The 72089-nt window shown below is 28.8% G+C and overlaps 2 non-coding genes across 2 annotated transcripts; both read right to left on the bottom strand.

The window, feature by feature from the left end:
* Positions 1-33084: 33084 nt before the first annotated feature.
* Positions 33085-33157, bottom strand: Trnar-ccu (transfer RNA arginine (anticodon CCU)). Its single transcript has one exon. It is a non-coding gene; the product is annotated as a tRNA-Arg (tRNA).
* A 5146-nt stretch (positions 33158-38303) lies between these two features.
* Trnar-ccu (transfer RNA arginine (anticodon CCU)) lies at positions 38304-38376 on the bottom strand. Its single transcript has one exon. It is a non-coding gene; the product is annotated as a tRNA-Arg (tRNA).
* Positions 38377-72089: the final 33713 nt, after the last annotated feature.

Raw genomic sequence — 72089 nt, 5'->3', positions numbered from 1 at the left:
TATTTTCTACTGCCGCCTGGTGATTGAGCGTTCTTCACACCATATAACTTCCACTATCCAAACGAACCCCGGAAATTTCGTAATAATAATTTAAAAATAAACATAAATTACCGACAAGAATGGCTTTTGGTAGATAATTTCTAGGCCTATGGGCAGGAAAATCACGCCTTATCTTTTAAAACTTGGAAAACAGGAAAATGATGAATACCCTTGCAGGATTTGTAGATGAATACCCCTTATGAACATCTGTCTAAAAAAGTACTTTATTTTCTAAAATTTATAAAATGTCAAAAGGTTTTCGATTTTTTTTCAAACAAATTAATTGTCAGAAACCATTGCGAAATCAGCAAACGCTATTAGTAAATAAATAATTTGTTAATATCTTGAAGTTTCAAAGAAAATTAAGAAGTTCTTTAACTATTTATCATCAGAAACTTTGTTGATTTTATTAAAATACATTATCCTTATTTCTTTATGAATTAATGTGTGCGCATTAACTCTAAGCCATATGCTCTTTATTCGGAAATAAATTTCAAAATTCTACTTCAAATTTTGATATCGTCTTTGTTTTCAACCTTCTTTGATAAACAAGCGATCGAAGTTAGTATATTAAAAGAAGCAACACGTGCAAATATTGACTATTCAAGATCAGACATGGAGCATTAAGTGCCTAATACCAACATAATAGGCTCTTAAGTGCCATCCCAGTCAACCCATGGCGCACTATTCTTTAATTTTGACCTTTTTGCCGATATATTGGCAATATGTCAAGCTGCAGGTATGTCAGTTGGCTTTTGTTGTTGGCCATTTTATTATTCCAAAGTTTTGACACTCTAGATTGCTTCACGAGGATCAATAGATTTGAAGATTTGTATATGCAAGGACATTTTTGAAAGAATATTAACTGCGATTTTTTGATGAAGTGAAAGAGATTCATTACTAAGAAGATATTATTTTCGAGATATTTACCAAAAAATAATAAGTTTCGGATATGTTATTTTGTTGATCATAAAGTTGTTGAATAAACTCCTATCGTAAACCAATTTTTATGGATATACTATGCCCTAAGAATAAATCATATAAAATTTTTTGACATTTAATCTCATTTTTCCTCATTTATTACAGACTTCCACATTTTCATATATTTATTAAACATTATTATCAGATTCATTAATTGCCAATTAATTTCTTAATGACTTAAAACTTCTACAGAAGAAATAAATATGTCTTTGAGTGCTGAATTTAGTCTTTAATTATCTTCAAAAGAAGATAAACTACTGCTGAAATATTTTAAATGACATCAAAGAAATAGATAAAAGTTTCCAAGGCATTTTTACTAATTTCGTGGCCCTGAAAGATTAATTTATCTGTTGCTATGAAACACCTCTGGTAGAAGCTTTATAAGTAGTATAGCTGAACGATATTCCCATTTCCGCATTCTCTAAATTCGAATGCCAAAATTTTTGATTATTATTTATTTCATTGGATAATAATCCCTTTCATTGGATAATAATTCTTCCTAGAATTATATAGAATCAAATTATATATGACTCTAGAATTTTTGAATAAAGGATAAGTCAATTAAACAGAAATGAAGTCACTATCGGAATGATAATTATATCCAATTCAAAACTACTGTAGCTCCTTCAGTGGTATAGTATTCCAAATAGGGAGCTGCCTAGGATCATTGGCTGCATTTCATTAAAACGCAGATAAAGAGATTAAAAAAGGTTATAAGTTGTTAGTAAACATACTAATCAACTATTATTAAATATTGTTAATTGTAATGTTAACTATACCTAATAAATATCCGTCGCTCCTTCCGGAAGTTGGGGATATCTGACTATTTATTCAGCAAGGGCCTTTGAGCAGAGGAGACTAAAAGATATATTGGTTAAAAAATTTCTTTAATTTAATTTCTTCAAAAATTATAAATCTTTTATGATATTTGAATAATATTAACAGTTTGATAAGTATAATTTGTCATGTTATTGTCAATTTTATTACGATCACTTAAAAGTTATTGCAGAATTTAAAAGCAGTGCTGAAATATTATTGTGGCCAAACGTAGAAGACTTAGAACCATTTACAATTCCTGTATTAAATTGTTTATAAGTCAATGGAGCATAGATTCTGTTGTTTATTATCTTAATTGCCAAGTTTTTAGCACTGAATGAGGAACGTATTGAAAATAAATCTGAAATTTCGACTAATAATTTTTCTCTGAATTCTTAGGCAATGACGACATAATAGGGACGCATTAGAACCTTTATCTATTTATTTTTTACAAACAAATTTGTAAGAATGACATTTTATCTGATATTTATAGTTCTGATTTATTATCTATATATATAAACTATATAGATATTATTATCTATATATATAAACTACCAAAGAAAAATCACTTAATAAAACATCATCAAAATTTCTGAGAATTTCTATTACTTTGGCCGATTCTTTTCTGATGTCTCTGCCGTTTATTCTTGTGAAATAAGAGGAAGGAACGGCAGCAGGAACTTGATCTTTTTTATTCGTAAATTTTGAGGTGGGAAACTGTCTTACCATTAAACTTGTTCATATGACTTTGCTTTTTAAGACCAAACCAATTCCCATACTCTTTCCTAAACTGACTTATTTTTATGGCAGACTGAAATATCTTTGAAGATTGTCAGTCTAAGTATAGTAATGCCACCTGTTATCAATTCAAACATAAGGATTCACGAGCAAAGGACATTCTGAAGAGCATAAAGGACCATGTCTCATTTATGCCGAATCATATTAAGTGAAAGACTAATGAGTTGATATTTCGATTTCGCGTATTCGATTCGACACAGACCCACTTCGTATGGAAATACTGCCATCTGACTGAATTGTTTCAGATTTTGACTTCAAAATTCTTCGGTAACAATTTCATCACCTGTAATTTATTAGAATATTCATAACAATATAACAATGGTTATTGTTAATTATTGTTTTAACAATTTTTCGTAACAATATAACTTTTAACAATGTTTTGAGAACCGGGAAGAGAAGGAAATTCATTGTGTTTAAGTTTATACAGAATATCTCAAAAGCCAATTTACAACATTTACAGGCCAATATGGGATTGCAAGCAGGAAATGTGAACTACTAATATAACTCTTTACCAGTGAATTAAGGAATCATATTAACCTATCGATGACTGCACGCATGTTAAAAATAACTAGATATAGCTCTGTATCACATGTTATGTGGAAGCGTGGTTTTGACTATTTTTATTCTTGCAAACCATTTCGACAAATTTGGTAAATAGCGCTTGGAATTATAGGCTTTAATAAATGCAGCAAATTTGGTATTTGAATTTCTGAGATACACGCGATCATTGCAGTAAGTTTTTGCTAATTAGATTTAAATATGGATTTAAAATTAGATTTAAACGTGACGAAGTGATTAAAAATTTGATTCATTTCCGTCTTTCTTATAATACAGGGAGGTCTTACAAAATTTCCTTATTCAGCTCACGTCCCATCGTTCAATCAATCGAATAAAATTTCTCAATATTATGGACGCATAAGGTATATTTCTTCTTAAATACAAGCCTGAACTTCAAGAAATGCGTTCAATGCGCTGACGAAAACCTCTCGATGTAATACCATCACCTATAAAAGAAGATACAGTGATTTGAAGGACAATATCGCAAACACTTTCGTCTTTGTCCTTGCTTGTTTGAAAAGAATTTTTCATAAGCATGAAAACATGCTCTATCACAAGTGCTCGATATGTAACAATGGTGCTGATATTAAGTAATTCCAGAATTGCAGCACCGAAATAACATTCATGGCACTGCATGGATGCAAAATGGTGCTATTTTTCTTGTAACTGCATGAGTTTAACAAATCCTACCCCCCCCCCTTTAATACAGTCATCTTCTGTAACATTGCAGTTTCGTGACGACCGCTGTTCTGTTATCTTCACTCTGATGGATTTCTTGGTTCTGGATTATCAAAAAACTAAGGTTTACACATCAAATCTAGGAGATTTGTCTAAATATGTCATTAAATTTGAAATTACCCAAATTCTTGGGCTATCTTATATTTGTTATTGTTATCAACAATATAACGTAAACAATGCATTATAATCTTTCAATGATGGGTGCTTTGAAAATTTGTAATTACAATAAAAGATCTTTCTGTTCTCTTTTTTGTTTTGTTCTTAGTTCTTGAGAATTATCTTTTTTGGCCAATTTTTGCCATTCTTACTTCGTTCCAATACTATTTATGGCTTTTCAATAAATTGATAAATTACAGGGGGGAAAATGTGGGTGTTGCCATTTTAAAATATGGAAATTTTTTACTGTAACCATAAGCGAGAGAATTCTATTATTTTAAATCATCACATTCCTTCCGCGCGTACCTTCAAAAAAATAATTTCTCAAATTTTGTTTCGGTTGGTTAGATAGGCAGTTAAGAGCTAGAAAATTTGCTTTATGATCACCTATATTAAGAAGATCAATAAGACCAGTTCACAGAAAAGTCATGTTCTTTGAATGTAGGAATTTTTTATATTTTATATTTTATAAATAAATTCTACTTGGAATTTATTACCATATGGTCTTAATTACTGAGATAATTATAAAAATTTCATTATAATACCATAAGACAAAAATGGAAGCCAATATTTTTAAATATTTGTAAGAGCTTCGACTGATATTTTTCGTTAAAAGATTGAACAAATAGAACAAACATTTCAAATTGCATTAATATAGATAAGAAATAAAATTGTTCTACAACTCTGATTTAAAAAAAAATGTCAAAATATTTTATATAGAATTTAAAGATATAGCAATTTAAACTCCAGATGAACTTCTTGAAATAAAATATTTATTATTAAGATTTAGCCGTATTTAATTGTAAAGACAAAAAGATATAGAGAGAATTTAATACTCAAATTTAATTAAAAACAGTTTTTGAGAATTTAACAAATATAATTAAATTAAAATTATATTAAATTTAATTAAAAACATATAAAGAATTTAACAAAAACAAAACCCTTTTGTTAATCTACTAAACAGCAATTTTTTTTAATTAGTTATTTTCATCATTTTAGTTCAGAAATTTATTCTTTATAGAATTTATTACCAGGTACACCCAAAAATGAATAAATGAATTTCTATTTATTTTATATTAAGTGACAAGTAAGTTATGAAAACATAAAAATGATGTGTTATCACTGAGAATACGCAATTAAACAACATTTTAAACCTCCAGTCTTTTAGGAAATGGCAAAAAAAATTATTACAAATTTTCTTCATTACAAATATATGAAATGTAGCATTCAATAAGAGTGTTTAATCAATAAAAACGGAGACATTGTAATAGGAAAAGAAAACAAATTCGTATTCGAAAATTGTTTGCTTTCTACTTTCAAGAAAAAATCAGCTAAATATTTTGTACTCCCTCCTAATGTACTACTTTTAATATCAATATTTATTCTTTTAAAAGTTAGAAACATAAAATATTGTAGTAAAATATATGGCAACACTCTAGGCGATCTAATAAACACTATAGCCGTTACATCCCGAGAAATACCATTTACCATTATGGTTGATGAGACATGGCCAAACTTAGATAATTCGCCAAAAGTGCTGATCTCTCTATTTCGATGCAATGTTTCTGTAAAATAATAATTAAGTTTTTTAATACCTCAGGAATAATCAAAAAATGTCCATTCACTTGTTCCAAGCGAGAGTGGGAGAATGGAGAGGGAGAAAGGGAGGTTACAATAATGGTAGTGTTACCTACTTAACGAGCAATTGCCGACGACGGGAGATGATCGCATGTAATGATCGTAATTGAGCGTATTATGGTTAGGCCACAGAGCCGAATTTACAATTCGCTGTGGCGGAGTCATTTCGGCTTCCAGGATATTACGATAGGAAGGGACACTAGTTATTGCCCCTTCCTTAGGGCAATAGTTATTAAAATAGATGAGGTAATTTTTAATATTTTTTTTTATTCTAACACACATTTTACCTTTGTTTCTTTATTTAAGAATAATGTAAAATAAGACGAATCGCCAGAAGTATTTAAAATGAAAGCTTGAGTTCCTTTCTTAGATGATTTTGTTTGTTGGAGGATTCATAACGCAGATGGCTTGGAAATTTTCATGCGAAATAAAATATAAAAAATTAAAATGAAATCTACGATCGCAAATTTCAAGTTATCATGTGAGAACATTATTATTTTAAAGTCATTATTTGTCTTAATTAATTTAAGTCATTAGCAAGTTTAAACCGGTTTGAAACAATCACGAGACTTCTCTGTCGGTCTCTGCCCCCCTCTCCCTTTATCTCTCTCTCTATATATAAGGATAATGTTTTAAAAATTTCATTTTCAATTTTTCTAGCTGGAATTTGGGATCATATTCAATTTTTCTAGCTAGTTTTGAAGGAGCTCGACCGATTTTGAGATGAAATAACAGCTATGATGCCATAGTTCTACATCAACCTTTTAAAAATGCATCTGCTGTCAAAGAAGCATACGTAATAATAAAGCAATACTGGTAGAAGCAGGTCAACCTTTTAAAACGCATCTGCTTTCAAAGAAGCTTACATAACAACAATGCGATACTGGTAAAAGCACGTAAAAAATATATGCGATTAAAAGATAATGTGGAAAATTTTATGCTTTATCCATTGCCTACGCGATTTCGAGCTTCAATATTCATTCCCTACGCGATTTCCACCTTCAAAATTCATTGCCTACACGATTTCGAGCCTCAAAATTCCTTAACCAAAACAAAATCATGTTCTCACATGATAAAATTACTGTGTGTGTGTACTTTAAAAAAGACTAGAAAAAGAATGGAAAAGAATATACTGATAAGTAATTTTGTTTAAAGGAAAGATATTAAATAAAATTCTAAATTAAACTATTCTCTAGAGACTGAATTAAGAGGAATGAAAAATCTTCGTTTCATAAACCACCTGTTTGTTTATTTAAACTTATTTTAAAAGGTGATGGGCCGCGGGGGACTGGCGGCAAGGTCTCGGCTTCGGAACTAGAGGGCTTCAGGTTCGTGACCCGATTCCACCGAAGAACCATCGTGTAAGCGGGCCTAGTGCATGTTAATCCTGTTCGGGCCAAACTCTCTCTCACTCGTGTGGTATAACGTCGAAAGAGGGGTGCTAGCACAAGTGCCGTCCTTGTCCTCTGACAGCGGTTAAAAATTACGAGGTCCATTGCGAAGTAGCCCCAGTGTTGCTTTAAAATGGTACGTTAACATAACTAGGCTAAACTAAACTTTAAAAAGGTGATTTTCTAAGAACTGCAAAATGAATCTCTACTCAAGTGCATATTCGCTAGTAGTTACTTCTTTAGAGTCAAACCATTCAGTTTATAGAAAATGATCCATTTATCTCACCAGACACTTAATATCACGTCATTCACGTAAGAAATAATTTTATTTGTAGCTGTGGTAATTTGTCGTTCTCTCAAAATATAGACCGAAGTGAAATTACTCGAGTTATTTACCACCTATCTATCACATTTTTTTTTTTAATGTTAGCAATCATTTACCTTGTTTTAACCTCTCACTGCTGAACTAGTGACAAATTTGGCCATGTCTCGAACATTCAGGTAGAAAAAAAGAAATTTAGTGGGATTTGATAAGAGCAAAGTAACTTTACGAAAAGTCCGTGAATAACTTCTCCTTTCCGGTACCTAGTGAGCTCCGAAAAAAAATGTGATATCTAAACATGGAAATTCAAAACCTTTTTTGCAATAATTTTCTTTTTTGACTCTTCTGCTTCTCATTCGCGCAGAATACTGCACATTTTAGAGTTAAATTTGGAATGCGGTGAAAAGAATGGAATTCGGACATTTATTTGATAAGGGATAGGATTCAATATTTACAGATCTATAGTTTTTATTTTAGTTGTATTCATTACAAAATCAACATTATATTCGCTTTTACTTTCAAGGTAACATAGTAGCTCTTTGAAGGAGACCTCTCAAATTAGTATATCGGTTAGATGACGACAATTCAAGCAGCATTCCCTCCAAAATATGCATTATAATATTGGGTGTACCTCTGACACTCAAGTATGATTTAACGCTCACCAAGCTAAGGTGCGTCATTAAGCTTCAGTATATTTATTATTTAGTATAATGATTTATTTATATTACTGGGTATATTTAACTATTATATTCGCTGCATATATGATTAACACCACCTCATGCCTGTGTGACTATAATTTTTATGGATTTTTTTTTTTTTTTTTTTTTTTGAAACAGTGTCGTGGACATGAAGTGGAAGAAACACGGCTTTAGAAGAAATGCTAACGACAATGCGGAGAGACGCCGTGCAAGAAGTATCAATGATGACCAAACAAAAGTGATAACTACCACCCATTGGAGGTCATATGGAAAAATCTGAGTGGTCAGAATGCCGTGACAACATAATGAGAATCTTGGTTCCCATGATAGGATAGTCCTACGGGGCGTCACCAGCTGCGATATTACTGATTTTGTATGAGACACGTCCCGTCATCCGCAGGGGGGTTGCAAACCCCACACCATTTCTATACCCATCGGGATGTCGAGAATAAACCAAAACATCAAAAGTTTATCTTAGGCACCTCGTAAGGAAGATATTAAAGATAAGTATGATCTTATGTCAGAATACGCGTGTTTCTTCATAAAGGAGAGAGTGCAAGAAATGACATTTTTGGATCGAATTTTCAAACGCAGTATCAAACAATCAATACAATTTAAAAGGTAAATATAGTACCAATCTTAGATACTGTAATTAAATCGTACAAAAATTGTTCTGATGTAAAATGATACATAAAAAACTTATAAGAGTAAGCCATATCACAGACTCACCGACTCGCCCGAAGTCACAAGGATAAAAATACTGAATGACAGGACCTCCGCAATAGCAATATTGGCAATAGTGGTTGAGTCTTAAAGTGGTGGCTACGGTACAACCCTTCCCGAAGGAAGTACGTCCCGTCATCGATAGGAGGAGCCAGATTCCCCACCTATTTATGTATCCACCAGGGTGGCGAGATCCAAGCACCATACCCGAAGCATCTCATTCTCATTTCGAGGTGCCCCCCCAAGAGAGTTTAACCTATAAGAGTAAGCGATTTGAGAAATTATATGCAAAAATGCAACTATAAAATACAATAGAGCAATAAAAAAAAGAAGAAAAAAAAACAAATTTTAGGACAATCAAGATTTAATGCTTGTTCAGTATTTCTTATTTATATAATCTATAAGAGTATCTTAAATGATTAAGTGAATTGTTTACTGTGTGAATAAAACCATCCCATTAATGATTAAGACAAAAGAAAATTGCTAACTAAAGCCATTCTGTTTAAAACTGCTTTAGAAACTCTTATAAAATTCAATGTTACTTATTCAGTTTGATTTCGCAAATTATAATAAAGCACTTGAAATCGCAAAATGTTTCAATTAATTTTAAAATACCCTTTTATTAGCAAAGTATTTTAATCGGGGAACAAATAAAATTTATGAAGTAAAAGTATTCTATATGTCAAAAGGTAATTATTTAAATAAAATATTAAAATGCTTCGTTAAAATGCAATTAAGTATTCGGGATTCAGGAACTCTTATTCTATTCTATAGAAGCAGCAGTTAAACACAGTAATGAACCTTCGTAATTCGAAAATCGACTCTTCAATTACAGTTGCAGTTACCAATTTTATCGTCAGTGAAATTTAAATCATTCGGATAAAAACTATTATTTCAATTCCTCAGCAATAGGAAATGTTTAATATTTATTTTCTGATGAATTACTAGAAGCAACACAAAGATGTATAAATGGGAATTTCTAAAACTTCTGGGAATTTGAATCGCAATTATAAGCAAATGAAACCTTATATTCTTCCTTAATCCCTTTCGCAAAATATATTCTCAAATTCCAGGTGCTTTCAAAATTGAATAATTGCAACCCATTTTAAAGTATTTGCTCCTTTTTAATTTATTTGAAAATTTAGATATAGAAATTGGATAAGCACAGATTATTTTCCAGGGAAATTCTTCGAACTCTTTTCCCAAAAGAGTTTTATTATTTCATCAAACAGTTTCCATGAAATATCTAAAATTAGGAATTACAATCTGCGGAAAGAAATATATTATTTCAAAGTCGCAGCCTTCTGATGACGTCTTTGTAAAAGTTATTAGATATTTCTTGGTGGGAAATAGATTTAAATTGTAAACAATGCATGGTGCCTCATAAATGTATAACTGATTCTCATGCTTTATTTTCCTTTTGTTTGCTAGATGTGGCATTATCATTTGTTGATTGCGATCTCCTTAAAACGAAGATATGAAGATATATGTTTTTTTACGTATTTTTCTTCCCCTCGGAGTAAGGGATCTTACCATACTGCATTTATATTGTTTATGTAGGATACCCTGGTATGATGTTAAGAGATATGATTCTGAAATATTTGAAGACGTTGACATAGGAAAGCAGATAGGTATAAGCAAACATCTGAAAAAAAATCTTTTGAAAGAACATGGCGTTGCTTATTCTATAATAATTATAAAATCTCAAAAATGCAATAAAAACTTGATATGTCGAAAATTGAAATCTAGAAAAAAAAAGATTCAGAATTACTGTATGAATCATTAAGGTGTAATTTATAAAACTGGTTTGGCGCTTGTGTATTTTTCTAACACAAGCTATAGGACGCCAAACATATGAACTATATACGACCATCTTGTATGAGGAAACATGTATGAGGAAACTATGTATGAGGAAACATGGCAGTATTGGCATAATCAGAAAATCGTCAGATGAAACCGTGAATGGGATCAAGTACTCGAAATGTGTGCATGATGCATTCGGTGAAATCCTGGCACCTTATGCATAACGGAACTTGGAGATTTTGCATAAATCTAAGAATTATCAAGTGAACCCATTATCCTGGAAATCTTGGAATACTCCGAAAATCAACAAGTAAAGCTGTGGTGACATAAAATAAACCAGTGGAAGTTGTCTCGTCAAAACTTTATCACGTAGTCACAAATAAAGTCTTTTCCCATAGAATGTCTTGAATGGCATTGGAGTACGATAGTTACAAAATGCTAAGCTTAGACATTTATTTAGAATTTTTACAGAAACTATCGTAACATTCTTGGAGGGGTTTTTCTGGCAATGAATCCCTGGCATGCGGTTAATGGGGTTCAAAAATCGAATTTGTGTTTTAATCTTGTTTTTTAACAACCGATTGAAACAATTCCTGACATACGGTTAATGATATCTAAAAGTCGAATTTGTGCTTTGGTCTTGTTTTTTCTTCACAATCGATTGAAACAATTTGACACAAAATTACACATCTAATTACAAAATACCATACTATATTTTGCATTATTAAGTCATTTGGGTATATTGTATTATAAGGTCGTTTAGGTAATCGGTATTACAAGTTTCTGAAAGTGCAGACTTGTCGTATTTGACTCAAACTCAAGAGAGAGAATTAAATCTGTGTTGCGATTTTATCTATAACTCTTTTCGTTTTGTAATCATCGTGTTAAATTATATTCGAATAAGCTGAACAGGCAGAACTCCTCTGAACAGATTTAGTTCATAATTTGGCAGAAATCTACAAATTTGGCTTAAAAAACATATATCAAATATCATTTTTCTACTCCAAATCGTTTTGTGAGTTAGTTTTGTCGCCAACAGACATAATGAAAAGATGATTTTTTCGCACTCAGGAAAGTCTGAAATGTGGAGATTCGCCAAAATATCGAGTTCAAATTTCGCCAAAATATCGAGTTTCGCCAAAATTGGAGTTTTTTGAAGCTTACAATATTTTCTCTGTACTACGCATACGAGAAAGTAACAAGTATCAAAATTTCTATCGAAATTTATCAGAATAAGGGCATTTCGTTTCAGGAACTCATAAAAAATGTTTTTGAATAAATATAATTTTTATCCAAGACACAGTTTTTTTGTTTTATTTTAACAAATATTTCCTTATAAATAATTCTCTATTAAATTACTCCTTATTGGTATAAGAAATTATTAAAATTGTTTCTCTTGAATTTGAATCATTAGATTATACGTTTTGAGATAATTAGAGTTGAATCTTGACTTATGACATTATTCCATTCCAATGTTTCTTGAAGTTCAGGATTTTAAACATCCCTATAAATTAGCCGTCTGAAAATCATAACAACTTAAATAAATATTTTAAAACTTCATTAGAAATTAGTTGCCTAAAATAATTTTATAAAACAAACTTTCAAACCAAAAGTTCGATAAAAATATCTGATTTATTAAGGAGAATAACTTAATTAATTGCTCCGCCTCCTCTAGTTTTGATAATTCAAACTATCTGATTGAATTAATGGGATTTCATTAAAGCCTATAAAGGCTATAAAAATATTGATATAATATCCATATCGTGAGTAAGACAGATTTTCCCCTTAATTGTCATTTCACGAGGAGAAATTAAACACAATCTCGAAGTTATACTGAAATTGAATATCTAAGTTGTGACATATGCCCTCAAAGCTTGAAAATCTGATAAACTAGCGAAATTTATTATAGATTTTGGTTTCGACAAAGAGTTTTTAATAGTTTTTGAAAATCCTCATATATTTTTGAAGTATTAAAATAAATCATATCATTGTTAGTATTAAAATTAAAGAATTAAGTGCTAAATTTGGAAGCTTTTGATTTATTAATTGCGTGATAAAAAAAAAAAAAATGGAGGCATTGAAATTCTGTTTGTTGAAAAATTCAACATGATATTTTTCATGATTTTTACCTTCTTGTTGTTCGAAAGCTTTAGAGCATATCTACAACAACTGTTAATTCATGGATACATATATAAATTCATTGACATAGTAGCATTAAAAAAAATCCTAATCAAGCTTCAACCACAGGACCAATTTCATCAATTTTTATTTCATATGATATCTAAATACAGCTAATCCTGGCATTAACAAGCTTCATGCATAACGAGTAACTTTGAAAATGAAAAAAAAAAAGTGAAAAATTGGTTCACTTAACAAGTGGCGAAAAGACATCATGATGTCACATGCAGGTATTGAAGTATATCAATCTGTATTCAGGGCCTGTTTTAAAAACGCGGTTATGCCTACGTGAAAACCATTTTGGCCAGATAGCGTTGCCTAACGTGACTTTGAAGAGTTTGAGCCTTAATCTATGTGTCTATGATCAAGATTATATCAAAACAGGAGCATAGTTACAATTTTGATGAGCTGGTGGAAGAATATAGTCAGAACTACCAATGGAACAGCAAATTGATATAAAAACAGTGGATTAAAAATTCAAAAAAATTATGTTTCAGATTCAATCTAGCTTTTTCTAGGATTGCCACCTGAAAAATGTTGGCAACTAATCCACTTCTTCAAGATGGTCTTGCATGTATAGCAAAATATCTAGTGAAAAAATTTTTCCTGCTACTCTTTTCATACTGTAACACATACACAATTTCATACTGTAACACATACTGTACACAATTATTTTGTTTATATAAATACTTCGGAAACAAAATGAAATTTACCACTATATTTGTGACACTATAACACTACTTGTATCATTACCTTGTAATTCGAATCACAATATTTCCTGAAATCTATCAAACTGTTCCATTCCTCTAGCTTACCAACCTTTTCTGCCTATACATTCTATTATGAACGAAATCAAAATCTTTCCCTTCATTTGCCACTCTGTTTCATTCTTCTAGCATTCTGATAATTCAGCTTGTACATTGTGTTGTGAACAAAATCAAATTCTTCTCTTATATTTCTGCTACTTCATTCTTCTGCCGGCGCCCTTGCATAGGGGTAGAGCATCTTCCCCGTGATTTTTTGGCGTCCCGGGTTCGAATCCCGGTTCGGGCATGTTTGTTCTTCATCTGTGAGGTGTGAATGTCCCCCCCCCCCTGTGAAAAGGTGCTGTGCAAGCGAATGTGGGAGTTTCATCTTCATATGAGCTAGAAGTCAGACTTCTGCCCTCCGGAGCTGAGGGGTCTTTAACCTCAGAAGTTACTGCACTCCCTTTCCGTGGTAACGCGGACACGACATCATTACTCCATTCTTCTAGATTTTCAGTTATTCTTATTCAGAGTTTTTTTTTTTTTTTTTTTTTTTTTTTTTTTGAGTTGGTACGAATATGATATGACAAATACTTCTGCATAGTGCTAGGAACAGTTTCATTCACTGCTTCGTGAACACACTTTAAAATAGTTAATTTTATTGTTTTTATGAATTGTTATAGTTAAATTACACATATTTAAAGAATCTCAATTAATTTAAAAGTAAAGATTATTTCATTTTAAATAATTTGTATTTTAATTTTCCCCTTTAATTTTTAATTTAATTTTAATTTAATTTTTAATTTAGTTAAATGTTAGATTAATTTTTAAACCCAATTTTAATTTAATTTTTCATTGTCCAATTAATAGCCTGTAGAACTAGTTTCAGAGAAGTGAAGAGGAGCAATTAATTCGTTACATTATCACATTGAAAGTTACTTTTAATGATGAATTTAATTCACTGTTTGAGGTGAAATCAATTTACTGAAAGACGTGAAGGTGTATGACAGAACTTCATTTGTCAAATCCTTTGTGATTGGATAATTACAGATGATTCATTGATTCAAAAAATAATTATTTTGTCAATTCTATTTTCCAATCATTAACCTGTTGAATTAATTTCAGAGAAGTAAAAAGGAAAAAAACAATTCTTTACATTCAGATCACATTCAGAATTATTTTTAATGATGTATATAATTCACTGATTGAGGTAATAACAATTCACTGAAAGACGTGATGATATATAACTTTTTCTGGCAATTCAAATCCATTCGTCACCGGATAATTAGAGATGGCGAACTAGTTCAAAAAATAATTCGTTTGCCAATACCATTTTCGAACTAGTTTCAGAAAACAGAAGATAAACAAATAATTCTTTACTTCTTCCTGACAAGAGAGTTTCTTGACTGTAACAACTGTTCAATCACGTCCCCTTAACAGATTTACGATCGTCTTTTGGAGAACCCTTCCCATGCCCACCGCCAATCCTCATTTACTTCCCGCGTTCCGAGCCGACCCGATATTTATTAAGTAAAGTCTATTGGTTTTCCACATTGTTTGCGATAGTCCTAATCTCTTCCCTTACAGGATAAACTTGTAACGCAAGTTATTGGGGCGACGAAAATAAAGTCTTCAGCTGGTGGTGATAAAAATAGCTAAAGATAATTCCAAGTTCTGAGCATCTGAGATTAGAAGTTTCTACTTTCTATCTAAAAGAACATATTTTGCACAACATTGTATGATATTAAATAATATTCACTATATTGTATAGCATTTTTAAGCATTGAATAATATTAAAAAATGCTGCATAATATTGTACAATATTGTGCTGTCTGGTTCATATTTGATGGCAAATTATAGTACTTAAAAAGTTCGATTTCAAAACTTTGATTAGTATCCACATCTTAGACTTCTCGGAATCCGAGCTTCCTATTTTAAATCATACTTAAATGTGAAAAGAAAAAATCATTAATGGATGAGCTAGCCGGATGAAATTTCGTATTCAATATTTATTCATTCGGTGTAGATACCCAAATTTGGCAGGAATCCCATCCAAGGAAAGTCTATTTATGTATTCATGGGTTAGTGAATATGATAATTTAATTAGCTGAGAAGAAAGCTTTGTAGCATGCTCTTTAATAAAATCCCTCCCCTCCCCCCCAAAAAATTGTGGATCTTGGACAACCCTGTGAATATTTACACAGAATTATAAAATTTTATTTTCTGTACGCTACATGAGAAAGTATGTTTCATAGTTTGGTAAAGAAAACCGGTAATTATTAATTAATTGCATGGAATATGCGAACAATAGTTACAATATATTGTTACGAAATTTTAGGGTTCGTTTGGATAGTGGAAGTTATATGGTGTGGAGAACGCTCAATCAGCAGGCGGCAGTAGAAAATAAGACAACGACGTTTATTTATACGAAGACACACAGGACAGCACAAGGACGACAACTATATACAGCATAGAGAAGACAATTATCTTCAGCCGAGACGTGCACACAACAAGACTCTACTGCAGACAGTAGCGCACAGCTTAGTTCGGCACTAGCTTGACTCCGTCGCTGTTCTGCTAATCTCTGGAAGACTCGTTCTTCACCGTCGATTCCGACTACAACCACTCCGGCAGCTGCAGACTGCCTCCTTTTTTAGGTCTTAGGAGGCGGGGCTAGAAGCCTCTCAACCAATCAGGAACTTTCGAGGTGTATCTCGGTTCCCAATGGAGGGATCGGAAAAATTCTCGATGTTTCGGGTATAATCTATCTTGGCGCCAAAGTTGTCGCCAAGTCGCCAAATGATTGCCAAGTTTGTCACCAAGCTCTGGGACCTCCGACGCGACAACCGGACTCCGTCCAATACAGATGACTGTAAAGCAGTCTTTCTGGTGATGGAACCAACTATGTTGGGAAGCAGCATCACATATTCGTAACAATATGGATCTTTGGCTTGGATACAGAGTTTTAATTAAATATTATACATGATCTTCAGTATTTTTTGACGATTTCACCCTGTCATGCAATTTATACTCAAATCCCTGAGAACTGAATTTATATTCTGGAAGTCTGCTTAGAATTAATTGAAACGAAAAATTGGCACACAACCACAATTTTAATCACAAAATCACATATCAACTTTCATGTGTATTGCAATCCCTGCGTTTACGCACACATAAACGCACATCCCGAGTATCTAAATCGTTGGTATCTAATTCACCGAATTAGATATTAAATTTTGATATAGATCCTTTTTTTAGATGCGAAACCGGCGCACCAAATTTCATTTAGGTAGTTCTTTAAGTTTTGTTGTTGCCAGGTTCACTAGCCCTCGAACAGCCAAGCAGATGTATTTCCTTCGAGTAGAGTTCGTTCAAAATTTTACAAACAGTTATAAATTTGGTGTAAAACCATATACCAATTTTCTTCCGCCAAGACCAAAACTCCATCAGCCAACCGAACAAATAAAGTACCAAAGAAGTCAAAGCGTGGTTTAAAACGCGGAGATATCAAACGTCAAAATCTAAAGTTCAAGTGTTTTTAAGATTAACACACTCCCTCTTTTTATATATTTCGTGTACAAGAGCATAAAGATGGAAGAAATTAGATAGATTTTATTAACATATGATTCTAGTGTGAAAACTGTAGAATTTGAAAAGTCCAAATTTTTGACCAAATCCATCAACAGTTTGCTCTATATTACAAAACGGCTGGGATAAGGACATACGAAGAGAACACGATAAATAAAAAATGCAATGATTTAGACAAATAAAATGTATTATGTGACCATGGCATCAACAATTATATATAAAATTTAGGCTCCAGTCACATAAAAGAAGGGAAAAAAATGCCCATATGCAAACATACTGATTGGACCAATCCAATAAATATATTAGATTACTTTAAGTGTGGGAAAACAGAGCACAGTGGAAATACAAACAAAATCAGGGGCTGAAGAGGCTATAATTTTATTATATGTTTGCAAAAAAAGCAAAAATATGCAAAAGAGCATTAATTTCAATTAAAGGAAATTTATCTTGCGGTTGTATCTTCTATAGCTTATCGCTTAACATGTTTTATAAAATTGTTGATTTGTTATTTCGTTTGACGAGGGACCATCACATATGAAGAAGGAAAATAATCAATTTTGAAATAGCTCTAAAATAAAATTTATATTCAAATTTGAATCACGGAATTTAGAGAAAAAAAATAAGTCTTTTAAGAACGACGAAATTCAGAATTAACTTTGAATAATTTTATGAAAGGTCAAATACAATAAAAAAAATCAAATACTACAGACAATAATTTATTCAACAGCTGAAAGTACAGAACAGCTTCATAATCAAGAATACATATCCAAATAATGCCAAATAGTAAAATCAATATCTTTGAATATATTGTTATGGGTTCCTTATGAAATACAACTTTTTTATTAAAATAATCATATTTTTCTAAATTATTTTAATATGTAATTTAACAAATCTTATGGAATATTGAAACAATGCATTTTCAAATTCCCTACAGGTTGTTGCCAATCATGTGAAAATAAAATTTGATAAAATTTGTGGATAAACAATTAATTTAGTTTTAAAAGTATTGAAATAGTTTATTATCGTAAAGAGAAGAATATAGAAAAATACAATATTCTAGCACATCAAGAAATCGATTAAAATTGTTACTGCCAAATATTTTAAACCATGAAAAAATAAACAAAATTGTTTAATAAATCCTTCTTCTACTTGGACAGCTTGATAAATATGCCACAAGTTACATATTATATAAAAATGGATCTATTATTAGCGTAAGTATTTCAGAAAAGTAATATTTAAAAAAATTAAAACTATTGCAAATAATTAAATTCAATTCTATGTTTTTAATGAAATACATGAATTTACCATTAAATAAAGTCATATTATCATGAAAAAACCTTCTTTGAAAATTTAACCTTAGTTGCCCTTGTTATTTCAACATACTTCGAATACAAATAAATACCTTAAAACGAGAGTTTTAAAATAATTTTTCTAATGTCATAAAAAGAAAGATTTTAAAAATTTATTTCCTTTTTTTATTATTCATCTTTTATTTTTTAAATATAAATTATAAATATTGCAATATCCGGAAATCAATTAGTTTCTAAAATACTCAACCAGATGGCGTCGTCACCTGGATTGAAATTTAAATTTAAATTAATTAATTGATTGAGTGACAATTATGTTATGAAAATTTTAAAAAAGGTATTTTTACTGAAAACATTTAAACCTGAGGAAGTATGAAATTGTAGCACTTCGAGTAGTAAATGGAAAATTGATAAAAAAAAAAAATCATCTACAGAAATATGAAAAAGTCAGAGTAAAAATGTGTAAAAAATAATTTCAGTTTTGAAAGTAAATGAAACTTTATGTAAGAAATAGTTGAGTACAACGATCGTTTCGAAGAAGTTTGACGAAATTGCCCTGAAGATATGATATTGGAAATTGCTCTAAAAATATGATGTTGATTCTGATGTTGAAAAGTCATTCAATAAGAAACCCAATATCTGGGATGAATACAAAAATAATAAATAAAACAAAGGACAAGAAACTCGCTAAAAGTTATCTTTTAATCAAAACTGTTTTTAAAAAACCGGAAATAATTTTTAACCCAAAGGAAAATTCAAGTGTAGGCAATTGCCAACAGGATATTTTTTTTTATTGCTGTTTATTTTTAATCTTTAAAACAAAAACTAATTTACAAACAAAGATATTTTTTTTGAAAAAAATAATTAAATCTTTTTCAAGTCATTTTGTTTTCTTTCGTCAATTTGTGAAATAACCATCAACTGAAGAAAGAATAGGAAATAAGAGGGGTTTTTTTTAATCATTGGATAAAATTATTTATTTTCAACGCATGGTTGAATGTTAGTATTAAATGGTACTTCTTTTTGAATATATTGTATACACAACATATTTTTTAAAAGATAAATTTGAACTTCTACTCAAAAAAATTAAGACATCATAATGTTTAAGGCTACATTCGTTTCCTGAATTCTATTCTTTGCATACACCACGTTATTTACAAATAACAAAGTGTTAATAAAAGTTGAAATTTAAATTTGTTTTGATGCTAATGTAAAATCAATATTTCATATAGTCAAATGTGAAAATAAGAAAAGTATAGTAATATATCAATAAGTGGATAAAAGAATAATGTTGTTTTTTATTAGAATAAGTATCTACATTTCCTTTTTAATCTTACGAATAAATAAGTTAATCTGCAATTTTCCCGAAACACTCAGAGATAATTTTAACTGTAAAATATTTTTTTTTCAAATTATTTAAGAACTACATCTATACTCTTCAAAATGTCATACGGATTGTATACCGTGCGATACCCCGACCTAGCCAAAGGTCATGTGTGAAACTTGTAGGGGTCGCCAAAGAGCAATCCCAACGAAGTAAGAACAAACTACACTTCATGACCTTGGTCCTTTGCAAACAATAAACAACCCTCTAGAGAAAACACTTATTGGTACAGAAAAAGAATAGGAAAAAAAAAAACTCACATTTTACATTACATATTAAATTGTGAAACATTAAAAATGCATACAATACATTAAAGCGTTAACATTTTACATTAAGAGAGAGCTAAATACAAAATGTCCCTAACAGAATATTGATTGCATTAATTGTATTTGGTCAGAACACTTTCATCTCTACACGTTCTTATCTCTTCGTAATTTTTTGACCTTAAAATAATATGGTGAATATATTTCCTATCTCAATCAGCTAATAGTAGGTAAAAGTAGAGGTTCATTTATATATTAATAATTAAATCAAATAAGCGATTTGATTCAATGAAAGTTTCTTTTTACTCTTTATTTTGGGACAAAACTAATTTTCAAGAGCAGAAAAGTAGTTAAAATGATACTTCTTGATTGATCTGAAATATAAGACATAAAAATTAAAATCATCTTAAAAGGTATTAAAAGCAAAACCAATTTCAAAACAAAAGAAAGACATATCAAAAGATTTTATAATAAAGCATTTAATCTATGAATAAACATCCCCTTTAGAATAAATAAGTTTTTACACATATAGTAAATTTCTTGCACGCATTTCTTCTATAACAAAATAATAATTTGAAGCAATTTCAAATTTCAACCTTTAGAGCAAATCATTATTCCGTATTATGAATTGAGTTAACTAATTTATTTTTCCTATATACCGCATCGTCTGACAGAGTTTCAAAATTTCGATGTCCTTTCCAAATAGCCCTAGTGTTCCTTTAAAACAGGACGTTAATATAGCTAAACTAAACTTCCTACATACCAAGCGCAAATAAAATTAGCAAATTTGAAGAATCTTGAATCGTAATAGTTTTTGTAACAAAATTACAACATATGCATACAGCACACAGAATACAGCCTCACCGTCAAAACTTGTTTTTATCTAGAAGGAGAGAATTTACTGAAGCTTGCTAAATAAATTCTCCTAATTACTAAATGTAAAGATAAAAACTTCCGACTGCCTCCTATTAATTACTCAAATTTCCCGAAACTTCCGGCAAATCACTTTGCACCTATAATAAATCTAAATATGTGCGGTAATGAAATTAGGAGATACAAAATACAGCTAATTGCTTTAATGTGGCCATATATCACATCACGTTGTTGTCTTCAGCTCACTTGCTTATCTTTGCGAAATGTTATTATTAATTGCTTCGTGGCGAGTAAACAGTTTCATCATTTCCGGAGTCAACGGCAGATTTCTTTCTAGTTTCATATTTAGATGTTATCAGATGTTTCAGTGTTCAGATGTTATCAGATGTTCAGATCAGTTATTTAGATGTTATGTTTTTCTTACAGTTCGGTTCTAGAACGCAGTAAATGGCAAATATTACATCGAAATGTGATACAATGTTGCATGTGGAAATCTAAATAATATTCAGAGGGATTGTATTGTTCTTATAGGAGAATACCTTGTAAAAAGAAATAAATAGAATGATTTCTACAACACTGAAGATTTTGCGAACTTAGCAATTCAGAAGAAGTATTATTTTCAAGGCATTTAATGATATAACGATGACTTTGCAGTCAGTTTTGACACGAATAAAAGACTGTATCGCTTATTGGTTTATTTATTAAAGCATTAATTCGGAAATTTTAACCAAATATATTTAAATGGTTTAAAAAAACGAAAATGTTCATAGAATTTATTTAATGCTTCATAACTGAAGAATGACCTCCATGAAGTAATTTAACTGTAAATAATATCTGGATAAATTATTTATTTTTTTAAAATAAATAATTGTTATGATCAAATTTGCATTCCAGACGTAAAAGAATTAGACGGAATAAACAGAAATAAATGAAAAAACTTAATTCTTTTTACTTAAGACAAGAGTATCAGAATAAAAAAATTAAAAAAAATTATGATAAGATAACAGCAGACACTATTATTAGTTCAAACAGCAGACCTTGATTTGAAACTAAAGATCAGAAAGTCAGGAAGTTAACCAAAACCGCTGAAATCAAGAAGTTTAAGTCTGTGAGAAATGAAAAGTGAAACGAAAGTGTCTAAGAAACTCTTAAGTCAGTTATTTCTACTCGGATGACTTGATAAATATATCTAAGATTGGACATTAGAAAAGAAATGCCTTCAAAAGCAGATTATTTGAATTAATTAAATTCTAAGAAATTTAATGTTTTAAAATATTTAAGAAAATTCTATGGACATTTCTTTATTTTAAATTTTATAGATATAGCTCAATAATGGATAATGTTGTTTTTTTATACACAAAAGAAAGGCGGAAAAACACAGTGGAAACTTACACAATAAAAGCACTTATACAAATGAACAACTCACATGCAGCTAGTGACCCCAAGCATGTAAAATAATGGCTCAGAGATATAAATTCCAAAAGCCGTATTGTAAATATTGTCTATGAAATGTTCTGTAAATATATGCGGCATCTTTTTCCCAGAATAAGAATGACAGTTACCAAATGGTGACTGCAGAAGAATGCAAAGGAACTGATTGAACAATATAAGGGCTTTGTTTGTCACTAATCGTGCTAATATAGATTTTAATATTTTCTTTTCGATAAAAATGGGAATGATCCAGAGGAATTTCCAAGATAAGCTCTACACAATGTTGCACACTGTGCCATTATTCGCAAGTGCTCAGTTCCTTTTCAGAGTAAAATGAAATCTTATACACACCTATAAACTAATGTTTTCAAATTTTAACCTTTGCAACAAATTATTTTCGCATTATAACCAATTAGATTAGCTACTGAGAAACTTTTAAATACTAGGCACAAGTTAAATCAGCACATTTCAAGAACTTGATTTATGGTAACTGAATTATAACATAGGCATCTTGCATTAAAATACAACCTCACAGTCAAAACTTATTTTTATCTCGAAGGTGCGAAATTACTGAACCATACTAAATAAATTATCCTAATTACAAAATAGAAAGATAAAAACTTCCGACTCCACACTATTACTTACTCAAATTTCCTGAAACTTCCGGTAAATCAATTGCAACGATAATAAATCTAAATATGTGAGGTAATGAAATTAGGAGATACAAAACGCTTCTAACTGATGCAGAGCAGTCATACATCACGTTGTTGTTTTTAGCTCACTTGCTTAAGTTGACGATATATTATTATAAATTGCTCAGCAATAAGTAAGCATGTTTATCATTTCCGGAGTCCACAGCATATTCCTTTCTGTTTCTATATTTAGATGTTACAACTTATCTTTTTCATACGGATCCGCTCTAGAACGAAGGGAATGAAAAATATTACATAGGAATATGATACAATGTCGCTTGTGCAAATCTAAACAATATTCAGCCTGAATTATATTGTTCGTAGAAGGGATTGACTTGTAATTAAATTAAACAGAATGATTTTTATAATATTAAAGAATGTTGGGAGTGTCTGAATACAGGAAAAATTTATACTTTTAAGGAATTTAATTAAATAAGGAATACATTTCAGTCATGCATGACAGGATTAAAAGATTGTCCTCATTTTTTGATTTATTTATTAAAGCTTCATTTATTTATTTATAAAATTCGCATTTCAATTGTCATATCATTTTTCAGTTAAATTGTTCGCAGACAAATATATTTCGGAAAATTCAGATTAACCCTTTAAAGGACCATTTTTTTCTAGTCATATTATGTTAAAATATTTTTAGTCTTGAAATTAGAATAAGAAAAGGGATTCATTTAGCTTATTAGATAAATTTAATTTGATTAATTAAGTAATTAGGTTAACTAATAATTAAGTAACAAATCAAGACAGATCATTTTGTGTAAGATAAAGAGCTAAAGCCTCTAAGTTTCTGTCTTTCTAAAAAAAATTGTCAGAATTGTTGCCAACATACATAAATTCATACAAAGATTGATAAATTTGGTAGGAAGCATACTTCCCACGGCCCTAGAAAGAGTTAAGTGTGTTAGGGGGAAATTCCTTCGCAGAATTTTTTGACGCTAGTGCTATTTTTTCTAAATATAGAATATTTACATTTAATGTTCCATTTCTAGATGGTCAAAAATGGAAGACATTATATAAAACATTATTAAACAAGAAATTAGTTTTCAAAAGAAAAAAAAAATATTTGAAGCTCAAAAAAATAAAGCTCAAAATCTCGGGACAAGCCGCTGTATCAAATATTGTAAACAAACATTAGTTATGTTAAATCTTGTAGTTGGATTTGGTCCATTTTTACCCTAAACAGGAAGGTCAATCACCAAACGATGAATTTATTTGTGTATTGTATATTTATATCAGTAAATATGAGATTGACTTATAAAAGAAGATAAATTAAATTTTATATTTTATTAGTTTTTATAAAAGTGTAACGGTTAGATTGTTGTCTGATGATTGTGTTATTAAACATTATTAATCAGCAGAAAAAAGTCCTCAAAGTATTCTAAATGAATAAGAAAATGCCATCAATATTAGGAAAGATTCTACTTAAACTTTCCTTTTTAAATATATAAATAAAATATATTTCGATTTTTTTTCAAATACATCGGCATAATGGATACTTTGTAACGCTTTTAGCTACAAAGTGTTAAACATATCAGTAAGTTTTTCATTTAAGTTTACAGTCTTATTTCAAATTATCCAGATTGTATTTGGAAGATCAGCTTCAGTCGTAATTATTTTATCATTCGAGATCAATTACTTGATGGTAGCTGAAAGAAGAAGCACACTTTTCTTCTATGAACAAAATATTAATTTTAATTTAAATTTATAATACACTTAATTAAGCTATTTTAATCAAAGAACTAATTATTTTTCATTTACTGTTTTAACCTTCATCAAAAATTAATCTCCAAATCTAAAAATATATTTTAAGTATTACTTCATAATTAATCCAGAATATAAATATCCAAGCCTTTAAATCCTTAGAAATTTAAAACAAAGTCTAATTACAATCAAAAGATTTCATAATGCATTTAATGTATAAAACTAATAAAATAATTATATTTCACAAAGAATAAAATTTTGCATACTATAGCACATCTTACAAATACTTCTTCTATGAACGAAATATTATTTTCTTTTTTTCAAATTTTAAACTTTATAACTGATTTGGCATTATAACCCATTAGGTTAACTTCTTAGCTCTTTCTAAGTATCAGTCACAAGTTAAACCAACAAATTTAAAGAATCCTGATTTATATTAACACTGCTATTATGCTTCTTCTAATATGTTAACACTTCTACTATGTTAACACTTCTACTATGCAAATACTTCTTCTATGAACGAAATATTATTTTCTTTTTTTCAAATTTTAAACTTTATAACTGATTTGGCATTATAACCCATTAGGTTAACTTCTTAGCTCTTTCTACGTATCAGTCACAAGTTAAACCAACAAATTTAAAGAATCTTGATTTATATTAACACTGCTATTATGCTTCTTCTACTATGTTAACACTTCTACTATGCAAATACTTCTTCTATGAACGAAATATTATTTTCTTTTTTTCAAATTTTAAACTTTATAACTGATTTGGCATTATAACCAATTAGGTTAACTTCTTAGCTCTTTCTAAGTATCAATCACAAGTTAAATCAACAAATTTAAAGAATCTTGATTTATATTAACACTTCTACTATGCTTCTTCTACTATTTTAACACTTCTACTATGCAAATACTTCTTCTATGAACGAAATATTATTTTCTTTTTTTCAAATTTTAAACTTTATAACTGATTTGGCATTATAACCCATTAGGTTAACTTCTTAGCTCTTTCTAAGCATCAGTCACAAGTTAAATCAACAAATTTAAAGAATCTTGATTTATGTTAACATTTCAAACATAATTAATATATAGGTATCTTGCACTGGAAAACAACTTTACCCTCAAAACTTATTTTTATCTAGAAGGAGCGAAATTACAGAAGCATAAAAAATAAATCCTCCTAATGACTAAATGGAAAGATAAAAACTTCCGACTCCACTCTATTAATTTCACAAACTTCCTGAAACTTCCGGTAAATCACTTTGCACCTACAATAAATCTAATTATGTGAGGTAATGAAATTAGGAGATACAAAACATTACTAATTGCTATAAACACGACCATATATCACCTTGTTGTTTTTAACTCGCTTGCGTTTGCGGTATATTATTATTAATTGCTTGTCGGCAAGTAAACAAGTTTATCATTTCCGAAGTCTACAGCAGATTCCTTTCTGTTTTTATATTTGGATGTTACAACTTATCGTTTTCTCACTGAACGGTGCTGGAATGCAGAAAGCGTCAAATATTACATAGAAAAGTGTTATATTGTTGCATGGGGAATCTAAACAACATTCTTCATGAAATATACTTTTCTTTGAGTAGAATATATGTTGACTGAAAGAAACAGAATGATTTTTATAATATTGTAGGAGATTGTGATTTTATTAATTCAGAAAAATTATTACTTTCAAGGAATTTAATTAAAGAAATATCACATTTCAGTCAGTTTTGACAAGATCAAGACTGAATCATTTATTTTATTATGTATTATTGCTTTAATTCAGAAATTGTAATTAAGAATGCTTAATTACTTTGAAAAATAAAATGCTTCATAGAGTTTATTTAATTTAGGTAAAAAATGCATCTCTAGGTAAAATAATCTATTTTTTGAAAGAAAATAATTAGTATGAATAAATTAGCATTTCATTTGTAAAAATATCAGTCGGAATAATAAAAGTAAATCGAAATTGTTAATTTTGTTTTTATTTAAGACAAGATTGCAAAAATCAAAATATAAAATTTGATAAGATAATAACGGAAATTTCAGTTGGATCTGAAACTAAATATCGGAGAGCCAAGAAGTTACTCAAAATCGTTGCTATAGAGAGTTTTACTGCCGGAGAAAATTAAAAGTTAAATAAAAGTGTTTAAGAAATTTTTAAAGCACTTATTTCTACTCGGATGATTTGATATTGTTACGAATCTGTGATGCGGCTTCCCAGCATAGTTGGTTCCATAGGAGGTCGCAGAGCCTGGCGACAAATTTGGCGACCATTTGCAACTTGGCGACGAATTTGGCGACTTTGGCGCCAAAATAGATTATACCCGAAACATCGAGAATTTTCCCGATCCCTCCAGTAAGAACCGAGATATGCCTCGAACGTTACTGATTGGTTGAGAGGCTTCTAGCCCCGCCTCCTGAGACCTATAAAAGGAGCTGAAGCTGCCGGGGAGACAGTCGTGAACCAGATCGGAGAGTTGTAGTCGGAAACGACAGAGTGAAGAGTAGTCGGAATCGACGGTGAAGAACTGGTCTTCCAGTGACTAGCGGAGCAGATACGGAGTCGAGCTGCTGTTGTATGCTGCACGTCTCGGCTGAAGATAATCGTCTTCTGTTCTGTATATAGTTGTCGTCTTTGTGCTGTCCTGTGTGTCTTCGTGTAAATAAACGTCGTTGTTTTATTTTCTACTGCCGCCTGCTGATTGAGCACTCTCCACACCATATCACTTCCACTATCCAAACGAACCCCGCGGAAATTTCGTAACAATATATATTTCTCAGGTTCCTCATTAAAAAAGAAATGCATTTACAAAATTAATTAAGTGAATTGATCTAAGTTTTAAGAAATTTATTCTTTTAAAATATTTAGGAAAAATTAATTAAATTGTTTTTATTAAAATTGTTATAGATATAGCACGATAATAAACAAAGTTATTTTATGATACATTTATCAAAGGCGGCAAAACAGCAGAATCTAGCACAATTATAGCACTTTCAGAAATGAATAACGCACATGCAACATGTAAATCACTGGTAAGATGTCAGCAAAGCACACAGCACGCAAAACAATGGAAAACTTGCTCCAAGATTCAAATTCCAAAAGAATTCACTCGACTCAATGACATTGATATACGCACATTCGTTTATGTAGCTTCCGAGTCAAAATTTCGTACGAAAAACATTTTGATGAGAAATAATATTATTCACATGTAATATTATCATGAAACCAGCTTAATTATTGTCTCTTAGATTTATTTTTAAATTTGCACAAAATGATAAGCATTGCTTTTTATATTATAGTAAAGAAATGCGTGTAAATATTTTCACATTCTCACATTTTATCTATTGACTGCACTCTAATTTCTGTAGAAAAATGCCTTATATATGGCTTAATATTTATTTAATACTCAGCAATTTTTCGTTTTGTCATACAAAATTATAAAGACTTATCAATGACCTCCTTTTCAATGTATTGCGCCAAATATTGTATACAGAAATATTGCGCCAAATATTGAATACAGAAATATTGCGCAAAATATTGTATGCTTCCAAGGTAGCTAAATTTAATCTATATTTATGCAATTTTTTTTTTCTTATTTTCTAAAGGCATGTAGAAATACAAATGTTTCCTAAACTTTGATTCAATTAAACTTTTGCAGAAATCTACAGTATTTGATTCATAAATTCGCCTTTGATTACAAATTCATAATTTCATTTTGATACATACATTCACTTTTGATTTGTCAAGCCTGTATTATTTTTCAGCTATTATTTTTTGCAGTCTGGCATGTTTTTGCAAATGATTTTTCTCATTCAGATTAAATTTACAACAGAGTCATTCATTTACAATTTTTTGGTAAATTATTTTGACGGTAATAATATTTTTCTGTATACACAGTCTTTACATTTAAATATCCATTTTTTGAGGGTCATAAAATGAAAACAATTGAATAAAACACTATAAGACCAGATAATAATTTGCACGAGAATATAGAATTTCATTTGCAGCAAAAAAAAAGGCAGAAAGTTAAAAAAAAAATCTCGTGTAATTCCGTTGCAAGGAAAATTGTAAAGAACATTGACCATGGAACTTCTTGTAGATTAATATGGCTTATTTTCACCTAAATAAGAATGATAGTCATCAAATGGTGACTATAGAAGAAGGAAATGGAACTGAGAGAATGTCACAAGAGTTTATTTAGCATCCTGCAGTTATGGATGTAAACAATCCCATGAAGGTTGAAAAAATGGGAATATCCAGAAGATGTTCTATTACCAGTTCTCCATGATATTGCATATTACGCCATTGTCTGTATTCAAGTTTTTCTTTTGGTGTATAATGAAATATCATGCTCTTCCATAAACTATTACCAGGTTTGATATCATTTTGTCCAACTGTTTTTTTATGGCCGTTTCAATCTAAAACAGCATTTATATGGGCGAAAGGTATCGTATGTGAGAAAATAATAAAAATATATCAAGATGGATTGATTTCATATCATCACAAACGACTTCCCCTCGGTTATATGCACATAAGTAATATTAATACATACCAAAAAAACTGTGGACTCAAAATCTGTTTTAAACAAGTATATGTATACCTCTATTGATATTCAACAAATATAAATGCTAGATCTTTTAGCATTATTATTTTATTTCTTATTCGTTTTATAAACAATAATGCCTTGGACAACAATTGTGCTTACAATATTGATGCAATAGTGTTGCTAAACAAGAATAGGTATACTTAGTTTTCAATTTATAATTATTTTGCTACCAATTGTTCAATAAATCCTTCTGTTTTCGCATATAGTTGTTTATAAATGGAATGCGTGATATTTTTTATTGCTTAGACCATTGAAATCCAGGTAAGTTCAGATAAAATTACAAAAATTCGAATATTTCCTTCATTAAGGACATTCAAGAGGAAATGACCCACAACATAAAATAATATTTTACCACTTTTGTTAAGTATTATTTATTGTTTACACGTGACGCATGCTTTGTATATTTGAGAGACTCGCCAAGAATGGTTGTGGGGATAGGGGGAATTTCTGGAAACTCTTAACAATTATCTGCGCATACATTTGCATATTAGTCGTCAGGTAAGAGGGTCTCTTCTTTTCTGTAACAATCCATTAAAATAACATCATATCATTGCGGTTTTTATCGGTAAAAAAATGTGACTCCTATTTGAAGGAGAAACTTGGTGGTTTCAATATTCAGAGGTACCTAAACCTGCATTATATTATTAATGAGAGGTTTAAAAGTCAAATATGTGGGTAAAATCCACTAACAAAAAAATATCTAAATTCATTTATGTATTGTATGTTAGCATTGGGGAATAGCATAGTTCAAAAAAGGGATAAACTTGAAAAATTAAATTTTATATTTAAAGTGGACAGTTAAATTGTAGATGATTGTCCCATTTTAAATAATATTTGTCAGCAGGATAGACAACAAATCTTTGTGGGTGAGGAAATACCAATGTTACAACAGATTATACATTAAATTTCATCTTAAGCTTATAAATAAAATATATTTGCATTTTTATCCAATTAATCGGTATATTAAATAGTCTGTAATACATATAACTTCAGTTTTAGTTTCTCAGTTAAGTTTACATTCTTAATTTTATGTATCCAAAATGTATTTGGAACATCGGCTTTAGTCGTTATTATTTTTTTATAACTTTGTTATTTTCTTTTTCTGTATTTGCAATCGTGCGATGAATATATTTTCGACAACAATTAGTTGATGGTAGCTGAAAGGAGAAGCACATACCTCCACTATGAACGAAATATTAATTGTTAATTTAAATTAACAATGAACTCCATTAAGCTATATTCATCAAAAAAATATATTTTTTATTTACAGGTTTAATCTGCATTAAAACTTACTTTCAAATACAAAAATATATTTAAATTGTTATTAGCTAATTAATCCAAAATATAAAGTTCCAAGCTTTAAATGACCTTAGAAATGAAAAAAAGTGCAAATATTATCAAAATATTTCATAATATAGCATTTAATGTATAACACTATTCAGCCATTATTTGCTATAATTTTTTTTCGCAAACAATAAATCTTTTCACGCTATAACACTTCTTGTACACATTTCTTCTATAAATAAAATTTTAATTTGGAAAGTTTTTAAAATGTAACCTTTACAATAAATCTTTTTGGCATTATAGCGAATTAGATTAAATCCTACTAAGCTCTAGACACAAGTTAAATCAGAAAATTTCAAGAATCATGATTTATTTTAGCGTTTCTAACAGAGTTACAACGTAGGGAATCTTGCATTAGAATACAACCTTACCGTCAAAATTTATTTTTATCTAGAAGGAGCGAAATTGCCGAAGCTTACTAAATAATTTCACCTAATTACTAAATGGAAAGATAAAAACTTCCGACTCCTCGCTATTAATTACTCAAATTTCCTGAAACTACCGGTAAATCAGTTTGCAACGATAATAAATCTAAATATGTGTGGTAATGAAATTAGCAAATGCAAAACACAGCTAATTGCAGTAATGCGCCCATATATCACGTTGTTGTTTTTAGCTCACTTGCTTACGTTTGAGATATACGATTATTTATCGCTTCTTGGCCAGTAAACATTTTTATCTTTTCCGGAGTCACCAGCAGAATCCTTTCTGTTTTTATATTCAGATGTTACAACTTATCTTTTTCTTACGGAACCTTACTAGAAAGCATAAAATGAAAAATATTACATGCGAATATGATAGAATGTTGAATGTGAAATTATAAACAACATTCGATGTAAATTATAGTGCACTTAGAGCAGACAACCTGGTGATTAAAATAAGCAGAAGGATTTCTAAAAATTTGAAAAATGTTGTAAGTTTAGCAATTCAGAAATTAATAATTTAAGAGAATTTAATTAAATAAAAAATACATATCCATCAGTTACTGACAAGATATAACGAATCAGTCATATGTTTATTATCTATTTATTTTATTTCCATTTTTTTAACTTTATTATTATTTTATTATTTATTAATTATTTTTTATTATTTATTTTATTATCTATTTATTGTATTTTTGTTAAATATTTTTATTCAAAAACTCAATGAAAATTGTTTAAATGCTTTAAAAAATAAATGCATTCAAAAAATTTTGAAATCTGAGAATTTTAACTAGAAACTGAAATTTCGTTATAAATTGCTTTATTTTTTAAAGTTAATAGTTGCTTCCTTTATATTCGCATCCCGAACATAAAATTAGTCCATGCGATAAAAAAATAAACCAACACTTTTAATTTTTTCTTAGCGAAAATAAAAAAAAAATATGATAAGGCAATTAAAGAAACTTTTGTTTCATCTGATAATAAATTACAAATGGAGGATGATAAATTGGTAAATGTTGTTTTCAGTAAAAAATGAGAAAAGGAAATATTTTCTTTATTCCATACAGCATAAACATAAATAAAAACTGTATTAAGAAAATAAATTTATGGCTATAAAACAAAATATAATTGAAGTAATTCTTGAGTATTGAAAGGAATTATATAACAATAATTTAAATAATTATGAAATTATAATCCTCATAATGTATCTATTTAAAGTAATAATTATTTTATAAATGTGGAAACAAACTTAAAGATAATATTCCGAAAAAGATGCAATTTCTACTGAGTTTGTTTAAACATTAGGATGAAAATTTCATTGACACTAAAAGAAATTATCTTATAATTTTGTAAACTAAGTAAATTATCTTATAATTTTGTAAACTAAGTAAATTATCTTATAATTTTGTAAATTAAGTAAATTATCTTATAATTTTGAAATTTTTTAAACTCTTGAAGTAATTATGTTCAATAATTATGATATATATGTGTGTGTATCTGTGTGTACGTATAAAATTGAATGTCAGTTTTTTTTCGTTAGAACGTAAGACAGTTTCAAATTCTTTGTCAAATTTAAATGAAATTTTGCACACATAATCTTTAGTCCCTGAAAGGATTATCAAACCTATGAAACATTTCCTAAGGCCCTAATAAAAATACTGAATAAATTCCTAATAAAAATACTGCAGTATATTAATTAATTTTATCCAAAACGTTAAATTTTATTTTTCAAATCAGTGATGATTGACAGTTACTGGAGCGCCCACCTCGGATCCAAAGCTGTCTTTTGTACTTACAGAGCTTTCTTACAAAGTAACATCATGACTGTGAACCTACCCTGAACTGAAGCAAAAAATCGATGTTAGAAATTTACCCTCGGCGGGACTCGAACCCGCAATCCCCGGTTTAGGAGACCGATGCCTTATCCGTTAGGCCACGAGGGCGACGTTCATCGCTTTGTAAAATTGCCGAGAGTTTTTCTTTAAGTAAATAAACAAATCCTAATTAAAGCCAAATTGAACTAAGAGACCTATTGATTTAGATTCCGGTATATTGAATTATTTCTTGGAATAAGATGGCGGATACATAGCAAAATTCATAAAACCGATCACGGATTCGATTTCCGTTGAAGATAATATGGCATTTTACCATATGATGTCGCTTCAGAATATGTATCAACCTTATTAAAATGGAAAGTACAAATAAACTGTAGGGGATATTCGTTTCGTTTTATATCTTACTCCATAGATTAAAAAGGAAAGAGAAGGCTTAACTACAGCAAGTATAACTATCAAAAGATATCCAATAGGGCTGTGGGGAGAATTCTTAGGAAATCTTAAAGAATGTCTGAGCATACATTTTTATAATAGTCGACAGTTTAGTGGGTGTCATCTTTTGTGTATGAATTCTTTAAAATCATGGTCAGTTCACTGCTTGAAAGTCCGTTTATAGGTACGAAATTTATCTCATATTTAAAAGAGAAACTTTGATTTTTTTTTTTTTTTTTTAGTATTATGAGGTAACTAAACTTGAATTGTTTTGGAATGAGAGACTTAGAAACTAAATCTGTGGGTAAAAGACTACTAACAGTCTAATGTCTAAAGTTATTGGAGCGCCGAATGACTGTTTAGGTGAACATGATTCTTCAAAAAGGCGATCAACTCGATAAAAGAAATTTCGTTTCAGAGTTTGCAATCAAATTGTAGATGATTGTCATTCTATAGATCTTATTAATCAGCAGGATAAACTCGATAAAAGAAATTTGTTTTCTGAGTTTGCAATCAAATTGTAGATGATTGTCATTCTATAGATCTTATTAATCAGCAGGATAAACTCGATAGAAGAAATTTGTTTTCTGAGTTTACAATCCAATTGTAGATGATTGTCATTCTATAAATCCTATTAATCAACAGGATAAACTCGACAAAAGAAATTTGGTTTCTGAGTTTGCAATCAAATTGTAGATGATTGTCATTCTATAGATCTTATTAACCAGCAGGATAAAGTCCACATAACATTCTACGTGGAAGAGAGAACATTATCAATGTTATAACCGAAATAAATTATATTTCCTTTTCAAGTCTATCAATAATATACAACTGCATATTTTCCATTGCAAAGGCATAATAGATACTCCGTAGCACCTTTAATCACAAAATGATAAACCTGTTTGTATATTTTTTGCTTATTTTTACATTTTTACTCATTTGTATCCAGAGTGTGTTCGAAAACTCCCTTCAATCGTTATTATTTCTTCATAATTTTGTCACTTTCAGTGATCGTACTGACAAAATTACCATGAATATATTTTCAACGATCATTAATTGACAGCAGCTGATTTAAAAAGAAAGATATAATTCCTCTTTGAAAGAAATATTAATTATTAATTTAAATTAACAATTCACTTAATTCAGTTAATTTCATCAATATAATTTTTTCTTTACCGATTCAAAATCTGTCAAAACATATCTTCAAGTGTAAAAAAGAATAATTAAAGTCTCATTTTTTCATTAATACCAGTTATAAAGCTAGAAGTTTAAAATCGCGAAATACGAAAAAATCGTATTTCGTAAAATCGCTTTAGAAATATGAAAATAAAATGAAATTTAAAACAAATGGCAATGCAATTAAAATACTTCATAATATAGCATTTAATCTTTAAAACTAATCAACCAGTTTCAATGTAATTGTTTTTTTTTCAAAAATAATAAACTTTTGCATACTATAGCAGTTCTTGCTGGTACTTCTTCCACTTAACGAAATATCAATTTGGAATATTTTCAAATTTTAACCTTTACAGCAAATTATTTGGGCGTTATAACCCATTAGGCTAGTTACTTAACATTTTCTAAATCCTCATCACAAGTTAAATCAGCAAATTTCGTGAACTCTGATTTATGATAAAAACTGAACTGAATTACAACATAAGCATCTCGCTTTAGAATACAACCTCACTGTAAACTTATTTTTATCTAGAAGGAGCGAAATTGCTGAAGCATACTAAATAAATTCCCCTAATTACTAAATGGAAAGATAAATACTTCCGACCGCCTCCTATTAATTGCTCAAATTTCCTGAAACTTCCGGTAAATCAGTTTGCGCCGGCAATAAATCTAAATATGTGCGGTAATGAAATTAATAGATACAAAACATAGCTAATTGCTGCAACGTGGCCATATATCAAGTTGTTGTTTTTAGTTCATATGCTTACGTTAGCGATATATTATTATTTATTGCTTCTTAGCGAGTAAACATTTTTATCATTTCCGAGTTAATAGCAGATTCTTTTCTGTGTTTATGTTTAGAAGTTACAATTTATCCTTTTTCTACGGAACCATCCAAGAATGCAGAAAATGGTGAATAATCAGCATTTTAAGCATCATTCGACGTGAATTTTACTGTTCTTAAAAGGCGAATACCTGCAAACTGAATCATATAGAATGATTTCTATAATATTGAAAAAATTTGTAAATTTAACCATTCTAAAAAAAAATAATAAAAGAGAATTTAATTAAACGGAAAGCACATTTCCATCAGTTGCTGATAGAATAACGCTCGTTTTTTTTATTAATTTCTTTATTGAATTTTAATTCAGAAATCTTAACTAGTTATGCTTAATTGCTTTAAAGAAATAAAATGTCTCATTGCCACCAGAAAAGAAAAACATTTATTTGTCTGAAAGCAGAAATTTCTCGACAAATGGTTTCATTCTTTTAAATAAATGATTGCCTTCTTTCAATTCATATTCCAAACGTAAAACTAGTGCAAGCTATAAATTAAAAAAATAAATCAAAACATTAAATTTTTACTTTATTTAAAACTGGTTTGTGAGAAACAAAAAATAAAATTAGTATAAGCCAATAAAAATAAATTTCATCTGATATTAAAGATGAAAGGGAGGATGAAAAATTGGTAAATGGTTGATTTCAATGAGAAATGAGGGAAGATTTATATGTTTTTGTTTCATATAATATAAACATAAATGTAATAAGTATGTATAATTTGTATTATACATACTTGTATATACTTATATATAATTTGTATTATACATACTTATATATAATTGTATTATACATACTTATATATACTTATGTATCATTTGTATTATACATACTTAATGTACGTTCTAAAGTTGAAAAAATGCATTTTTTGCTACTTTAGAATGGAAAATAGTTGAAGTAATTCTTCGGCATTGAAAGGAATCAGATTACAATATTTTAAATAATTCTAAAAAAATTATCTTTAAAAATGTTTAGTTAACGTAATTATTATTTTATGAATATCAAAATACAATTTAAAGATGATATGCAGCAAATAACTCAATTTTTACTGAGCTTATAGAAACTTTAACAAAAATAATTCAGTGTTTCTAAAATAAATTGGTTTATCATATATTTGAAGAAATAATTACTTTTATTCTCACTTTCCGCACACATATTGAAAGTAATAAAATTTCACATTCTTTGAATATTTTAAATAAAATTGAGCACAAGTGTTATTTAGCTACTAAAAGGATTATTAAAATTTAGAAAAAAAAATTTAAGGCCCACAAAATTATATGATAGTGGTGGGTAAAATATATTTATCCAACAGAATTTCAAAATAAAGCGTCATAGAGAAATTTTTATGTTATCTTGAAATTAAAAAAAAATCTTTATAGTGACTTTCATTTTTTTATTCTACAATTTCGTTCAATTTTGATCAATTTTCGGATATAATTTGATTGCATTGAGCGTAAAATTCATTTTTTGTCAATATATTATATCCTTTTTCATTATATAATCACATATATCTCCCTCGGGCTTTCGCCAATTTAGAATTGATTTTAATCAAATCGTACATTCTTGTTTCCGCTTTTGTTCCTTAATAATATGAGTATAGTTTGATTGGAGTTTGTTTTATAATATCTTCTGATGCATGTTTTAAACTGTTCATTCAAAATGATTATAATTTTATTGTTGTTGTTTGGTAAAATTGTATCATAACATTTTAGAATATTTAAAATATAATAGACCTAATTTGCAGATCAAATTCTCTTTTTATTACTTTTTAGCTCGAATTTATTATATAAGATGTTAATTTACTTGAGAAGTTTGTATATTCAAAATCCTATACAAGATTTGCACATATTTGATTAAATATTATAGAAATTTTGTATATTTAAACTGAAGACTTTGAATATCGAAAACATAAAATGTGATCTGAATGCAGACCATAAATTCTGCATCAAGTCAGTAATTTGTCATTTTTTAATGAATAAATAAATACAACCCAAATTATTTCCACAATAAATGTGTATTCATATACCAGTTGGCATTTTCAACGCTCACATGAAATTACACTCCATGAAATTTATTTACTTGTCAGGAATTTAACATTTATAATTTCTAGAATTATGTTTCAGTAATAGTTGATATTACTAAATATTTTATATTTTACAAAAAAAAAGAAGTAATGAAAAATATGAAAAAGTTATTGGATTTAAATTCTAAATGCTTGAATTATTTTTTTTATAAAACTAGATAAAACAAAAATAAATGCTAGTGAATATAGTATTTTTAATTATTACAATTAAACGCCTCATTATAAAAATCCTTTGATTATCAAATTCATCTCATTATTTCTATATTTAAGGCTGGAGTATTATCAATTTATTAAGTCACTGATGACCTCTAAGTACTTGAAAAAAATTACTATTGTTGATAAACAATTTTTCTGTCCTTCAAGATTTGGTTTGACTAAAGAATGCAGTACAACATCTAAACTTCATTTTCAAAGGTAAAAATTTGCCAAACACATTACCCTAATTCTATTTATTAGTTGATATTTGGCAATTTTGTTTATTGTTTGATTGGATTTAGCTGACATTAATAAGGATTCTGAACCATATTCATTAATTTTATCCAAAACGTAAAATTTTATTTTTCAAACCATTAATGATTGACAGTTATTGGAGCACCCACCCCGGATCCGAAGCTGGCTTTTGTGCTTGCAGAGTTATCTTGTTCTTATCTATCTTTGTACTTACATAGTAACAGCCTGATTGTGAAGCTGCCCTGAATAGGGGGCAAAAAAGAAATAACACCAATTTACCCTCGGCGGGATTTGAACCCGCAATCCCCGGTTTAGGAGACCGAAGCCTTATCCGTTAGGCCACGAGGGCGACAGACAGTTGCTCTGTCGAATTGCCAAAAGTTATTCTTTAAGTAAATAAACAAATCCTAATTAAAGCCAAATTGAATTAAGAGACCTATTGATTTAGACTCCGGTATATTGAATTATTTCTTGGAATAAGATGGCGGATTCATCACAAAAAAACCGATCACGGATTCGATTGTTGTTGAAGATAATATCATATTTTAACATAAGACTTCGCTTCAAAATATGTATCAACCGTGTTAAAATAGAAAATACCAAGACACTTTAGAAGATCCATTATCCACAAATTTTATAGCAATAATTAAATGGAGTTGAAGATAAAACTTCGGATGAGTTTAATATAATAATTGTACTGCTTTTATTAGCTTTGTTTTTTCTAATATACATATAGATTAAAGAACAAATGGCAAAAAGCTTAACTTGGAATATTGACAAGTATAATACTATAGTTGTTACTGTATATTAATATAGTAATAGTCACTTATATTACTATACTAATAGTAATATATTACTAATCACTTATATGTAATATTGCTATTCACTAAAATTACTTCTGATACTGATAAATATTTTGTGTTCTTGACACATTTATAAAAGAATACCTGGAGAGAAAAAGCTTTACTTCAATTTTGAGTCAAATTTGAAAATTTGAATGTATTTTTCAATTATTAGAAATGGTAATCATGTTTTTTTTTTAAAATCATTTGATGAATGAGGCTTATTACTGATAATAAAAAAAATCTCATTTATCATTCTTTTACATTTAGTAAATAAATTATTGCTGATGTATTTTTTGAATTTACGAAAATTCCTGAAATAAAGATATTTCTTTTAATAATTCAAAGAAATATTTTATTTCTTCTGGAAATTTAAACTGCAATTTATGTATTTGTTCGTTTTACCGCATAAAACCATTCATACGGCTGAAATTTTATTTAAAATTAAAATTCCCATTAAACATAGTGTACTTACGCTAATGGTTTTATTTATTTTCATGCTTTGATGTAGTATTTTATAAATATATAAAACGGCATTTTGAAATTTCTCTTTTCTACAAACAGAAACTCAAACTTCAAATTTTAGTAAATTATTCACGGGTTTTCCTAGCTTTCTTCTTCAACAAAAGCTTCGTTAAATATGAAACTGTAGACACGCAGAATAAATAAGAATTATTAATTTATTGGTATAAATTGCCTTATTGAAAGTGCATGAAAACTGATATAACCCATTAATAAATATCTAATTTATTAAATAAGAATTTTCCTGAAAAAAGAAAAAAAGTACGGATTTCACTCAAACTCAGACGGACTCAGAAACGTCACCTAGGGCTTCTGTTCTAAATAAACAGAAAACATGTCAGTTTATTAGTATAAAATAGATATTTTCCTCTTAATTTAAGGGTGTAGCTGTCAGTAATCGAAGGTTTAGGAGTGAAATATTAATGAACTTCTGTCTGCTCGAAATATCTTTTACATGACATTAACCATCATTGTACATTACAGAGATAACTCCTTATCAATTATTCATTTGAACATCACATGATATATATGGCTATTCATTTATAAGAAGAAGCACATTAACTGAATAATCCTTTTTAGTTGCGATGGGTTGAGACTGGAAGTTCAGATTTAATTTTTAGTTTCTATACTATGAAATATACAAAGTAGCATAAGATACTGATTAGTTCTGAGTCCGAAAATAATTTTAGGGAATTATATCTTTCTTTTTTAGTTTAGTTACACAAAAACACACTAGGATTATTATTAGACGGATCTCGTGAATTTGAATCGTGTTCAGATGACGACGATGACTCCTGAGTGGCATCTTGTCTTCAAGCCAGCAAGAAGACTCTTGGCCCTTACGAATTTAAAGTATGCCAGTCCATGATATATTTACCTGGAACTCTACGGTCGCAAAGTCTAGACATAACCATCAAGCTACCTAGCTCCTCCTCGCTCTTTTTGAAATTAATACTTAAAATTTCATCAAGAGAGACATGAATTTCAATATTTAGAGCGATATAAAAAATTTTCTTGAAATTTGGCACACATCTGTTCAAAAGATTTCAACATATTTCTCCTCGCATACATGTAAATATAAGAATCAGGAGCATGTGAACTCTTGAAATCCAAAGTAATATATTGATGAAAGTTTATGTGAGCCTTTTCTTCTTCAAATTAATTATTAATATGTCTGAAGTTTTTATAGAAACGGTCCATGTTTTGTCTTTTATCAATATGATTATTCATATTTACGTGAACACTAAACTCAAAAAATACAACAGCTAGATACATGAAATGTAGCAAGTGATTTTCCAACAATTTGATCAATAAATTTTGGATAAAACCGACAGATGGGACAGATATAGTTCAAAATTCTTACACGATTTTATGCAGTTTCACTTTTTTATGAACTTTATAGATCATAGATTCATGACTAATTTTTTTATAAAAAGTATTTGCGTTTTAATTTATGAATATAGGAATGTTATATCTTTTGCAAGTATAATATTTTCTTGATAACATTTTGAATTCTGATTCTTGAAGCGTGAATTTTAAAGATCCAGTGAACAATATCTCAATCTCTGATTAAAACAAAATATCGAGCCCTATTATATTCTGCCTTATAATATACATTTGCTGAATTACATTTTGTTATAAACTGAAATGCGGTATCGGTTTTCCTCCCCAATTCATCATATACTGGTGAATTTGATGATCATTCAAAAATAAGAATTTCTTTTGTTCTAGAGAATGTTTTTATAAAACTTTCGTTGTCATGGTTACATCTGTGGTTAGTATCATCTATGTAATTAGATGATCCACTTTAATATCTCTTATTTTTTGTAGAGAAGAGATATTCTAATTAAATAGTTGGTGTGAGCTAATTAGTATGTGTGCATCACAGGTGACTCACGAGGTGGTCAGAGTTTCAATATAACCTAAATTGTGTTGAATTGGCCCTAATTGGTCAGAATTTTGTGTCTTTATATTAAATAAATCTAATCTGGAATAAATAAAAATATAAAAATCAAAACGAGATTTCTTAGAATGAAAAAAAAAAAGGTTTTTTTTAAATACATTTATATAAACAAAAAATATCTCACAAATACATTTTGCTTACAATTTTCAAAAGTAATTTTATTATTTGACATTAATTTCAATATTTTATTTTGATGATAAATTTCAGAAAAATCTTTTCCAGGGATCATTTTATTTTGCGACACAAAAGAGTAACTTTTTTTTTTCTTCTTAATGGAGAATTTGATGATGGAAATATTAATAATCAAAAATCATGTTTCCTCTATTTTGTTATAATTTTCTAACAATAATAATTTTATGAAAACCCTAAATATTTTTGGATATACATCAAATTTATGTATAGTCTCCAAAAATTGAGAAAAAGTCATCATAAAAGTTAACGTTTCTTTTACATCAATGCATTCATATTCAAATTTATACATCTGAAATTATATTCCTTTGGTTATTACCATAACAAAAATAGCTGCTTTCCAGTAAGAGATGTATAATATGTTCCACTAAGATTGAATGTGCCTGGATTCCGTCCAAACATATTGAAAACGATTTATTTATTTTTCAGTCTGCAGTCATATAAAATAGGAAATAAGCCTCTTTGAAATTCCTGTTTGGCGAAATCAATAAAGGCATGAAAGCATAAAATATCTTTAAAACCTGTTTGTCGTCATTCAGACTGTCGAAATGCAATTCAGCGTATCAATCAAAAACCAAATAGTTCCCTCTCTTTGAATTTTTAGATTTCAGACTAAGATTTTATAAATATATCACATGATCCAGAAGTTTTGAATCTCGGCATTCTTGATAAATGATTTTCTCTTCATTGAATTATTTTCAGAATGATGAAAAGATGAAATGATTCCTTTTACTTATCTGAACTGACTTCTAATCTCTCAAGAATGTTATCCGAGCGAAATATACTTTCAAAGAATTGAATTTCATATGGATAATTTTTTTATAGCTCTCTAGCGAATAATAATAAATGCTTAATTTTTTGTCCTAATATAATGAATTTAGTCTTACCACAGTTATGAACGCAGTGAAAAACATTTTGGATAATGAAAATGCAAAAGATTAATTTTGATAGTATATTATGAAAATTTGTGAATAATTGAAACTGGAAAAAACTATTTGCCTTATCTAATGATAAAACGTTTCTGCTCTATCATTACCAATCATTAAAATAATTATGCTAAAAAATTCTTCTAAATGCAATCATTTTTAAATGATATAAATAATTGTACTATTTATGTTATTTTCGTAAAGGAAATGAAGGATATTAAATAATACCAAATCTTCATATAGTCCTCCAATTCTATGAATCATGTATATTAACAACGGTATAGTTTTACAATTTGAAAAAAACCCGATACGTTCTTGCTTGGTGAAAACTAACCGAGTTATGAAACTTTGAATTTCCTTATTTTAAGGCAATGAAGGATCACTTAGTGCTTCATACTCATAGAAAATCTTTCTTGAAGTCGACAATCGTCTAAGATATTAAAGGTGAAATCTTCCTCAATCTATCAGTTTTGGTCACATAAGAAAAACATTCATTATTTTTGATGAATATATTAGGGGAAATGAATTAAAATATTTTAATAAATATAGCCGATATAATGAGAGCTCTGAATTAAAATTTGTTTCGTAACATATTTCAGAAATGCATTTATAATGTGAAAAAACATAAAATGTAATTTGTTGATATATTTAAAATAATTGTATATTCAGAATTATATGTTCAATACTAATAGGTTATAAACTACCAATTCAACTGCGGTTCGAGAGAATATCCTACACATAATTCATCGAAAAGTCAGATACAACCAGATAAAAAAATGATAAAAGTTGTGATTAGTTTAAGCCAAAAGCTATAAATTAATTATTGAGCCAGTACAAGAATGAGAATTCTGAATATATTAATTAGAAAGTGAGATGCTGCCACAAAAATTGTGATGAATTTAGCCTAAGCTAACTGCTTTAAATTTTAATTATATATTCATTATCACAGATACAAACAAAAGCATTTAATCTTAGACAGTATTGACTTTTATTTCGTCTTTGATCTTTATAAAATGGAGCTCAAAATGAAACCCGATTCTTAGACATGAAATGTTGTTGTGTTGTTTTTTATGGCACTTGCCATGGACAAGCCCGCTGTTACGAAGACAGCGATTTTAAGCCGGTGAGGGGAGCATCTCGTTTTTATAGTAGAGCCATCTAGAGCCAAGAGAATGACTTAGCTACACACACGTCACAACCCTTTTTACGGGGCGGACTTCATTCACGCATTTCATTTACTCAGCCACAGATCGTAATTTAGACATTAATCAGAAAACGATCACCCCTGATCCAGTACCTCCAGTGGTATTACTCTCGACATGGAGGACTTTGTGACCACGACAGATTTATACACGCATCAGTCACCACACACACGGAGCGTCTTCGGTCGACGGTGTTTGAACTCGTAACCCAAGGGACGCGAATCCAATGCTCTACCAATCAGGTTATCCCAGCCTAGACATGAAGTATTGCAAATATCACACGTCGGCTAAATTTTATTCCAATTTTATTATTGATTATATGTATTCAAGATATATGATATTGACACATATGAATTCAAGACTAAAACAATACACGAGGGTCTTTTTTTTCCCCCAAATTCATTCCCTTTTTTCCTGGTCATGGGTTCCGAGGGACTTGAAAAAAAAGAGAATAAAGAACAAAAAGAATTTATTATTCTGAGCCGTACAATAATGGTTATTTCCCGACCTAATTATCATGAAGATTTATTCATTTGTCACATGGATAAATCATGTTTACTGTCCCTCTCTTCGAAGAACATAACCACCAGTGTTGCGAGATGGATTTTAAAGTTTCTTTGAAACTTCTTATTAGATTGGAATTATTATTTGGGTCTCTTGCTCATTTATTCAGTTCAAAGAAAAGATGAAAATCACTCGGCTTTAAGTCACTTTCTCTAAGCATAAGATTGCAGCGACAGAAAATCTTGTCAAATGAATTGATTATTTCGTTAGAAAGAGATGGGGAAGGCTCGATTCCAAGCTAAAAAACTGGTTGGCATGCCAAAATTGCAACTTTGGAGGCAACAATCTTCCAAACTAATGAAGATCTTTAATGGTATTTTGAGACGCATGTCACATCAAATATTCCCTAATGCTTGTTTATTCATGACAATTATGTAAAAAAATAACCATGTTTGTGCATAATGTTTCGTAATAAATTCATATAATTTTTATGGTCCATTATAACAAATGTTTAGCATATTTCTAAACATTAAGTTAATTCATGCTTCAGTGGCCTTTAAAACCAAAATACTTAAGATACGATTCAATTGGAATTTATTGGCTGCACATCAAATAAGTTAAAATCCCTCATGAGTTGTAATATCAAAATTATGAGTGGTAATACGGTTTTAAATATGAAATTTAATACTATTATCCAGGATTTTATAACCTAGTCCAACATTGAAAAAGGGGATCTACGGTGGTTGTTTTAAAACTATTCAGTTACATTTTTGAACTTTACGAACAAAATAATTATTAAACGTAGATCATTTAGCTACATCTGCATCCCTTTTGAAAGCAACATCAGGACTATTTTGAAACACACTGCAATGTTTTAAACACCTGTTAGATGATGAAGGTTCCACCTGATATGATATTCCCATCTCCAAGCTTTCTCGCCGCATCAGTAGAAGGACTAACGACCCTCTGGGTCAAATTTAGCATGGGCCAGCTCTACATACTAGACATATCTTTAATCTACTCTGGTTTCGAACTTAGGATCAATCAAACCCAGAGGCGAGATCTTAATACCTACCGATTAAACGTAAACTGAGAAAGGAAACAGATGATGAAAATAAAGGTGTAGATATAGTTATAGATAGAGCACATTAAAAAAATAAGTGTAAAAAACATGCAAACGATTTTTTTCATAAACTTTTCTCAATCAAAATTTAATATTTGAGACTCCATGATTATGAGCATTTACTTAAACCGTAATGGGATTTGTAAAATTTTGACTGCAAAGAGAATAATGAAATTGTGTTATAATATGTATGACAATTTTACAAAATCGTTTGTATCTATTTTTCTGATATACAAAATAACGTATATATTCTTTAACACTTAAAAATTCTTGAAATTTTCAATATTTTATATATTTGGGGTCTAATTGGTTTGAAATCATAAACAAATAACTTTTAGAAATATTTTTCGATTATGAAAATAAATTCATTTTTCTCTATCATTAAAGTCTCGCATTCATTATTTATGCAAGATTTTGCTGCAATTAATTTTTGTTTAACTATTTTTATTGGTCTGAAAATAAATAATTAAAACTTTCTGTTTTTGGCAATCGTTTCACCGGGATCATTGCCAGCAGTTTATTTCTATTAAATCTCTTAATATTATATTAATCAGAATAATTTCTTCAAAAATTAGTTTTCGTATTTCCTAAATAAAATTTTAAAAAGAAATTCTCCCATTCTCCAAATTATATTATGTCAAACTACACAGCTTTTGTCCAGCTGTCGTGTGCTCTGTAGAGCTCAACGCATACATGCATGCACTCAAATTCATCCTTATTATTAGTAGAAAATAACAGATTATTTTACAGAGACATCGAATATTTTTAAAGTGATGTTAATAATAAAACAATATTCCTAGAATCAAAAAAAGAACTTGTGGTGAAAGCTTATAAGCCAGTTAACAGGTAACTCTACACGAGCAATTGCTTGTGTATTGTGGTCATGTTACTCGGCTGTGAACCGTAAGGTGCCAGGTTCTATCCTCGCTCAAGACTATCCCCTACTTTGGTGACCTCGGACGATTAACTTTCAATGTTCGTACAGCTGTTATGGTGTCATCTACCCACAGCAAAACAAAAGTCGTCATACTCTTGACCCAGCAACATAAAAAAAAAAGGCTGCGTCAACAGCAACCCCTCATACACACGCTCGCCAACTCAAATGAGTACAGGCGCATTAGACTTAACAGCTAAATACATCACCACTCAATAGCCATAACGTTCGTTCTCACCTTCGATTCACCGGAGAGAGAGTCTGTGGTAAAAGCTTTTAAGCCAGTTAACAGCAAAGCTACACGAGTATTTGAATTTGTATTGTGGTCATGTTACTCAGCTGCGAACAAAAAGGTCCCAGTTTCTGTTCTCGCTTATAACAAACTGCCAGAAACTAATATCACTGGTGGAGAAAATACTTCATAAAGCACTTTCTTGCTATTTGAAACTTTGACTTGGCATATTCAAGATACTTAGGTAACGGATCAAAATTATACATTTCAACATGCTTATTTTCATTAAAATTATAAAAATGTCGAGCATTCAACATGATTTGATGGAAATGTCTGAAATTCGTATCACTAGTAAATCTAAATGAAAAATAAAATTATCGAAACAGATATTACTAATCTTAATTACAATGGTAAACACATTATAATACTTTAAGACTTCCATTAAAATTATAGCAACAATTATAAAAGAATTTTGATTTAAAAGATACCGTACTTTTTTAAAAAAATTAATAACAAAAGGGAAAAGTATACAATGCAACTAATTACTAGTCTTTGAAGCTGTTTGAGTACAATTAAGGCTTTTCTATGAATTAGACTTATAAAACGTCTTTAACGTGTTTTCAAAATTTTAACATTAAGCTAATTTATGTCTTACACAGTTACAACAGGAAAATATATTCCTTGAAAAAAATTAAAAAGTGAGCATGTTATAATAAGGGCAATTAAAAATTATATATATTACCTGAGCGGAAAACTCATGTTATTAAAATAATTTATAACGTTATCTTGAACGCAGATAAATAGATATAAGATTGACATAGTAAACCAGAGCACTTTAATTACTTCTTTAATTTCTAAAGAAAAAAATAATAAATTCGTTGCATTGAAACTGAAAATACAGAACAAATATTATGGTTTAAAATATGATTATCACCTAAGAAAGCTATCCACGAAGTAATAAAGAACGATAGATCCTTTTTTGCGTTTCCTAAATGCTGTCTAAATATTAAGAAGTTTGCCAAAACGAAATTATGCTGCTTTAAGCATTTGTATGAGAGATCATCAAATAAACTAACATATAAAATTTAAAAAAACACTCAATCGTCCTATATTATTGCATATAATTGCATAAATCTCTTTAATCATACGGAATGAAATACTCTTCCAGAGTAAATCTAGTAAACAGCAAGTTATTTTTTAGTGTATTGCTCTGAAAACTTTGATGGAATTGAGAATCTAAATGCATAAGTTTCGTATATTTTCCCATCGTCACCAGATTTACAGAAATATGATTTTCTTAATTATGCAAAAAAAAAAAAAAAGAAAATGAATGAAAATCGTATTCATGAATAATGTATTAGCAGCTTTGTATGCATTATTTATGCGTTTGATTTTTGTGGAAGTTGCTTTACAAATTTCTCTTCTCTCATTTTATGCATATTTCTGTCCACAATTTTTAAAAGCAAACGCGAATTTTCAACTCAACAATTCCTTGAGGTCAAAGAAAAATTAAATCAAGTGGTACGAAAGAAGTGGGTATTTTTCTGTTAGCCGTGCGCTAGCGGAAAGTCGCCAAATAGCTCTGACTTGCAGCTACCCACCCACCCTGAGAAACAAAAGAGACGCCAAAAATGCTCTTGCGTTAGGTTTGTATGCAAATCAGCGTAAGTCTGGGCTATATATATTTTACTTTTTTTGTCTCAGATCTAAATTTTCTGATGGTATTTCGCTTGCGCCCAGCTAACTGAAAAGTACTAAGAAGAGGGCTGATGAAATTATCTTCATATAAAACCTTAAGTATCATAAAGTCAAAATACATCTATTATTTTATTATTTAACTTATTAAGATTAATGTACCGTCATCAATATCGTCTTTTGGTTTTTCGAATTTCTAATTTCTATAGAGAAGTCGACTCACATAATGATCATGGCTATGGTGATTAACAGTTTGTACTGGTAAAAAAAATAGTGAAAAATAATTATCCCTTATCTAAATACACACGGAATCAGATGGTTTTAGTGATCAACAATTAGCATGTAATGAGGAATTTTGAAGTCCGGGAGGCTTGGTATGGAGACTTTATTAAGACATACCAAGACGACGATGTCCTTGATTCAATGATAAATCAGCTCTCTTATTTGAAGAAGGTTAAGTGGCCTGGTCCAATACTAGCTAAAATTAGGAGACAGTTAAAAATCAACAAGGGGAACAATTTGAATACAGAAATGAATCGAAGAATGGACGGCTTACAGCATGATGACTATGACAATAAAGAGAAATCAGAAGAAAAACTACCAACCACCCGCGAAATTCTGCAAACCCTTCAAACCTTAAAAACACCAATCTAGTAGAATGCTGAATCTTTTGCTAGATATTATTCACATGAAAAGGTTTGTTAATAAATGCTTAATAAATCAATATTCTTTTTAGAAGTTAAATATTTACGAATACTTTCCAATCATCTACATTGAACCAATTATTTTTGTTTCACTTGTTGTTGTTTATAGTGGCACTTGCCATGGACAAGCTTGCTGACGAACTCAGAGATTTTAAGCCAAGAGCGCGCCTTTTGTTTTAGTAGAGCCAACTCGGGCCAAGAGTACGTCTTAACTACTTCATGCGTTACATTCGCTTGCACAACCCCTTTTTACAAGGGGCAAATTCACACATCTCACATATAGAACAGATGAAGAACAACCAGACGCGAACCGAGACTCGAACCCAGGACACCAAGATCACGGGGAAGACACTCTTTCCCTATGCCAGGACTCCGGCTCCTTTTTGTTTCTAGCTAGAACCAACAACAAATACGAAGATGATGTATGATACGTATTTTCTTCTGATTCTTGTAAATTCATAGAATATTATTATTTTTAAAGTATTTCAATTTTGCTAATTTTTCAATATTGTGATCTTTATGGATTGGATCCAAAGTGATCATTATTAGGTGCAGAGTCCACTGAACTGTAATTAATGATATATTCGTGTCTTAATTATTAATTATTTTATTTTCAAGAATTTCGCTATTATCCTACATTTCTTTATTACCATTGTTAATATCATTTGTTTTAAATGTCTGTAAATAGTGAAATTTAAATATTTAGAGTAAGTACATTTTGTAAGCATTTTTAATATCCATTCTGTCGAAAGTTAACAGCTTGCTCAATACTAAGTATCACTGAGTTAGTATTGTTAAAAAGTTAACCATATTGTAATAGATGAAAAAATTAAAATTGAAGAGGGAGTATTTATTTGAAATTTTTTCAACTTCTACACATTTTCTATCTCATAAGAGGTCTGTTAGGAACAATATAATTAAATAAGTGCCTAAAAAATGTCATTATTTTTCTAATATGTCTTATAAGAGCTGCATCATTCGAGGAGATTATCAGTGTTCTTTTAGAAAAAAGATTCTAAGAAATATCTGATTCTGAGGAATCTCTTCACATTATACATCATCATATGTTTATCGTATGTTTTTACTTGATGTCTAAATATCTTATTATGTATTTCACATAGCCTGAGAAAGCACAGATACAAATGTTTCACATGGCCTGTATATAGTCCAGCATGTGGTATACATATGTTTCCATGGTCTGATAGTCCAACATTTATTATACAAATGTCACACTACGAACAGACGAGGAGAAAGACGAGTGTAACAACATTGCCAAAATCATTAAAAATATTCTGCTTTTAGGGTCTGCTTTTTCTGCTTTTTATTTTTTTAATATATTCTGCGTTTTAGCGTCATTTCTTATTACTCTATATAGTCTGCTATTTGATCTGTGTGCTATTCTGCTACTCGATCACAAGTGAACGCGATAACTATAAAACATAAAACAACAACTAAGATAAAATTTAATACAGAGGTTTAGCAACTAAGATTCAAATTCTTATCAAATTTAGAAACAAAGAAAGATTAATAATTTGTCGGCCTGTATTCTTGGATGCGTATAACAGCAATAACTCGAAAGCGCAAAGATTGGAATCAATTCAATTTGGTATGCGATTTTGAAACAACAATTATAATTCCGCGTCAAATTTTGGAATCGATCAATTGAAAAAATAATGGTTCAAAATACATATTCACACTATAGATTCAATAAAATCTATTGATCTAATCCAATAAAATTGATAGGTTCACACTAAAGGTTATTTCGTAACGGTCTTTCAAACGCTGGCGTCCTGGCATAGGGGTAAAGCGTTTTCTTCATGATCTGGGTGTCCCGGTTTTGAGTCCCTGATCGGGCATAATTGTATTTCTTCTGTGTCTATCTGTGAGGTGTGTGAATGGGCCCTCTTGTTAAAAAAGGGTTGTGAAAGCGAATGTGACGCATGATGCAGTTAAGTCGTGTTCTTGGTCGTAATCAGCGCTAGTGAAAAAACAAGAGTCGCTAACTCGGATTAACTGTCAACGGGCTTGTAAAGTGCCATAAGTCACAACACAACAACATTTTTCATCTAATGCCATGCCAGGCATTCATTCTTACCACTGGTCCACCTTTTTACGCGGGTTGTGGTAGTATAATCTTTTTTGGATAGTATGAGAGAAAGTCTTGGGTAAACCACTTCCGTTTGGTTTTGCATTTTGAATGGTTTATGTTAAATGAATGATTTCAATAAAATTATTGAAACTGTATTAATTACATATAATCATTAACTTCGAATATAAGTAGTGATGAAAATTTTTTGAAGTTTTATTATTTTCAATAAATCTTTATAATATAGCTTTTTTTAGCTTCACTCTTAGTTTTTTTCACTTTAATATGTTTTTTTTATCATGATTATAGAAATGTTAATTATATAAACTTGCAAATACTAGGCAAAAAATGGAATAACTCTTTTTCTTTTCCTTTTATACTTTTACGAACATGCTTCTATTCCACTAGCAAATAGCTGAAGTTTAATCATTTCCAATTGAAAACTGAACTTCAAATTTTAGATGAAATGACAAGGAATTTTTTTGTAAAAGAAAAGGACTTCCTGTAGCTGAAATGACACTTCGCAGTGCATTGAACGTAACTGAGAATGGATTCTAAAATAGCAAAAGTTGCATAACTATTCAAGTCTGTTGCTAAAAAATTATTTATTGAGGAAATTGTTAAAATTAAGTAATGCCCAATGCTTTCAAATGAAATTATCCATAATTAGCAATTGTGCAAAAACAACTGATCACCAAACATGATAGTGTGAAATAAAATATTTTTTTAAAAGTCTATTTTAGTTGTTCATATTTACTGATAATAACATGAAATATTTTATAATCAAAATTCATAATTTCTTTCAACTAATCAAAAAAAGATCTTCATTTTTAATATATAAAGGAATTAACTGAATAATTTGATTAGTTTTTAACCATTAAAAATCCTATTCAGAAAACTAGTTCAGAACGTTTACTTTCTTTACAGACATTAAGTATTTCCTACAATTTATGAAATAGTTTAGCCAACTCAGTAATTATTTAACTGAAATAAATATAATTCTTCCAGAAAATTAATTTTATTTTTTTAATTGAACGTTTCAATAATCAGATTTCTGTCCAAACACACACACACACACAAAAAAAAAAATCAAGCGAGCTCAATAAAAAGAAATTTAAAAAAAAATCCCTTACTTAAAACAAGCCCAGAAGAATAAAAAAAAATAAGAATTTAATCCGAGAAGAAAAAAACTTTCGCTTGATTTTAAATCAAAGAATGAAAAAAAAATAAAAAAAAAGGATAAACGGTTACTTTCACAGGAAAATGCACGATGGAAATGCTTTTAAAATGATAGTGGCGGAAAATAGACAAAAATTCATAGGATAAATAATAATAGGATAGGATTTTTTTTAGTATTATTGACTAAAAATTATTTTTATTAGTATTATTTAGTATTATCAAATGTTGGGTGTTTAAAAAATTGTATTATCATCATTTTTTAAACTATGAATATTTAATCCATAAAATATTTCTACTTAAAATAATAATTTCTTTATAAATATTGAAGTAAGATAAAAAATAATGCTAAGAACGAAATTTATATTACTGTTGAATAAAATATTGTTATCATTTTTATGGATTCTTAAAACTGCTGGAATACGTAATTCTTAATTATTTTTTGTTACACATGATAAGTGTTGTAATAATATAGAATTATGGCTATAAATTAAAAACAATATCACTAGATGTATAAAATTTCTATTGTTTTTGAATAAAATATTTTGATAATAATTTCTGGAATTAATAAAAGTACATTATCGTAATTTTTATAATTATTACACCTAAGCCTTATAATGATTGTTTAGCATTATAATTATCAATAGAAATAGCTTTAAAAATTTGAATGGCCTTACTGTTTCGATACTGAAAAAGTTAAGAATATTTATAATGCTCTCAGAAGAAAAAACTATGACAACACTGTCAGATTTTTTTTATTCTCTTCTTACTTTTTACAACACATTATTTTTATGTTAAAGAAACAAGAGAAGATATTGCAAAATTAAATTTTAAAAATATCTATATTTTTAAAAAGAAAAAATCCTTTAATTAATGGTTCATTTTAGTGAGTTTGTAAAAATTATTTTCTTACACCCATATATCGGTTTCATATCGACAAACATTTCTCAACATGTCATTATTTTAAATTTTTTTAACAAATGACATCAGGAATTCTTGTAGATTATTTGGGGAGATTAAAGGATGAACTGTGGTATTTGTATGGTATTTAGAGAGGTTAAATAATAAACCGTGAATCTTTTTTGGTGATTTCTTGCCAAATTTTTATATTTCCTGGCAATTTAAAGTGCAACCCTAAAGGTGTTTGTAAGGTTTGTATCTATAAGGTATCTTGCTATAGGAAAACTACCTATTGAAATGGTTCTCATGACAAGATTTCGGGAAAATTTCATCAGTTTTTCACTGATCATGGTCCCTAGAACCCAAAATCACCCGTCATTCAAAATAACACTTTTGCCGTGTTATCTTATGAATAGGATAACTAGGGTAATTTTGTTTGGACTTTCACCGGCTTGGAATAGTTTGTTAGAAATGTAAAAATATCGGACGAGTGGTGACCCAACTAGATCAAAGAGGGTAGAAATGATGATTGAAATTTTCATTTCGCTATAACTTTCTTAAAATTGGAGATAGAAAAATAAATCCAATTAACTAAATTAGATCCTCATTTAGGAAAACAATTTCCAGGTAGAAGACAAGAAACAATCCCGTCTTCCAGCGTCGAAAATGTTGCGACCGCACTGGTTGAAGAAGCAGTCAATCGCCGCATAATAGTGTGAGTTTGCCAGTTGTTTCCCGTGTTCTTGATATGCCGTATTCAACTGTACGAGTCTTTGCACTTGTTGCAGGATGAAAAGTCCGTAAAACCTTTGCACTTCAGTTCCTTCTCCGAATGGTAGTTGACACAACTTGGCCATGGAGAATTCTGTGGAGTGATATGAGACCCACTTTTGCCTCAATAGCTTTTCTAACACCCACAACTGTTGAATTTGGGCAGGGGAAACCCTCACGTTATCCAGGAACAACCCTTGCATCCTGACAAAGTGACAGTATAGTGTGGTTTTACAGCTACTTTTGTCATTGAACCGTATTTCTTTAAGGATATAACTTTAAATTGAATCCAGACCTGTTTCGTCACAGGACAACAGTACCATGATATATGCTGAGGGATTTTTAATCCCAACTCTTCTACAGCTTGGATGCCTTCAAGGCATCATTTTCATGCAGGATGGTGCACCACCTCACATTGATCGTCGTGTAAAGCGATTGTTAATACAGCATTTCACAGAAGCACGAGTTATCGACCGTCATTTTCCAATAGCATGGTCTCCTCGCTCACCGGACATCACTCCTTGTGATTTTTTTGTTGTGGGATTATTTGTATGATAATATCTACCTTTAAAAGTCCTCATCTCTACCAGATCTGAAGTACAACATTCGGTGCCATATCATTAATATTTCGGCAGACTCATTCCGGTCATCTATATAAAATATGGTTCTCCGATTAGAGCATATTGTTGAAAATGACGTAGGGCATATTGAGCAATTTTAATTTTACTTTATTTCACAATTATGAACCATATTAAATGGTTTTATGTGCATTACAACGCCACCTAACAGGAAATTTGTGTGCTAATTATTTTATTGAATAAATGTAAGCGAATCATCTGAATAATCTGTAGTTCAATATTTTCTCTCTTTTGGATAAATGGAACGCATTTTAGATCCCTTTGAATCAGGTAACTTATTTGTTGCTAATCCTGTATTCGGTCTGAAAAAGCTTTCTGTTCTTAAATCGTAAAAATATTTGTTATTTTTGCTCTAAGTACCATTAATTTGAAACAAATACAAAACACATGTTGAATAAAATTGAATTTGCATATTATTGGAATCGGCTGTATCTTTAAAAAACTAATATTTTGATTCAAACAATTAATAAAATACTTAAACTCCTGATTAACATTCCAAGTAGAATGTAGAAAAATGCAAATTTTAAACAGAATTTTTTATTAGTTCAAGAAATATTAATTAAAAATCTTGTTTTATTTTATTATTATTTTGAATTCTCAAATTTATAAAGATTTTTTTCAAGTATTAATGGACACCAGCGATGTGTTCAACCTACTAAATAAACGGAATGTGTGATAGATTATAAGAACAAAATAGGTATCTATTTCCTCTGAATCATCCTTCAATAGCAATTTTTTTGAAGTTTACCGTAGGATTAATTTCAATCTGATAAAAATTAATGCATTTTAATTCACTTAAAAGCAATGGATTAACATGTAAAATTTGATGTTTATATTAATATTAATTTTAACATCCGTAGATATCAACTAATATAAATTACCGTATTGAACAGAGAAAATGCTAATTAATATGATTACCAGACGAGAGGAATTAAAATAGGTGAACCAGTTTAACTTTTATTTTCTGTCCTAAAAAATTCATAAAGATTGTTGAAACCGTCCAAAATCTAAACAAATTTTAAACATTTTTTTTTTTTTTTTATGTAGAGATTTTAGGGAATCTATATGTTTTAGATTTTCATTGTTCAAAAGTTCATACCTCCAACTGAATTTCTGATTTTCATATTTAAAAACACGTTAAATTCAGATACTATCTCGATTTTTCTCAACAGTTTGACATTTCTTAAAATTGTTAGTTTGTTTAAAACAAAATTCGTTAACATTTTCAGAACATATTTTGATAAATTTCTTTTAAATTGTGTAAAAACACCAAATTAAATATACCTTAAATGTGGATTCGAAAAAAGTTAATTCGAAAACAGATTTTTTTTTTTTTTGGTACGGAATGATTTTTTGGGAAAAATTATGCTAAAAAGTTTCCTTTAAATAATTTAAAAGACATTTTAAGGACAAATTTTTAAAGAATTTTCAGAACACTGTGAAGAAATATAAGATTAATAAGAATTAATATTAAGACTAATTTAGATTAATTTTCGCTTCCTAAAGATATCTTGGAAGGAAAAAAGTAAAATGTTAAAAAGAAGAAAATCGAAATGGGGCATTTTCCAAGTTAAAATCTAACTAACATTTATAATACCAGCTGGAAACTGTTTAGTTGAAAGTACTTATTATCTTCTTCAACAAAGTAAAAATGGTACCATGGAGAAAATTCGATTTAGCGACAGAACTGAAATATAAATGCATTATAAATAGAACACTCTACGTTAACAGGTTGACATTCTTTATTTCAAGGCTTTCAGATGCTTAAAATAATCAAACAAAAAAAGGAATAGGATTGAAACAAATACATGTTGCCCTTATTTTTTTCAAAACAGAGTACTATGCAGAAATTTTCAAATACTTTGCCGTAATGCCGATTTATTTAATCCATGTAAAAGCAGTGTTTTTTTTTAATAATATTAAAGTGCAAAGGGAAATATTTTTCACTGATTTTAATTAATAAATAATTAAAGTACGCTGAATAAGTAAGATAATATTCTACAAATGGAAGGTAACTTTTAAAAGACATGAAAAGTATTATTAGTAAAATAAAAAAAATAAAAAATAATAATAAATAAATAAAATCTTTTATAATTTCGGAACATCCCTACTTCTGAAAACTTAATCATGATTCCAACTGACATAGTAAAAACAAAATAATATATATAGAAAAATATTTATACAGTCAATTAGTTACAGTAAAGGAAGATAAAATATATTAATCCCCCAAAGAATAAAGATATCAAACTAGTAATGAAACGAAATATTTCCTTTTTTTAGGCTTTATAATGTTCTCTAACTATTTGAAAGTTTTCAAAACAAGAACAGAGTATTTTTAATTATTATATATGAAACCACAAACATACGAAAACGTAAAAAAAAGAAAAAATGGTTTAATCAACATGTATTGTTGTATACAAATAGATATTTCTCTTTGATTATAGAGAGCAAATCCTTTCTCGACAATAATTCTAACGGACGTCATGTTTCTTTTGAGTATATGTATGATTTGTAAAGTTAGATGGGAACTGGGGATAAAAATGCATTAATTACGTGGATTCTTACAAAGCACGTAGCTTTACAGATATAAGATTTTTTTTAAAGAAATTTTCAAAGAAATTTTTATAAGAAAAATGATCCATTATTTAGGTCATAAATAACGCAATAGAATTTGTACATTGCACTTTTTATGCATTCGATTTTCCCAAAATTTATGAATGAAAGCCTCTTTGTAAACGTGTTTTAATATATAATATATTAGAAATTTAGAAGACTCAAATTTTGTGATTTCTAAATTAAAACATATAAAATCATATTATACAAAACATATGCTTCCATATTACCTTCGTTTAAAGCTTTCACTTCCAAAAATCAGAAGAATTCTAGTAAATAGATTATTTATTTTACAAAATTTAATTTATGGGTATGAATGTTCTATATTCATGTCCATGTATGTTAGTTTTCTTTTAATTCTACAATTATATTTAACGCTTTCTAGGGCCGTGGGAAGTTTGCTTCCCACCAAATTTATCAATATCTGTATGAAATTATGTAGGTTGGCATAAGTTCTGACAATTTTTTTTTATAAAGACAGAAACTTAGATGCTTCAGTTCTTTATCTCACACAAAATAATGTGTATTGATTTGTTACTTAATTATTAATTTACCAAAATAATTAATCAATCAAATTAAATTTGTCTAATAAGCTAAATGAATCCCTTTTCTTATTCTAATTTCAAGCCTAAAAATATTTTAACATAATATGACAAGAAAAAAATGGCCCTTTAAAGGGTTAACTTATATTTATATTAATTCTACACACGGTAATTATTATAATTTTAAGCACTTCGTCGTTATGTCATATTTTCTCTAATTATGTTGGCAATTTAATCTTTTAAATACCTACAACAAATAAAATTTAAAAGTATTTTGATGAATTTTAATTTTTAAAAAATTAAATGCTTATTTTTTGTAGGCTGTTTGTTTGACTATACCGAAAAATAAAAATTTAAAGTAAGAAATTAAAAGAATTAAATTTAAAGAAAAAGGATCGATCTCAATATTTCATACATATAGATTTATATGATATAATTTAATAAGGATTTAATATACATTTTCTCTACCTTACAGAAGCAGCATCACTGTTTAAGGAGAATAGCTATAGAAGAGAGAAAGACCAGTTCATTTCAATGAATATATTGAACATTTTATTTCAAATCTAAGAACTTTGGCATTATTTATTAAAACAGTAATTATGTTTAAGAAATTCTTTGGCGAGGTTTTAACCTTTTCCCAAGTAAAGTTTTTGTTTTCGTGTTTTAAATGTGATCTTCCATGACATTCATCATGCGTTCCGATAAATATAAATTATACTTTAAAGGATTTAGAAATCAATGCTAAATTGTTAAGTTATTTATGGGACAGGTGATGTTTAGTTTCATTAAAGCAGATTGAATGGAAATGTGAATTAAAAATTTGTTAATGAGTTGAAATAAAAATAGCGATCTAATATAACAGAAAATACATTTTGCACTATAAAATGTCATGTTGGTGTATTTAATTTATAAAAGTTCATATATTGTAAGTAATCATGTTGTTAAATTTAATTTTTAAAAGATCATAACTTAAACAGTATGTTTAAGTAATCTGTTAAGTTAACTTAAACAGTATGTTAAGTAAAGAAACGGTATATTAATTAACAGTTACTTCTTATATACCATTTCTTTAATAAATTATCATAGAACTTATATTTTATAACAGTTCTCAGCACTTTTATTACATTAGTTTGGATTTTTTAGAATTTTCAGAATTTCTTTCATCGTTAGTTGCATTAATTTTTCGGCACTTTTCATGAAATACGAAGAAACTCCAGATGGATAATTTACTAAGTTGCAGCATATACGTATTAAATATTTTAGAAATCGACATACATTATTTAAAACTTTTTTTTTCCTACAAAAAAGAGCGAACTTTACAAATCATATCAGCTAAACTCTCTTAATTGCTAAATGAAAAGGGAGAAATTTCGACTTCCTGTTATTAATTACCGAAGTTCCCAGGAACTTCAGGTAAATCACTTTGCATACGTAATGTATCTAAATATATACGGTGATCAAATTATGGTACGCAATGCACTGTTAATTGCTGTAATGGATGCATATATCACACAGATACCGAAACAAGCAGATTGCTTGTTTCGGTATTCGATACATTATTACAAATTTCTTTACTAGACGTTAACACATTTATCGTTTTTTGTCTAAAGGTGTTTCTTAAAATTTTATTTTCTCTGATGCAAAGTATAGAAAAAATGCAACTAGAACAATTAATTAGGGAATTTGGAGATTCTGTATATTCTAAACTTCCTTGGGCTTCAAAAAATCTTATAAAGTTAAATATGGTTGCTTTTGAAAGGGTCTTGCCCATAATCAAACATAACAAGTTTTTAAATTTAATAGGTAACTTTAAATCAAACTTTCATATTTCTGTCAAATTTTCAGTTTTGTTTTTTAATTATACCCTTAATGTATCTATAAATAAAATAACTAAACGTTGTAAAGAGAAAATTACATAAAATTTGGTATATTTTGAATTGAATTGACACTAAATTGTTAATATGAGTCTATTTTTAAATCAAACGATTCCAGTTATCGATTTTTTTGTCGGTTTATTCGCAACACATTAGTAATATATATATATATATATATATAAATTGAATATTTGTTATATATATATATATATAACAAATATTCAATGTAATAATTTAAAAAGTAAAATATGAATGATATTTAAAACGAATATAATGAAAATTTTACTAATATTTTTATTATCAAGCTATTTATTCAAAATCCTTAGTTCAAAATACTCAAAATAATCTAATTAATAAATCTTCTAAAAAAAGTTAACAATTGTAATTGAAATTCTTGAGAATTTTTTAAAAACTTAGAAATTTATTTTACTTAAAAAAAAACCAATGTAGTTTCTCACAATAAAATATTAGTTTACAAAGTAAAGAATAAACAAAATAAAATACACTCTGTATTAAAATATATATTACTACGAAATCTCTACGATGTTCTTTGGTATTCTTAATAATGTAAAATATTGTTAAGACATCATAACAATACTGTTGAAAATTTTGTGGTCTTAGGCAACCCCCACATCTTATGAAAACCTAGAAAATCAATTAAATCAGAAAATTTAATTTGTCTCTTATACAAGATAAGGTCGCAATAATTAAAAATCAAACCAAAGCGAAAAAACTTTAATCTTAATCTATATCTATACTTATAATAAAGCTCAATGTGTGTGTGTATGTGTGTGTGTGTGTGTGTGTATGTGTGTGTGTGTGTGTGTGTGTGTGTGTGTGTGTGTGTGTGTGTGTGTGTGTGTGTGTGTGTGTGTGTGTTGGCGCTCTACAGGTCAGACCATTTTATCTACACCTGCCAAATTTGGTACATGTATACCTTGGAGTTAGGGAATGTGCACCTCGGAGCCTTTTTTTAATTAGAATTTTAATTAATTAAAAACTAAGCAACAATTTGGAGTTTTTTCACTATAACTTCCAAAAATATTGCAGCACAAAATTGATTTTTACGTCACGTTGGAAATCAAAAAATTATATTTTCAAAGATACTTACGTTTTAAGCAACTAAATAAATTTTTCTTTTTAATGAATATTTAAAAAATCTATACTAATGTGAAAGTTTGGACGGATGGATAGATGTTTGCAACTCAATCCCGACAGAACGGCTGATCAGAATTGGATGAAATTTGGCAAAGAGATAGATTATAGTCTAGAATAGGACATCAGTGACTACTTATCCCGGTTAATTGAATAGTACATTTTTTATAAGTTAAAAACTAACTTTTCCCACCAAAAACTCTTTTCATTTCCGCACTGCCAAATGAATAAGGCTTCATGTTTTTTTTTGTTTTTTTTCCCCATACTAACGAAGTTAGGCTTAGCATGTTTTCGACCGATTATTTCAAACGGTTCTGTTTATTTTCTAAATGTTTGATGCATTTAAAATTAAACATTGTGAATTAATCGATCTTTCGGATTTTGTCTGAAGTACTTTTGAATTAAAATAAAATAGAATAAAGGGAATTAAAAATTTATAATCTGCATGCCCCAACTGGCGCAGAAAATTCCCGGATTTGCTTTACCATAACCAGCGTTGAAAATTTCACGCATGTGCAGTCTGTTCTGTTTGTTGACATTAAAGCAGTCTGTATTTTCAATGGATACGGACTTGATTTTGATTAATTGGTTTGCTGTTTTGTTTTATTTCAGATACACATTGTAAATAAATTGTTTTAGGTTAGTTGTGTGCTTTTGTAATTAAATTGTAATTATATTAGTCACATATTTTTCGTATATGCTTAGAGTTTTAAGTACATCGTTTTTTAAGTAGGTTTTTTTTTCCATGCTAACAATGTTAAGCTTAACATGTTTTCGACTGATTATTTAAAACGATTCTGTTTATTTTCTTAGTATTTGATGTATTTAAAATTATACATTGTTTATCGATCTGTTCATGATTAATCTGTGAAACTTTTGTTGAAAACTTCTTGAGATATTGTATAAATTAAGATAGATATTCTTTAGTGCTTATACGATTTTAATGCTCAGGGACACCGTTTTCAGTACTCATATTTAAAAAATACTTTGTTTCTGTAAAAAAGTTTCTTATATTAATTGCAGTTTAATAATTTCCACTTTCATTTAAAGCATACATTCTACGGGAGCTAACAGAAAATTAGAGGGATGCATGTTACGTTATGGCTGAAGGCATTTATAATATTATGAGTGAATTATATGACTATCAAAATTTGAAGCTTTAAAATATTTTGATGAAAAAACAATTAAATTAGGAGTTACATAAAATATTTAATTATTAAAATTTTAAAGAGCATTTTTAACGAGCAAAATTTTAAGATTGGCGGACTGGCTGGTCACCACAGGCGGCTAGTTCAAACTAAAAAAGAGCGAAAAATTGGAAAACTTTCAGTAAATTACTTTTAAAAGAATACAACAATGAGTTCAACAATTTTTTGAAGTCAAAATATATAAATTAAAAATAGTTTTGAAAAATGACTTAAAATATGATGATTATTAATTATTATTTACTAAAATATGATGATTATTAAATGATATTTATTAAAGTTATAATCCATGCTCAAAAAGAAATTGAATGAAATTTTTGAAGTCAGTTCAGCAATCAGGGGGTATTTAGTTCCTAGTGCTCTTCCAATATTTCAAGCATTTCCAAGCAAAAATTAAACAAATTTCGGAATGATTGAAATAAATTTTATTTAATAGCTCTAAACTATATGATTTTAAGTGTATAAATTTTTCGCAATCTGTTATTAATTATCTTATTAATGATTTTATATTACAAGGAAAAGTAATAGTGAATACTTGTGTTGAATTCAGGAATAAAAGCTGTAAGAATATTACATATATTTTTTGAACGTATACTTTTATTTAATTTTAATTGTTTCCTTACAATAAGGATGGAATTTTATAATCGTTCAATGTCTTTTCTGTTGGAAGATTTTATAAACTTAAATATTTAGGAAAAAACATGAATTTTTATCATTTACAGACGGGTTTTTTTTTTCCTTTTAATCTGCAAATCAATTTCCTTAATAAAATATTGTATCACTGCTAGTAGCGCCATCTGGTAGCGAATATGAAGAAGAATTGATTTTAATATTCAATAATATTTGTTCTGATGAATTATAAATTAACACAGGTTAAAGAATAAAAAATTTTTAAAACAATAATGTATACGTTTCAACCTATTACTAAATGTTTGTTCTTAAAAATCTCTTTAGTAATTTATTAATTTGCCTTTTATTTTACTCTAAAAGTTCAGATTTTCAGACAAGCATTTTACAAACTCAAATATCAGCTAAACTGACTATAATCCACTAAATGCAAAGGATGCATGACAGTTGACAAGAGCAAAATTGATATTTGCTTAAAGCTTTCCTCGTCCGTTGAATGCTCAAACACTGAATATTAATGAATTTTGGTCTGAACATAAATGCTGCATTTTTAATGGCATAAAGAGTGACGAGGCAACAGTGAGAGTTTCATCTCAATTATTCAAAATATTTCGATTAATAAAGCAGAACGGATATGGACATATACGGTCATGTAATTGGAAAATGAAATTTTTCTTTCATTATTCATTTGGGGATTTTTGACTTAAACTTGAATTTGTTTTCTAAAATATGATAGCTATTTTATTTGTTATCATAAGAAAATTCTTATATTATTTCACTTTTCCTCAGTATCGGTTTTAGCTACATTTTTTCAAACGCGAAAACTCTGTCTTTTTATTCATGTGGCAATATGTTTTGGTTTCACTAAAAAAAGAGTGAGTTGACAAACAGAAGAAGAGATTATTATTTGTTTTAATAAACAATATAAACAAATTTAAGCTAGTTTTAAAATAAAAATGTAATTGATCCACTGAAAAACAAAATCGAATATGAGAAAAGCAGATATAAATTTATGAAATGTCCATCGCAAATTCGCTTCTTTTCAAGAGCAACTAGAAATTCAACTCACGACAACATCGATAGGCTTCTGAATCTCAAAGGATTTTGTTGGAATTTTTATATGAGCTAGTCTATGTATTTGGATTTCAAATTTTGAAAGGAAAAAAATATCATTTTCATCGCATAAGCAGTTAAAATTTATTTATTAAAATTACTTCTATTCACTCCAATATTTATAGAATTTTCTGTAGGTTTTAACGTACAATTTGATAGTATTTCGTCACATATTATGTAAACTTCTTATCATTTAATTAAAAATTATGTATTTTAATAATAAAAAAATAGCAGAACAACTTGGAATTTCTTTTTTAAATAAAAATCTTTATTTTTTCTGGAATATAATAGTTATATTTATGAAGATGCTGAAACAAACAAGATTTGTTAATTAAACCATTGTCGAAAGTTTCAAATTAATGTCTGCTATCTACGGGATGAGATGAGACAAATTGCTCTTTCACTTCATTAATTTCTTTCGGTCTCTTAAGTGTTCTTCGTACCGAATCTTCACAATATGATGTGAAATAAATTGTGTTTTTTACATATTCTAGTGCAGAGACATTTTTTCCAAGCTTATTATTATTTTTAAAACTGGAAATGTCTTGATGCTTTAAATCACATCATGCAGTTTTCTCAGCAGCCAGCAGAAAATGCATGAAGTCCCAAAAGCATTGAAACGTGGTTTAATTATTTACCCATTAGAGATAAGTGGCCCGTGTAAATTGCAAAATAATTTTTAATAAGGTACAGAACAAGGATACGCTCATAAAAAAAATGGCATTGATTTTCAAAAACTTACATTTTTTAATATTTATTCTAATTCTCTACACAATTTTGGTCAGTTAAAAAAGTTTTCTTTTCCATGCAATAAGATCATTAGATCATGAAATGTATTTTTCAAATTAAATGAAATAGAATGCAGAAAAAAATGATTTATGCCATTTTTCACATCACTAAAAACGCTGTTACTTCGATATAAATAGGGGCGATATACAAATTGATGATAAAAAATTTTAGATTAAAAAATGCGATAGCAAGTGTTAAAAAAAATCCCAAATGCTCTTATATAAACTATTAACCACTTAATTGTTTTATTTTCTTTACTATTTAATAAGATGACGCCTTCTATTTTGGGAATATTTTCTTATTTTGATTCAAATGGAAATCCACTGAATACTTGTCTTATCTATGTATGCGAACAAATTTTAATATTGAATTATAATCATTATGAATGGTTTATTTTTTGCTTACAACTATCAAAATTTGATAATTCGATGCACGTATGGCACTCTGGCAAAACAGTTAAGAGGTTAATAGACAGAGAAAAACAATGGTCTGCCTATGATATGATAGTGTATGCGGTTCTCATTTTATGCGGTCTCGCACTTGGTGCATATAATAATAAATAATAAAAAAATCATGCATATAAGTAGATAAACATTTTATAAAATATATTTTAGAAAGATCTTGTTTATGAAAGAAAATCGTCTGCATTTCACTATGCAATTAAAAAATATTTTTTATTTTAAATATCTGAAACAGTTCAGCTTCAGTTAAATGAAAGAAAATAAATCGTCTGTGAATTAATTTGTTGGAACGCCATTTTGAAAATAATTAATAAATCTAACAATAAATTCCTCGCATTTATTAATTTTTTAGTTTCATTTTTACGAATAAAAATAGCGGTGTGAGCATGAAATAAACTCAAGAATACCTGCCTATGCCTAAAATATGCCCTAAACTGTCAAAAAGGGTTTTATTGTAAATATTATTATATATTTTATATTTTTAAAATATAAAATATATAATGTCATTGTATAAAAAAATTAAATCTTTCTAATTGACGAAATTTGTCTAGAGAAAGTCGCATAAAAATGTAAAAAGTGTAACTTTAGGAAAATTAATGGAATTTTTCTCATTAATATGCTTTTATTTCGTACATTATTTTGAAATACTTTGCAATTTTTATTGCCCTCTTATCTCTAATGGGTAAAGAATTAAACCTGGTTTCAATTATGGGACACCCTATATACATATGTGCCCTACGTCCTTTTTCACATATTTGACATATGACTTTTTGATAAAACAGTTGCGATATACGTATATTTAAAACTGTTGCATACACCTCATGATATCACAAATGTGTCATTAAATAAGTTAATATTGCTTTTATATCCAGAAATTCAAATTCAGATTCATGAATTTGAAATCTTATTTTCAAGGTTATTTTCATATCAAAAATAGTTGTATTTCAATAAGAGAATTCAAAATATTCTCGTGAAAAATTGGATTATTTATTCCAAGATGTTGTCCAAAATATCTTCATGAAGGATGATTTCCTTTAATATCAATCGCATTGACGGAATAATAAAATAATCCATTGCTGAAACTCCAGTTGCGTTAAATAAATAAAAGAGATGGATGCATAACATATTTTTAAAACCGTATGTCTTCAATCAAATGTGACTTAAGTGAATTTCATCACATCGATCAAATGCCTTATAGTCGTGCATCTGTTGAAAGAGGTATCTTTGAGGGATTTAGCTTGGGATTTCGGGGTAAATCATTGTAAATATTTGACATCTGTCAGCAGTTTTGAAGTCCGTCTTTCGTGTAAGAAAACTTTCTCTGCATTAAAAAAACCGTTTTTAGGCAGAAAATATATGTGTTTTTTTCCTCATCTTCTATTTCAAATGAATTGGATTTTCTTATAATTTTGAGTGCAATCGTAGACATAAAAATGTGATATGATTTATTTAATAAATGTGATTTCTAAGAACTCTTTTTTGAAGTGTACTGAAATATTGACCTTTTTTTATCCGATTTTGCTTCTTTTCAATTTTTAATATTTAATTTACAATTTCTTATTGTAAGTATTTGAAAATCTTTTAATATATTTTTCCAAAATTAGCACCAAGTAGCACTATCCATATGATTTTCTTAATCAAAATAATCGATTAATTGAATAATTGCTTTAGAAAATATTAAAATGGTGTATTTTCATCGAGAACACAAAAGTGAGGAACCATTCAAACTCTGGCATAAATTTGGGAAACAATTAATAAATTTATTCAGAAATTGAAATGCTCGATAGTTATATGTGACATCTGCAGTCTATGGCAAATGCACATGGTAATTTCATTATATCTCGTACCTATCATTTCATAATATATAGTAAAGTTTTATGTTTCTATAATTTAATGTATTTCTGCAACAAAACGCTATTATTATTGTAATGCAGTGGATCGAGAAATCTATTATATAGGCATATTAAAAATTCCTTATCATTAAAATGAATATTTATCTAGCAAGTTTCTAACTGCCAAAAAATAAATAAATGAAAGTTTATGCATTTGAATGCATAATATAATGACATTTAAAAGGATACTGAATCTGAGAATCTCTTCTCAAATTAAACTTTATCTAAAAAAGTATACGAACTTAAAAATTCCGTTGTGATTTAAACTTTAAATAAAAAAATGCTGTATTTTAAATATTATGATAAATTTCAATCATTATATTTATTCTTAAGTTAATGGTTCTTAGATATTATGAGAAATATATTGTCATAAGTGCTATGGCCTTAAAAGCGGTATTTTAAATGAATATTATCATGAAATCAAGATTATTTAATCAAATTTTATAGCAAAGCTGAAATATAAGTTTTATACTAAGTAAGTTTTATTTAAATGTAAAATAAATTTTGCGTAAAATAAAAGCTTTTTATAATTTAAAAATTAAAAAAATATTTCTATTGACTTTCCGAAGTTTTCTTATTTCTTAAAATTAAATTTTGTTGTCATAATAGCCACAAAATCTCCAAAAAAATATATAAATAATTAGGCATTTTATGAAACTGATAGTAATTCTAAAGTCAAACTATAATCATTTATCCTGTATGACGGAATAAATTATTGGAGAATAATAATTATCTTCAATGAAATGAATAAATTAATAAAATGTTGCAATCTATTAGAATACTTTAATAAACTGCTGAGTAATTAAATCAAATAAAAACTTTTTTGCATGATCAGAAATAATAAAAGAATTGTGATCCTATAATCTATGCTTTTAACAAAGCTCAATGTCTGTGTGTGTGTTGGTGCTCTCCAGGCCAGACCGTTTGACCTACAGCTACCAAATTTGGTACGTGTATATCCTGGAGGTCGGGAATGTCCACCTGGGGTCCCTTTTTTTGAATATATATTATATTTTAATTATTAATTAAAAACTAAGTTTTTCGCCAAAAAAAATCTTCATTCCCCACCGCCAAATGAATAAGGCTTCAGTTTTTTCCCATGTTAATGAGGTTAGGCTTAACATTTTTCGAATGATTATTTCCAAAGATTCTGTTTATTTTCTTAATGTTTGATGCATTTAAAATTAAACATTGTTAATGAATCGATCTTTCAGATTCATTCCGAAATACTTTTGAATTAAAATAAAAACAGAATTAAGGAAATTAAAAATTTCTAATCTGCATAACGTTACATCAACTGGAGTAGAAAAATTCACGTATCTGCGTTACCATAACTGGTATTGATAATTCATGCATGCGCTTTGTGTTCTGATTGTTGAAAGCTATTTTCAACGGATGCGGACTTGATTTAAATTATTTTTTGATTAGTTGTAGTCTTTTGTAATTAAATTGTATTTATGTGAGTTATATATTTTTTGTATATGCTTATAGTTTTAATACATCATTTATTAAGAATTTTTTTTAATCTGTTTTCGACCGATTGTTTTAAAAGATTCTTTTTATTTTCTTAGTGTTTGATGCCTTTAAAATTAAACATGTTAATTTAATTAATCTGAGTTAATTAAACATGTTAGTTTTCTCAGATTCATCATGATCCGGTCATGATGAATCTGAGAAAATTTTATTGACAAATTCTTGAGATATTACATAAATTAATAAATATATTCTTTAGTACCCATAAAGTTTAATGCTCAGTGACTCTGCTTTCAGTAATCATATTATAAAAAATGCTTTGTTTCAGTAAAAAATATTATTATATTAATTGCAGATTAAACATTTCCACTTTAATTTAAAGCATAAATTCTAAGGGAACTAACAGAAAATTGGAAAGATACATATTGCGTTATGTTATGACTGAAGGCCTTTATAATATTATGAGTGAATTATATGATTATCGAAATTTGAAACTTTAAAATAATTTGATCAAGAAGCTATTAAAGTAGGAATTACATAAAATATTTAATTATTAAACTTTTAACGGGCATTAAGATTGGCGAACCGGCTGGTCACCAAAAGCAGCTAGTTATCCAATAAAGATGTCAAAGTCGTGATGGAAGGAAACTTTTCTCTTCTTGTGCATTCTAAATGTATGAAAGTTTCCCAAAATAAGTTTAAAATATTTTACCCATTTTTATTCCGCATAGAACAAACATAAGAACAAATAAAATAAAGCTTTAATAATCTTGTATTTTAACATAAAACTGAATAGCTCTTTTTGATAAAGGAGATACATAATACTTCACATTTTTATTTTTATTAGATAACTTGACTTCTCTTTCTGTTTCTCCAAATAGGTATTAAATTAAGAATCAAGTAGTTTTAATTTTGGGTAGTTTTACTTTAACATCAGATTAATAAAACTGTTATTTTCCTTAATAATGTGAAAAATGAGCCATCATTTTGTTCATGAAAAATGAATTCGCATTGCTTCATTTATGCGTTTGAGTTTTATAAAATCAGTAAAAGAACATTACGTTTAATAATAACCAGAAATTTTTAAATCCATGTCATGAATTCTGTTGAAGATATGTTTTCTCTTTTGCATGAATTAATATTCAAACCGATGTATTTCATATTTATTGAGGTGGAATTTTTAATCGACCTTTCTTTTTATTTCCTTACATGCTGGTTGGTGCTTGGAAATTTATTAAATAGCGTATTTTCGATTATTATACAGGGTGTCTCAAAACCTTGACCGCGGCTTTTATTCCTTAAATATTGATCACAGAACATATACTGTAAATTACAAAGTTGTGTAAAAAAAGATGCAAAATGTTATGAAATCGATTAAAGTTTTCATGGGATTAAACTTTAAAAAATACAAAATTTAAATTTTTATACGGACTCAGTACAAAAAAATTCCCGGTGAGTAAAATGCGTCCCATCCTCTAATAAGGTCATGTACAGAATTTCAGAATTTTATCATGAAAACTCTGAAAGATATGTTAAAACAAAGTTGGTGAAGGGTCAATCACAAATTAAAATGCAAATGTTTACAGCTACAGTGCAGATGACGCCACGCAGGAATGTTTCATAAGGAAATAAAATATGCTTTATATCTTTAGTTTTAAATACAAATTTTAAAATGTATGCTTCCTGAAAAATACATTAATATTTTTTTTTATCATAAATGACAGAATATAACTTAAAAATAGCACAGTCAATGAACTTGTAAAAAAACTAATGTAATCTTTCCTTTATGTAATCTTTCTTTTAAGTTATGCAATCTTTCCTTTAAAATATTATTTCCACAAACTTTTAATGATTTTGAACCAATAAATACCATAATTATTATTTATTTATTCAATCGTTACTTTCTTTCTAATTTGTGTACGGTCCCTGAACCACGAGCATCCGACATGATTTTTTGTCTTTGCGAACTCATATCCAGGTATCGAAAAGTGGTTTAAGTCAGCATTTATGTAGTTTCATATCTTTGAGACTTTTCGTGATAAATTGCTGAAATTTTGTACATGACCTTAGAGGATGGGGCACATTTTACTCACTGGGAATTCTTTTGTACGAAGTACGTATAAAAATTTAAATTTTGTATTTTTTGAAGCTTATTCCTCTGAAAATTTTAATCGATTTCATAACATTTTGCACCATTTTTTACGCAACTTTGTAATTTACAGTATATGTCTATGATTAATATTTAAGGAATAAAAGCCGCGGTTTTTGAGACACCCTGTATATGTTTTTGTTGTTTTCAAATCTAATTTATCAGAGGAACAATAAATTTTATTAGATGTTGATTATCTATAATATAATAGTGAATTTGGAGAAGTTTATTTAAAGATTCTTAAATATTAAAGATAATGAATCTAATTAAAAAAAATAAACTAATAAAAAGATAAAATAAAAATTTCTACTGCTTTACGTAAACTAATATATTTTCGAAAAATTTAATTAAATATATTTTTAACTTGCATTAAAATCATGTTGTAACTTTGAATCTTTTTCTGATGATAAAAATGACTCCTTAGTTACAGCTTTCCTTTTAACCAAGCTTCCACCACAAAACAAGAAAAAACAGTGATAAAGTGAATTTAATTCTTGATCGGTAGCCATGGCAACCTATGCAATGAATCTGTAATGAAAATATAGTATTTAAACCATTTCTTCTGTGCTTAGGAAAAATTATTGTGAACTTTATTCAATGCGTATCTTGATATTATATACTTATGGATATGCGCATATATATTTATTTTTGTTGTAAAACATTTTTGACGGAAAAAAACAGATAAATAGAAACATTTTCAGAAAAAATAAAGTATGGTTCAATTTTAATAGTCTACAAAGCATTCAACCATTCCATGATATTAAAAAAAATTTTTAATCATAACTTCATTATGCAGAGTACCAATTGCAAGCGTTACTAAAATAAATTCTATACACGTGTGAATTCCTTTTCAGTACCTTAAGACTGCATGCAGAAACATTTAACAAAATAAAATGATGTAGAGCTTACATCCGTTGCTGCCATTATGTTCAGTAGTCCGCAACTTGACACATTAATTTTGATGTTCGTGTATTTGCGCTTTTGTGCTTTCTGATTGGAAAATAAAAATTAACTATTGACTTTGATTACTTTCCTTGCAAAATCATCAATAAATAATATTTTCCGAAATCTTAAGATAAAAGTTCATCTTAATTTCTCTAATTTACTTTAAGCTCGCTTTTAATTCATGTCATGTTCATTTTTAGATAAGAAAAACTCGTACAATTATTCTAATATCGAGCGAGTTTTACATATTATTTGACATCTTCAAGAATCTCTGCCCATCCTAAAAAACTTTTGCTAGTACGACAATAGTCCCTCTTTCTTTCTATTTACTTCATTGCCTTCCAAATCGAATTTTTTGACCCTCCCTTTCAATATCACGAACCACCCACCTATTTCCTCAACATGCCTCTATTTATAGAAACTCTTTAATGCACCCCTATCCGTATATTCTTGGTGAAGACAACGCCCACCAATTTAATATCTTGGGGGATTTGGAAAAGATTCCCTGTCCATTCTTCACTCCCACTGAAGTATAAAATAGATGAACTAGAAATGAGAACCATCGCTAGCAGTATTATATGAAACCTACCAGGAGGGCTATATTTCTTTCTGGACTTCAAGAAGGATTTGAAATAGTCTTGAAGCCGGCTTTGATCGGCAGATATGTGATTGGATTGTGGTGAATTGAGTTTGTGTCAGAAAAAATGAAGCAAAGTTATTGTGAAAACGTTTTGGGATGTGTCAGATTCAAGAACTCACTATCAATAAATAATAAATCAAAATTTGTCTTAGAAAGTCAAAAAATATTATTTTATTT

Source organism: Argiope bruennichi, chromosome 6 (assembly GCF_947563725.1).
Source record: "Argiope bruennichi chromosome 6, qqArgBrue1.1, whole genome shotgun sequence".
NCBI classification, from domain to species: Eukaryota; Metazoa; Arthropoda; class Arachnida; order Araneae; family Araneidae; genus Argiope; species Argiope bruennichi.
Note: the sequence above shows the minus strand (reverse complement) of the source record. Positions and strands in the feature narration are given on the sequence as shown.